This window comes from Adiantum capillus-veneris, chromosome 13 (genome assembly GCF_014529385.1).
Source record: "Adiantum capillus-veneris isolate H3 chromosome 13, ASM1452938v2, whole genome shotgun sequence".
Classification (NCBI taxonomy): Eukaryota; Viridiplantae; Streptophyta; class Polypodiopsida; order Polypodiales; family Pteridaceae; genus Adiantum; species Adiantum capillus-veneris.
In genome coordinates this window covers 41,523,706-41,595,794 of record NC_140943.1, presented here as the reverse complement: position 1 = coordinate 41,595,794, position 72,089 = coordinate 41,523,706, and the positions used below count along the sequence as shown (strand labels likewise).

At 43.7% G+C, this 72,089-nt stretch overlaps 1 protein-coding gene, 1 long non-coding RNA gene and 1 pseudogene across 3 annotated transcripts; 2 read left to right on the top strand and 1 right to left on the bottom strand.

Moving 5' to 3' along the window:
* Positions 1-20,184: 20,184 nt before the first annotated feature.
* Positions 20,185-28,762, bottom strand: LOC147443868 (uncharacterized; annotated as a pseudogene).
* Positions 28,171-67,600, top strand: LOC147443867 (uncharacterized). 2 transcript variants are annotated; one of them, XM_086526679.1, is made up of 6 exons: positions 28,171-28,442; positions 28,547-30,274; positions 30,358-30,746; positions 30,919-30,962; positions 66,369-67,081; positions 67,361-67,600. In XM_086526679.1, exons 2-5 carry the CDS (start codon positions 28,815-28,817, stop codon positions 67,011-67,013), a joined length of 2,538 nt encoding a protein of 845 aa, XP_086382805.1. In that variant the 5' UTR covers positions 28,171-28,442; positions 28,547-28,814; the 3' UTR covers positions 67,014-67,081; positions 67,361-67,600. The 2 variants fall into 2 exon arrangements, with proteins under 2 accessions (XP_086382805.1, XP_086382806.1); XM_086526680.1 differs by having other exon boundaries at positions 28,172-30,274; positions 30,358-30,431; positions 30,639-30,746.
* A 12-nt stretch (positions 67,601-67,612) lies between these two features.
* LOC147443866 (uncharacterized) lies at positions 67,613-68,295 on the top strand. The gene is made up of 2 exons (XR_015189991.1): positions 67,613-67,790; positions 67,886-68,295. It is a non-coding gene; the product is annotated as an uncharacterized LOC147443866 (long non-coding RNA).
* Positions 68,296-72,089: the final 3,794 nt, after the last annotated feature.

Below are 72,089 nucleotides of genomic sequence, written 5' to 3'. Positions count from 1 at the left end.
CGTGAATGGATCCAAAACCAAGGTTATGCTTGTAAAGACCCTCAATGACAAAAATCCATGCATTGTATACAACAATGAGCAACTTGAAGTGGTAGATCACTTTAAGTACCCTGGCCTTGAGGTTCCATCCAATCATGAATGGAAGGATTGTGTAATGCATCGCTTGGAAGCCGGAAAGAGGGCTTATTATGCATTTGAGAACATGTGCAATGCTGGAGAGATGTGAGGTCCCCAACCCCGAGAATATTGGGGCGACTTGATAGATGGCCTTCGTTTATTCTCCTTTTCCGTTGATGATACCCTATTCCGTTTCCACAAAGTAGAGATACGAACAACAGAAGAGAGGAAGTCCTCTATCCATCGTTTACGTGGTTATAAGGGTCATACGCCACAAACCAGGTCAATAAATCTAGGATCCTAATGAAGTTGTTTCCTAACATAAAGATGAAATCCCATTAATATATTTAGAATCCATAAACAACGCCTTTTTCCCCACGTTTAAGAGGCACGACCGCCATCCATAAACCATAAATATGATATGAGACTTAGTCTAAACTAAACAGTAAATTTATGTCACATAGATTTGGGTCATCTCGACTCTTGGCACAATGAGTCTCTAATTTCACTTCTCTTAATAAGAGGGAGTGGAGAGTAATCGAGACCACCCATCCTTGATTGGCAACCTGAGCCAGCCCCAATTTTCCACCCCACACTCACACTTTTTACCACACTATTTAACATATACAAACAATGCTCTTTAATTAATTCCAAACACAGGTTCTTTTATACAGCCCTTCAAACAATACCAAAACAATTCAAACAAGGCCTAATGAAGACAGCCCTATTATTCAATAAAAATAACTTTTCCAATTTCTCATGAGTTGCCGCTACCCGTGGACTTTCTCTGTATAACCAACAGAGCCTTTGCAAAGGATTTATTCGCTAACCGCGAATTGGGCAACCTTCCCATCTCGCTAACCACGAGGCATCCTGCTAGCCGCCGCGAGACATCTTGCTACTTGCGAGGCATCCTGCTAACCGCGAGGCATCCCGCTAACCGCGAGGCATCTCGCTACCCACGAGGCATCTCGCTAATCGCGAGGAACAAAAGAGAGCTAATAACCTCAGCTTAATCTCCGCTAGCCGCGGAATCATCTCACTACCCACGAGGAACAAAATATATTCTTTCAACAATTCTTCTCTTTAAATGATTCTTCAAACATGATCAACCAATTCTTCATATCAATCAGAATCCACTTATCCAACAATAACAATTTGTTAAGCAATAACAATTCAACAAACAGTGACAATTTATCAAACAGTTCTTTCACTAGTCTATGAAAACATATGCTTGTTTCTTGTGAAAGAATCACGTTTCTCGGACAGTTTAAGGGGTTCCCTATGCTTAGCTTCCCAAGTCATCATGAATAGTAATGCAGAATTATAAATTTGTCCTACTGGATTAGCGATAGCTTCGATTACCTCCTGTGTTCGAGGCTGGACAACTTTGACTTCTTCCACAATCAATACCTTCGCTTGAGCAACGTTTGGAGTAGTTGATGCCTTCCTCTGCATCTTCCTTGGAGGTGAAGCGACATAAGCGTCCTTCAAGCTTTGAGTCACTCGCTTCGGGGCCATTGTATCGATGTAGAGAAAAGAGAAGGAGAGAAAGAGAACTCCAGAATTCCAAGGGCAACACGACGATGGTAGAGAAAGACTTGGAGATGGAGATGGTTTGAAGGTAAGAGCTCGAGGGAGAGAGGTTGAGGAAAAGAAGGTAACTCCGACGTCAAGGCAAGAGAGCTTCCACTTCTGAGAGTGTGTGTCTGTGTTTTGAAAGTGAGGGGAGAGGGGTCTTTATATAGGCTCTCAAGGCCAGCTAAGAATAGAGGGATAAGTTCGCGTACGTTCGCGGCTCTCAAAATAATAATATATATATATATATATATATATATATTGTTTGCTGACATGGATTCCGATGCACGATTTTGGTTCTCCAATTTTAGAAGAAGCTTGGGCTCCAAGACATGAACTCTAAACTTAACTCCCTCCTCTTTCTTTCCTAAAAATACCCCTCCTTTCCTAAAATTGCTATTTCTTTCTCAAGAGTCAACTCTTATCTCTAGATACAATCTTGAGGCTTAAGTTTTCCATCAACCTTATTCTTTTCAAGTGAATAAGGGTCATAATTAATAGTTCTAAAGTCCGATTTTTTATCCGATCGTTCCATCAGAATACTCTTTGACTTAATAAAATGCAAACCTCAAATATTTGCAAAGTAAATGAAATACTTTTATTGAAAAATGTTGGGTACATTACAAGAGATCAAGTGTTGGGCTCTCAAAAAGTATCTCTTTGACACATTGGTGACACCGGTGCTTCTTTATGGAGTGGAGGTGTGGGGTGGAAGCATCAAGAAGTCTACTTGGAAAGTGTTTGAGAATGTTCAAAAGCGTTTTCTCACCAACTTTCTCTAAGTCAAGACACAAACACCCTACATGCTCTTACTTCTTGAGTCCGGATTGCTTCCCATTGAGGTCTTGGGCATGCAAAGGGTTGTGGAATACATGCTTAAGACACAACGTAGCCCTTTGCATCGACTTCCTAGAATCACATATGAAGCAAGTCAAAAGGTCCAAAAGACATGCAAGAGCAAAATACTAAGTTCGGGGTGGATACTTGACATCAAGAAATGGTTTGAAAGATGGGATGCATGTCACTTGGTCAAGGATGGTCGATCGACTCCCAAGTTAATGAGGTCTTCTTACAACGCCAATGTATCACGGCTTGGGAGAAATCCGGAGGTTCTCGCTTCAGCCATTACACCACACACGTTGCCCCAAACTACAAATCTCTCTTCTTCTTCGAACGAGGTAACCGAACCCATCCGTACATCCTTGAGCCCATCCTGTTGAGTGCGATCTGCACCATTGTCTCCATTCGTCTTAGCTCCTATTCTCTACGCGCGAGACAGGACGTTGGGGCACTGGCGAGGAGTCTCATCGACTTTGCACCTTATGCCTTCGTCAAGTGCGAGAGAGTGAGTACCACACACTACTTGAGTGCTCAACTTTTGACCATATTAGGTCCTCTTTTCCCCATATATTCAGCCATGAGCTCTCCCTACATACCTTCCTCTCCCAACCACGATGTGGACTCTCTATTGCGACGCTCATTTCAGCCATTTTTTAGCATTGAGAGTCACTTATGACCTCCACTCACACCACGTGACATGTTCATTTGGTCCCATAGGTCATATTTGACCTCCAAAGACGATAATAGAACTATCTCTCTCTCTCTCTCTCTCTCTCTCTCTCTCTCTCTCTCTCTCTCTATCTATCTATCTATCTTTGCCTTTCTCAATCTCATGCTCTCTTTTTAGGACTAGTTCTTCCCCTATTTGGGATATTCAGAAGCTTCCAAAACATATGCTTTCAAATATGATGTATAAACACCACTAAGCAACTCGCTCTATCTATCTATCTCTTTCTACTTATTAAATTTAGATGCATTTAAATTCTTGTCAATTAACACTCTCTCTCTCTCTACATGGGGTCCATTAATGGTGACAATCACCTCAATTCTCTCTCTCTCTCTCTCTCTCTCTCTCTCTCTCTCTCTCTCTCTCTCTCTCTCTCTCTCTCTCTCTCTCTCTCGGATAGATAGATAGATAAAATGAAATTATTCTCCCTTTCTCTCTCTCTCTAGAAATTTCATTCAAACGAACAAAAGAATTGATCTCTAGTGCCTTTGTAGCTTACATGCCAAGCCATAATAAGTACTTAAGTATTTTTGTACGTGCCTTCCTCTCTCTCTCTCTCTCTCTCTCTCTCTCTCTCTCTCTCTCTTCGTGGGCTCCATCCGTGGGCATTAGAAAACAACTACTCTTTCATCTCTCTCTCTCTCTCTCTCTCTCTCTCTCTCTCTCTATCAATGGGCTCACTGATCTTGGCATTTGAGAGAGAGAGAGAGAGAGAGAGAGAGATGAACAATAAAAAATTCCATCTTTGAACTCGCGTCTCTCTCTCTCTCTCTCTCTCCCCATCAATGGGCTCACTGATCTCCCGTCAATGCCAAGATCAGTGAGCCCATGATGGAGAGAGAGAGAGAGAGAGAGAGAGAGATCTCCATCAATGGGCTCACTGATCTCCCATCAATGCCAAGATCAGTGAGCCCATTGATGGAGAGAGAGAGAGAGAGAGAGAGAGAGAGAGGAGTTAAGTGCACCCTCGAAGTTAAGTGTTTTTATTTCTCTTTAAAAATAATTTTTAAATAGTTTTTATATTGATAATTGGCATAAAAAAAAGAACTATGCTCACTTATATTTGCCTTTGAGGTGAGAGAGAGAAGGATAGATATAGAGAGAGAACATTTAATGTTCTTGCACAAATAAGAAAAACTCCCCTTCTCCCCATCATCTTGAATTCATAATGAGCTCTGAGCTCTTTGCTATGGCACTTCTAAAGTGTGCGCGTGTGAGAGCGCATGCATGTGTGTGTGTGTGTGTGTGTGTGCAACAATGGAGAAGAGAGAAGAAGAGAGGAGACACAGGTTTTGGGTGGACTCCAAGCACAATAGTGTTGGGTTATGAGTCCTTATTGTTTTATGTAGAATGAATGGTCAGTGTTAGTTCCCGATTAGTCTCCGACCGCCCAACACTTAGGCGCAGCACATTGGGCTTTACCACCCCAACAACCTCCCACTTAAAGGAAAATGTGCCTTTAAGCTGGGGTAACAATGTACATATACATGCAATATAGGTAGACAATGACCATAATCATCTACCCAATGCCCATGAGTGCCAGACAATGTGCAAACCACTCTAAAGGTAAGTCCTTTTTTAAGAGATCACCAGGATTCTTAGTGGTGTGAATCTTGGCAAGCTGCAATCGCTTGTCCTCAAGCACCTCACGAATGAAGTGATACTTCACATCCACATGCTTTGTCTTAGCATGAAACACTAATTCTATGCTAATTGTATAGCACTTTGGCTATCACAATGTAACATAGGCATCTCAACATTGATTCCCAGGTCTCCCACCAGCCGACCAAGCCATATAGCTTCCTAGCAAGTTTCTGAAGCTGCAACATATTCAGCCTCTATAGTAGACAAGGTAACACAATCTTGCAAACGAGATCGACATGAAACTGCACCTCCAGTGAATTAAAAAACATAGCCTAAATTGGACCTTCTCTTGTCCAAGTCTCTTGCATAATTTGCATCCGTGTAACCCATTACACATGCTTCCTTTCTTCCAAGGCAAATGCACATGTCTTTTGTACCATTCAAATATCGCATAACCCTTTTCACTGCCTTCCAATGTTTCTTTCCTAGATTTGACATATATATGCTAACAACTCCCATTGCAAAAGCAATATCAAGACGTGTAACAATCATAGCATGCATCAAACTCCAAAGTGCAGATGAATAAGACACTTGTGCCATTTCAGCCTTTTCCTCTTCAGACTTCCCATTTTAGAAAGTTTCACATATGGAGGCAATGGAGTATGCAATGCCTCCCCCTCTCCATATTGAAACACTTGAGCACTTTAGCAATGTACTTAGATTGAGACAAATAGACCAATTTCTTGCATCTGTCTCGCCTAATGCGCATGCCAAGGATGTGGCTTGCTTCACCCATGTCTTTCATTTCAAAGTTTGCATGTAACTCTGACTTCAAGGCTAAAATCTCATCCTTGCATTTCTCGGCAACTAACATATCATCCACATAAAGAACCAAAATCAACGAACTACCGTCTTTAGCTCACTTAGTGTAGAGGCAATGGTCCATATCGCTACGTTTGTAGCCTTGAGAGAGCATGAACGAGTAGAATCTATGATACCAGTCCCTTGATGACTGTTTTAGGCCATAAAGAGTCTTTTCTAACTGACACACCAAGTCTTCATTGCCCTTCTCAACAAAACCTTCTAGCTGCTGCATACAAACTTCTTCTTGAAGATCACCATGCAAGAACGCCGTTTTAAAATCCATCTGGTCAAGTTCCATGTCCTCTTTAACAACCAGTACAAGTACACACCAAAGAGTAGTCATCTTGACAACTGAAGAAAAGATCTCATCAAAGTCAATACCCTGTTGTTGCTTAAATCCTTTTAGCAACAAGGCGTTCCTTGTACTTGGGTTGATTATCATGAAGTGTAATTTTTCCTTATATTTTCATTGACATGGTAATGCCTTTTTACCTTTAGGCAACGAAACCAACTTCCAAGTTTGATTCTTATGCAACGAGTCCATTTCTGATTGCATAGCTTTCTCCCACTTTGCCTTGTCATCCATTGACATGGCTTCCTTATAGTAGCAGGAAGGCTCTCTGCAATCTGTCAACATAATGTAGTCCAATGAGGGGGTAAATCTATCAGGAGACCTTGAAACTCTTGTAGACCTTCTAATAACTGCTTGAGCCGGTTGTTCCTCAGCAACATCTTGTATTATAAGAGGATTCTATTCTTGTTGTCTGAGAATAGGCACTTCATCCCTATTGTGGACAACTCCATCTTCTTGGAAGATAACTCTCCTGACCTCCACTATATGCATAGGGTTCTTATGCATCTTTTCTTCAACGAAGTATATGTCATTACTGCAAATTATCTTTTTAGCTTCAAGATCCCATAAACAAAATCCCATCTCGCTAGGATTGCCATAGCCAAAAAATATGCATTTCTTTGACTTAGGAGTCAACTTGCTTCGAAACTCCTTTTGAACATGGAAATACACTTCACAGCCAAAGACTCTAAGATGCTTGTAAGAAGGTGGCTTCCCATACCAAATCTCTTCAGGTACCTTCTCATCTAAAGCCTCATTAGGAGATCTGTTAATAAGATGAATAGTAGTTGCTAAAGCTTCTACCCAAAATCCATTAGGCAACTCTGCATTAGAAAACATGCTACGTAACTTCTCTTGTATGGTACGGTTCATCCTCTCAGCAACACCATTTTGTGGAGGGTTATATGGAGCAATCAACTCTCTTTTGATGCCTTTGGAATCACAAAACTTTTGAAAGGATTTAGTGACATACTCACCACCATTGTCTCACCTTAAGCACTTGACTTTCTTGCCAGACTCATTCTCCACTAATGCCACAAAATTTTGAACTTTTGAAAGAACTTCATCCTTCTTCCTGAGATGATATACCCACACTTTCCTTGAGAAGTCATCAATGAATGTAACAAAGTACAATGAACCTCCCATGGATACGTTAGGCATAGGTCCACACACATCACTATGCACTAACTCTAATGGCTCACTTTTCCAAGTGCTTCCCCTTTTGTCAGTGACTGTGTTTGTTTACATAAAGATAATGCTCACAAACTAAAAAGTCTGAGAAATTAAAGCCAGGAACATAACTAAAATGAGACAAAATTTTCATTCCCTTTTGAGACATATGTCTTAATCGGTGATGCCACAAAGAAACACTTGGCTGCTCGGTTACACAAATTACATGGTATTTAACATTGGATACATGTAGCATGTACAAAGTCCTAGAATTTGAACCATGTGCTACCACTAAAGAACCTTTAATGATCTTCCATGAACTATCACCAAATGTGCAGTAATATCCCATGTCGTCCAATTTTCCTGTGCTAATCAATCTTTTGGTAAGCTTTGGTACATGTCTCACATTCTTGAGCATGAATGAAGAACCATTCTGAAATTTGAGATGCACATCGCCAACACCAACTATGTCACAAGCAAAATCATTGGCAAACGAACACGACCTTTACAGGCTGCATCATATATATTGAACCACTCTCTGTGAGGAGTCACATGAAATGATGCACCTAAGTCAAGAACCCAATCCTATAAAGCATAGTCATCAGTGGCAACCAAAAATGTTGAATCCATGGTAGGTGTGAGATAAATGCCTCCATCAAAATCTTCAACAAAAACATTGCTGACCTCTTCAATCTTTATACTACTTTCCTTAGTCTTGCCTTCTTCCTGCTTCTTGTCTTTATCTTTTGTTTCCACTTCCAACAGTATTTCTTCACGTGACCTCTTTTTGTGACAATGATAGCACTCAATGTCTTTTCAGTCACGTGATTTGCTACGATATTTTCCTCTCTGATTCCGCTTGCCCTTTTTTTTGTGATCGACCACAAACAACGAGAGCATTGCTAGTACCACGAGAAGCATCAAGATTCTTCCTGCTAACTTCTTCAGTAAGCAAACTCTTACAAATCCATCAACATTTCCAAAACATGTCTCAAAGGGGATTCCACCAGGATTTGCTCCAAGACGAGAAGAAGGAACGAGGGATGTCTTTGTGAGAGACCCCAACATGCTAAGATACATGGTTGAACCAGAACCAATGAGACCATATCAATTGGCCAAATGTGTCAAGAAGAAGTATGATGGATTAAGGGATCCATACGTACATGCATCCTTGTTCAAACAAGTGTTAAGAGCCGAACAAGTATTTTATTTTCATACACAGTATGAGGGATTTGGCTTAACCTTGGAAGGGATAGCATTGAATTGGTTCCAACCGTTGGACAAAAATGCCTTCTCAAACGTTTAACAACTGTTGCAAGAATTTGTTGTGGAGTTCTCTAAAAGGGGAATCAAGCATAACACAGTGTCCCAAATCTATGCATTCAAGCAAAAAGAAGATGAGAGAGTGAAGGAAGCATCGCTACGCTTCAAACAATATATAGAGAGATGTCCGGAACACGAGTTACCACAGGATGAAAGATGATTAATTCTCTTCATAAAAGGTTTGAAAAATGAAACTCTCAAGAAAGATTTGCACTTAAAAGGATGTACTTCCTTTGAACAAGTCACGAGAGAAGCGTTATGCCTAGTTGACAATTGTAAAGCCTATGGCAAGGAAATTGGTGATACAAAGATCACTATGGATAATGCTCCTTTAGCATCTAGTGAAACCAACACAAGGCAAGTGGTTATGTCTCAATTAATAACCAACCTAGATGAGCTAGCAGTGCAAGTAGCACAACGAATAAAATGGTGTGCCATTGAGCAAAAATGGACCAATCATGAGATGAGTGAGTGCTACTATAATTAAACCTACACGAGGGGGATACTATTTGGACATCAAATAGAAAAACAAATGCCATTACCAAATCATCCATTATTTCAAAATAGGGTTGTATCAAGGGCTTTACAAAGAGCTGAGGTATCACAACCTAGGCTGGGGCAAGAACCTATGAGAAAACTCTATTCATTGAATGAGGACACTCTGATGTTCATAGCCAATCAAGAGCGTAGACCACAGACCATTCTGGCTAAGCAAGAACAACCATCAATTGTGCCACCAGTGACTCAACAAGATGGACCATGCTACAAGTGTGGAGGTAATCATTGGGCCAAGAATTGTTCTCGTGTAGAGATAATTGGATATTGTTTGGAGTGTGCCATTACACACGTAGTTTCTAATTGTCCAAAACACCCAAACAAACAGGGGAAAACAACAATGAATGTTGTGGGAGTGTTACCTTCTCCAAGTGGATCAGAGGCAAAACCCAAAATTCTTGTGAAGGTAGTGACTAGAGCCCAAGCAAAAGAAAATGCTAAGGACTAAGCTAATGAGGAGAAAGATCAACAACCCAAACAAGGGGAAACAACTAGTGTGTTAGTGAGGACTGGGAGAAAATCCTGGAAAGCCAAAAGAGACAGAATTAAAGCAAAAACAATTACAAATCAAACTGCACTACAAACAGAATTACAAGAGACAAAGGAGCAGTTAAAACAAGAACGGGAAAACAAAACGGTGGTGAGCGATAAGAAACCAAGGAAGGCGTCTTCCGGAGGATCTGTGTTGGTAGACAAAGTCCTAGAGCCATTAGATGCTGCACTGGAAGCATATGAGGCTAGATTGAAACCCAACCAAACCCTAGAGCAACGAGGGATGAAATATCATCATGCTGAGGTAGAGACTGAGAGGTTGAAAATGTGTAAGGAATTGGTAAAAACTGCACACGCAATGAGGGAGCTTGAAGCACCAATTTCACCTCCAGAAACAAAACCAAAAAGTGTTGGATTTGAAATGCCTAACGCAAAGGTTGTTGAAACATTAACTCAAAGAAACATTGAGCTAGAATCACAAAAGGATGTGCAAGCAAAGACTGCAACACAAGAAACCAACAACCTAGAAATTCAACTAGATGATCAAGTAGTGGCCAACACCACTAATGATGCAAGGTCAAGATCACTATTTATGGCACCTATCCCAGAGATAGATGAGCCATGGCCAAATGAATTGTGGGAAGCAATTAGAAGTGCAAAAGATGGAAGTGCGACTTTCCAATCTGCACCCATAACTGAGGTCAATACAGGGCATGAAGTCTATCAGGGAGACATTCAATCTCTAAATGGAGATGCAGGGATGGAAGTTTCAATTGAAAGCAAACCAGAGTCCTTGAAGACCTTACCCTCATACATAGGAGAACATGAGGCAGACTCAGAGACTAGAGTGGTGCCATCTCAAAGGAAAGCCATATCCAAGATGATGGATACAAAGAGTATGCAAGAGTTGATGTCAACTCCAATACAGTGCACAATTACTCTATCTAAACTGCTTAAGATTAGACCACATGTATGGGGTGAAGTAGGCAACAATTTGGGGAAGATGGGATTAAAGATACCTCTTCAAGATCTACCCTCAAATGAACAATCAAACAAAACTCAACAAGAAAGTGCAAACGCTAAACCTGTGCCAATAAACAAGGTGGGGGAATATTGCGAAGGAGAAGAAGGAAACACCACCTTACCTGTGGAACACAAAGGAGTTAAAACATTGGCTATACTTGATAGTGGGGTTGGAGTAGCCATAGCCACAAAAGACATTTGGGAAAAATGGGGTAGACCAGCGCTTAGGAAAACTAGAATGAAGCTGCAACTTGCAGATGGATACACGGAAAAAACTCTGGGTATCTTAGAGCAAATTATTGTGACTTCTTATGGAATTGAATATGAACATACATTTGCAATACTAGATTTTGGAAAAGGGAACAATTTTGATATCATTTTAGGAAGACCTTTCATGCGTCAACTTAAGATGGTTCAAGATTGGGGCTATGACTATATCTACTTGAGACATAAAAAGATCACCACAAAAATAAGCATAAAAGACCATAGCTATAGAGATGTGAATAGAACTCCTTTAGAAGAAATTGACTCTACTATAGTCAATGAGAAAGAGATACCTGCGTGGCTACAAACCAAACAAGAACTTTGGATGTGTGATGCTTCGAAGTGTGGAAGCTCAATGAAGGAGGATTGCATCCTAAAAAGATCAATGGACGATGAAGCTTACGTACCGGAACCCTTTCCAGAGCAATTATTTGAGCCATTTGGATGGACTCAAATATTGGCAACATTGGATGTGTGTGTAAATGAGCTAACTCCAACCAAGTTTTGTAATGAAGAAGGCTACGACCTAGTTTCATGTTTCATGTTGAAAGTGTTGAAGGAAGCTAATGAAGTTTGTGAGTGTGAAAGCAGAAAAAGTGAGACAGATAGCTACATCCTAGAGCATGAGGCAAAATTGAAAACGAAGGAAGCAGAGCAACCACAAGAATATGTCATTATTGACATATCTGAAGAAACAACAAAAGTTGTTTCAAAGAAGCCGACTCCAGAAAAAGTGCAAATGAAATTAGATGAAGGAGAAAAGCTTCCAAGTTCAACGACAAATCTTCAACAAACGCAAGATCAAAAGAAGAACAGGGACAAGGAAGAAGCTGGACTATCTCCTATGATGATCAAATTCAATTTATGCGGACAAACAGGGCTCAAGGTTACATGTTCGGCCGCAATAGATCCAAAAGCAACAAAGAATCTAATGACTTATGGAACGTGGATCATGATGGGAAAGCCACCAATCAATGAGCTAGAAGAAACAATTTACACAAGTTCAAAAATGCCGATTCCTAGCTTTGGAGTGGTAGAAGTTGTACTCAAATTGAGTACCGGGGAGTATAAAGATACTTTCCACATAATCAACTCCCATCATATCAAAGAGAGTCTGGTCCTGACAGAAAGCTGGAGGAACATCTTCTTTCAACAACAATCAAAAGCTTCAACAACAACAACGGTAAGACTCCATGAAGCTTCTCAAATCCATGCAGAGAAGAAATCGCCAACCATCGCGGAAAAAGGTAAAGCAAAGGTAAACATTGAAGTATATCAACCTCGCTAGACAACTTTACCTTCAACGAGCTTCCATCAAATTTCCCACGAAGCCTCTACATCAAGAGTCACACCATCAACAATGCAATGGAAACCAAAGCAAAAAGTCTATCAACCAAAGTTTCCATCACAAAAAAGCATCTGGAAGAAGCCGAAGAATGTCAACCAAGTGTTAATATCCAAAGAGCACATCCAAGTCAAAGACCCAGTTTGGATACATGAAACACGGGTTCAACCACAACAACAAAAGGTGATAGGCAGGGTAGCATCAAATGAGTCAATCATTGCTCAAGTCTACTTCAAAGGAAACATTAATGTCTGGGCTAAAAATCCTAAAGTAACAGCCTGGATGTACTCACCTCAAGAAAGAAGTTCTACAATGAGCGAGCCAAGCTATCAACGAAATAAAAACAACTCAAGCAGGAGAAAGAACAACAAAAAAGGACAGAAGAAAAGACCTTCCAAGAAAGCAACACAACAAGTATGGGTACCAAAGTCAAACTTCAACGAAGCTACCCAACACAAACAGATACAGCAGCGGATGGTTCCCATCAAGCTACTTGAAGCACAAGGATTCTATGAAGGTAACACCCAAATATGGTTACCCAAAGTAGTTGCTCAACCTAGAGCCACTAAGAGCAACCAAGTAGCAAAGGACCCCACACAAAGACAATCAACAACAACAAAGAGCCAATGGAGACTAAGCACAACCGAGGGAGAAACAACCTCAAAATGGATCCCTCGTCTTCTACTACAAAAGCAAGGCTTTTACAATGGTAATAGGCAAGTATGGATACAAAAGCCTAGTGTCCATCAAGTCAAGGAAGCAACTCATGGAGCAAGAACAAAGTGGGTCCCAAAACCACTGTTGAAAACTCAGGCTCCTCGAAAAGAAGAAAAAGTAAAGGTACAACAGTGCGGCCTCCTTACGGAACACCCCATGCAACAAAAGAAGCTAGAGGAGTCAAAGTATGCCAACTTACTTGAAAAGATGGTGGCATCCAAAGACCAAAGCAATGATAGAGGCCTTAATCTCAAGAACTTATGGCATTGGGTTTCAGGCCATGAACAGGTAAGTCCAAGTCGCCATTAAAAATATATGGCATAAAAGTCAAGAGTCGGGCAACTGAGCCACTAAATGAGCAAGGCATTAGTCCCAAAGCTTCAAGTAATATTCTCTGTGGTCTAAGAGTCTTAGCTATTCTAGGTACTGCTAAAGGTGGAGGAGTTGAGCATATTTATGTTGTGTCGCTCATGCTGGTATAGGTGAGCATAAGAGTCCAAGTCTATGTATTTTAAATTGGTAAAGTGGAGAAGAGGTCCAAAAGACACTCATGAACTATGCATAGTGAGTTATGAGTGGAGAAGCTTCAACATCAAAAACCCTTCTTGGAAATGTGGAAGCTATTGAGATGTCCTTGGATATCACATGTGCTACATTTGTTCCTTGAAGCACCCAACAACTCATTTTTCACACCGCATAATTTTCTTGAAAGAACTCTTGTGTGCATCTAGAGTGTCCCATAATTCGTACTTGCATTACGCACTCTTACTTTATTTCTCCCAAGCACTCACCTTGCATGAACAGGTACTCAACTTCCAAGTGTTGAACCCCAATAAGAGCGTATATCAAAGGCATTTTTTCCCATTGGGTTTTTTCCTTTAGTCATTCAGGTTCTAGACCCTAATTTAGAAACACCCATCACTATTCTATTGTATATATTCCTTCCGTCAGATGAAACCAATAAAGAATTTGCTACACGATCTTCAAACAAATAAAGTGGGGCCACATTGTTCTCAACTAGGCTTCGACAAGAGCATCTCGTATCTTCAGAGATACCAACAAAGCTCTATTGACAAAGTGGCAAAGAAAATCAAATTGGAGATGCCAGTGCACACATGTCAAAGTCTCAAACATTTTGAGATACGAGCTCCAATAAAAAGTCAACTGCACCAGGAGGCAAAGTATCCAAAGAAGCAGGTATCATCGACCAACTGCACAAATGGAAAGGTAAAGCAGGATGTGCAACAACATGCACAAATGCCTCGTCCACAACATCCAAATCACAAAGAACACATGTTCATCAATCAAAGGCAAATGGGCACCCCATTTGAAAAAGAAAAACATGCCCGGTATAACTCAATCAAGGAAGGGGGGAGTCTCACCAACAAGAAGACCGGACTACAAATGGTCGTGTCAAGGGACGACACGAGCTAGGAAGGGGGGAGTGTTTGGAGGTGATAACAACATACAAGTGCCCACCTAGCCAAGGCGCCCGTTGGGTTAGCCGGCCAAAGTTTTGATGTGGTCACATTATTTTTTCGATGTTTAATACATCAAACCCTGTAAAAGTCTAATAACAATCGCCTATGTCAAGTATGAGTCAAAGATGTAATTTTCCAATGATGTATGTAAAGGTCCATGAGAAGTTGGCCGCCGGCCACTTTAGAAAGCCCTAGGTATATAATACACTAAGGTTAGTGGGAAAGGAGAGATTATTTTTTGAAGATAAGTGACTATTGCGTCACGCACAGAGAGCTACCTCTTTGCTCCAACTTGTAATCATCGCTTCTGTGGCTACGGTAATCCAAATTCAGTTTTGTTTCTTGCATTGTGTTCCTCTTACTTTGCTCTTTCATTCAAGTGTAAGCATTCAAGATTCGGTGAAGGTTTCAAACGCATCCGTTTAGGCCTTAAATCGCTGTTTTGAATGTTTATATGTGTATTTTATGTTGTTTTGACCCTAGGAGAGGCTTTAGGGATCCAAAAACGACCCTTTAGGATCATCCGTTTACTGTTTTTGCGTATTGTGGGATGAACGATCGCGATCTTCGTACCTCTCCAGAATGCTGTGACAGTGATAGGACATGTTCCTGATAGTCCCCTGTAGCTTCCCTTCAAGTTTCGTGCGATTCCGATATGATTTGCATGGTAAACGGGTGTGATGTGACTGTAGAGTTGTGTAGAAGGACATAGGCAGATTACTTGGCTTTAGTGCGATTGATTTTCTTGTAGAGTTAGTAGTTGCATCTCTTCGAGTTCACTTCATTAGGATTGACACCCTAATGAGTTTCCGTGCCTCATCCGAGTCGCTTCCCCTGTATCGATAAATTTATGTTGATGCTTGAGAGCTATGCTATGGATGTCCGTCGCGGCGACCCGCAAACAGTGAGTGTGAAGGGGATGGTGGAGGACTTGAGGAACTTGTCCCACATGCCCTCCCTTAACTTGAGATCCTAGTCTTTATATATAAGGTAGTGTGTATAGTATATCATAAGTCTGAGGACTAAGGCTTGGGCTTGGGCTTGGGGAAAGATCTCGATCCCTTTCTTTTAGAATAATTTTTTTTTTTGAATTTCTTTTTAGTCCCAAATATCCCGAGCGTTTTTTTAAAAATTTAAATAGAAATAACTTTTGTGAGGATAATGTGGCTGTGTGGGTGTCGAGCTCCCACACGGACACAGCACCTCCTCCGAACTCTGTCTAGCCTCTTTTCAACTAACACGGCTAAATATGGCTAGTTAACGCTAACTACCTGTGCTAACCCTCTGTCAAACACAATACTTTGCACACTCACAGACAGTCAACACAACACAACAAAACATAGAAAACAGACGGAAGAAAGGCTTCTCGAGGTAGCACTGAGTGCTCCTTGAGCTTAATGCAAAGCTTTTCCTGGCAGCGGTGCGCTCAATGCTTTTGTCGTGAAGGATCCTGTGTTGCAAAGAAGAAGGAGCCGTCGCCGATGCCACACTCAACCGCCTCGCCGCGGCCGCAATGCTCGATCACACACACCCTCTCTCTCTCTCTCTCTCTCTCTCTCTCTCTCTCTCTCTCTCTCTCTCTCTCCCTCTCTCTCTCTCAAGCATACACACACACAAAGACCTGTGAGGATGAGCACACGAAGGAGAAGGAGACAGAGATGGAGCAAGAGCACTTCTTAGCTTACACCTTACAGAATGAGGATTTTATGTCAAAATAGAACTTTTATAAGAGTTTAACCCATTCACACATGGGTGCCCATAGTGGCTGGTCAAAGTAAAAATAATATCAAATGAGATATGTGGTACACCTCTCATCGGCGATCACCCAAGCACCTATAGAACTGACAAGCCTGGTCCCTGACTCAAAACAATGTGATATCCGTGGATGTTTACTGACCCGACGCCCATTTGCCAAGGTCAGCACCAAGCGATAGGGGGCATTGGGCAGTCACCAAGTCTCCTATTCGCTTGTCGGTGCTGATCCCATTGTCGCATGTAATGTCTTTAACACCATGGTCAACACTAAGCAATAGGGAGCGTTGGGTAGTCACCAAGCTTCCTATTCACCCAGTAGTGACTCCACTATATGAATTGTAATCACATCACCAAAAGGGTCTTCATCGTCGGTTACACCAAGGTCAACACCAAGCGATAGGGAGCGTTGGGCAATCACCACGCTTCCTATTTGCCCAGTAGTGACTCCACTATCCCAAGGTCTTTACTGTGGCTTGTAATGGCTTTAACACCAAGGTCAACACCAAGCGATAGGGAGTGTTGGGCAGTCCCCAAGCTTCCTATTTGCCCAGTATTGACTCCACTGCGTGACTTGTCGGTTAACAGACCTAAAAGTCCCTTGCTACTCAAAGTACATGGGAAGATCTTTGTTGTTGATGAGTATAGCCGTGACCTACAAGAATCCTTTCAAAAGATTAAGGAGGCTATATCCATCTCTCAACAAAGGCAAAAAGTTGTTGGTGACAAGCACAGAAGGGCCTTAACGGTTAAAGAAAATGATTGGGTCTTACTTAAGTTTCCTAAGGCTCGATTGAGGCAAACGATAGGCAAAATCCTACGGGCCATCAAAAGTATTATGCTAAGCTATCAAAAAGATACTATGGTCCTTTCCAAATCTTGAAGCCCATCAATGCGATGGCTTATCAACTCAAGTTGCCCAACCATTGGCTCATACACAATGCTTTTCATGTGAGATTACTTAAGCCCTACAAAGGAGAGCCACCAGGTGAACCAACTATTGAAGACCCTCCTGAAATCGAAGACCAAGAAGAGGTGCTACAACCCGAAGCTATCCTTCGGCATGAAGACAAGGTACTATGACATGGTAAGATTATCCGACGGTATCTTATTAAGTTAAAAAACTATCCTTTTGAAGATGCTAGATGGTTGCAAGGTATACATCTTAAGGATAGTATGAACCTTGTCAAGGCTTACAATGCCACATTAGACTAAGCAAATGTACAATTTTTTTTTAAACGACCAATGTTTTTGTCTTATAAGACTAATTCTCTTTTGATTGTGCACAAATTTAAATAGTATGCATGCTTAGAATCACAGATGACGACGTCTCTCAAACACCAAGTAGAGTTTGTCACTCTACTTTGGAGAATGAAATGGACTAAAGAGCAGACATGCTTGAGGCAGCTATGCCTCCCAAGCACCAAATGGATAAGTCATCCATCTTGGAAAGATGTCGTAGGGTAAAAAGGGATCCTCTACCTGCTAAGCAACATTGACTAATGACTAAGGCTTTATCTCTTCTACCTCATAGTCGAGGACGACTATGATTTCAAGAGAGAGGTAATGTCATAAAATCTAATATCTAACCAACCCAAATGATTTTCTCATATTAAACTGATCACTTAATGTTGGAGAATAAACGAGAACAAGGGTTAGAATATAAACATGTGCTTTCAGATCTATCTCAACATGGGGCCAATGGTAAAGGGGTCCAAATGAGAAATGGTCTGTCAAAGAGCAAGGCTAGCTAATGGAGCTTAAAGACCTTAGGGTTAGCTTCATTAAAGACCTCCAAAGCTTAGTGTTAGAAAGTCCTTTGACCTTAGGTAAGCTAGGGCTGAGCTTGAGGTGGGAACCTGGCCCAAGTTTGAGGTGCTTGTCGTGTTTGCTGACTAAGGTGCTTGAGGTGCTTGTCGTGCTTGATGACTTAGATGCTTGAGGTCCTTGTCGTGCTTGCCGACTAGGGATCCTGAGGTGCTTGTGGGAACACTACCCAAGCTTGAGGTGCTCTGTCATGTTTGCGACTAAGGTGCTTGGGGGTAAGGTTTGCAAAAGTCAACAACTATCCCTACAAGGAGGGGGCGAGCCCTACAAGAGGGGGGTAGAGAGAGAACCCATACACCCTCACACAAGGCAAGCTTGGTACAAAGAAAGCAAAAGGGACACTTGTTAAGTTCCTCTTCATGTTGCCCTTATAGTGTGCATAAATCCTATTGGTTGGCCTCCCAAGGTGTCTAATGATAAATAAGTTAAATCAATTAATTGTTTTAGCATTTATTAAGTCCTCTCTCTCAAAGGGGAAAGGGGGACACTTGTCCCAAGACTACCCTTGTTGCTTGTAATGCATCCTACATGTGATTGGTCAGGCTTGCAGGGGTCCAATGATCTTCAAGCTTGTGCTAGAAGATCGACCAAAGCAAGTAGGGGGCATGCTTTAGGGGTATATTCTCCCACACATACTCACACACACTCTCATAGTGGCAAGTGCAAAGTGCAAGAGCTCCATCTCCTTCTCCAAGCTAGTAGAGAAGTAGAGAGCCTACACCAACTCTTGGCTATGGAATGCAAATCCAACCAAGAGCCATGCTTCAATGCTTAAGCTTGCCATCTTCTCCATCATCATTACTATGCTATTATGTATGCTAGCAAGAAGAGTGATGATAAGTGAGGAACTAATTCTTTCTTCTATGAAATGTTTCTTCTTCCTCAACTGTTGTCATGTTCTCTAAACTCTCTCTCTCTCTCTCTCTCTCTCTCTCTCTCTCTCTCTCTCTCGCAAAAGTATTGTTCATGCCAAGTTAACTAAATGCTATGTTTATGTTGCTACCATCAATTATGTTCACCCGCTATGCTCACAAAGTAATTTCACAAAAGTACTTTCTCTAATTTCCGCTACTCTCAAAGTTAATAGGCCATTTCCATTACACTTTAAGTAGATCTCTAAGTGTTATCAGTTTAATATCGCTACCACTAACGTCAACATAAGCTCAAATAACTCCCTTATGTAGGTAATGTGTAGGAGAGGCTCTCCACAAGAACAAGGAGCATAATGCAACTCAATGGAGGGTAATATAGATGGAAATTTCATGAATCATAGCAATGTCACCTATCCTTAATAACAATAGGGCTGGTGTTGCCAACTGCCACAACTGTTTATGCAATCGTGAAGGAGAGTGGGACACCATAGTCTGCCAACAACTTCTACAAAAGGAGACATTAAATCAGATTGTAGCCTTACCTCTACGAGGACATCATACTTGTAAGAAACAAATTCATTGAGATTACCAAAGTTGTGAACCCTTTGTCTAGCTTTGCAACCAACAAGAGCAAGGATTGCATATGGTAAATCTTTGGGCAGCACAAGATTTCAACCATAGGTCAAGCAAATTAATATAGAAATGAGGGATCACAATTGGTGATTCATAGAGTTCTGATCCCTCCGTCGAGCTCTACAACTAACAATGACCAAGGCTTGCATATTATAAATTTTTGGGCAACAAAAGAGTTCGAATCGAATTAACATAGGAACGAGGGACGACAATTGGTGCTTCATAGGGTTGTGATCCCTCTGCCTAGCTCTACAGCCAACAACGACCAAGGCTTGCATATGATAAATCTTTGGGAAACGTAAGAATACGGCCATAGGTCAAGAAAATTAATAAAGGAATGAGGGGTGAAAATTGGTGCACTGCTACTACATGCAATCTTGCACTGCATAGGTGAGGGAAGAGGAAGGTGGAGGAGAAGAAGGGAGCTTTACGTTGGGGTGAAGAATTCAAGGGGGGGAGAAGCAACATTAGAAGATAGAACTTGATCACCATTTAGAGACAAGCAGAGAGTATATGCATGTGAACTCAAGAGCTAAAAAGAGACTATTCACTTACTGCCACTAGCCATGTAAAGAGCCTATTCCTCTTGACGGGTCACCTTTATCGAGATAGGCAATGTGCATGCATGTAAAATTGAAAGATAAAGAAGTGGCTATGAAGGAATCATCCTAACCATGTGAAGACGCTGTTGCTTCTCGTCTATTTCTATCTAGCATGTTATTTGATGACATTGTCTCCATGCATGCCAAGACTTCATTGGTTTTTAGTAACACTACCCTTAGCTGTTTGTCCTTGCCCAATCCTCTTTTTGGAGACATCTTGAAAGAATTTTTTTGGTAGTTGTTGAGAGTCTAATATGGTAAATCCCCTTGCAAAAGGGGAGAATATTTGTTGTTGTGTGTTGTAGGAAATATGTGACATTTTGTTTTCTTAACATTCTTGTAGCCCAGTGGAAAACCTTACATGAACAAAGAGAGGATAAGCTAGAGATCTTTAACACCTTGTGTGTGTTTACTCTTTCACCTTGTCCTCAAGACACTTTTGAACTAACCACCACATGGTGTGTGTTGGGGATGTGCTGAGAATGAGAAGGCATTAAGAGAGGCACCTTGCAAGGACCTATCTCTACACATTGTATTTCTAGGCTCTTGTCTATCTTAGAGCATGGCCTTAGTTTTCCACAAGGACTTTGCAATTGGGAAGCAAAAATGGATCATTTGGTCTTAGCCGATCACAAGGGATCTTATCCGCACTTCGATCTTCAAACTCACTCAAAAGAGGATCCCTAACTGACTCAATACATGAAAAAGGGAGCCTTACATGATTCAATTCGTGGGAGAGCACCCCAAGTAGCCTATTGTAGCCTCTCTTGCACCTATTAGTCAAACATGAATGCCTTAAGATTTTCACAATACAACAATTTAACGAATGTTTGTTAAACATTGGATTTGTACACCATATGACATTCTATCTTGAAGTGCATGCTTATGAAAAACCTACCGGAACCATCCAAGGATGCTCAACAAGAATTTGGCATAGGGTAATCCAAAAGTGTCTCCTTTAAATGACTACTTTGTTAAGTATGGAGCCTTGATTTACCCTTGTAATTTTTTGTGGTAAAAGCGCACATTTGTAAGGCCCCCATTATGAGGAGAAGCCATCGTGCGTGAAGGAAAATCACTCACCGGAAACCAAAATTTTCACGGACAAGAATTAGGGGCAACTTTAGAAGCCTCAGGGGCGGAGGCCCCCGAGACTTTTTTTCGCCGGAATATTATGGCCGGACGGCGGTCGGAAAGTTGTCGGAAAACAACTGGTCGGTTGGCCGGTGGCCGGTAGTCAATGGCCGATGGCCGGTGGTCGAAAGTCAATGGCCGGTGGTCGGTGGTCAGAAGTCAATGGCCGGTGGTCGGTGGCCGAATTCAAAAGCGGACTTGTCTTCTCAAGGGCAGCCACACATGGGCGGATTGGAGGGTCCAATTTGGACTTATTCGCACAAGGGCGGCTACACATGGCTGTCTCTCATAAGAGAGGGCATCCCTTTTGGCCTATAAAAGGAGGCCATTTCTACACACATTGCATAGTGTGAAGTTGATGCAACAAGGTGAGTGTGAGGTGGTGAGAGTGAAGCAAGGTGGGAGCTCCATTAAGGGTATAATCCCTTTGTAAACTACTTCTTGTTTTGAAGTACTAAAGCCATTGTGTGGCTACTTTCCCGTGGACGTAGCCCACATTGGGTGAACCACGTATATCGTGTGTACTCTCTCTCTCTCTCTCTACTCTATAATCTCGTGTATATAAATATGTCTCTCTTCATTAAGTAATCTACTCAATTATCTATTTAGCTACGTCTTATTTCCTAACAACTGGTATCAGAGCAAGGTTTGCTCGTAGCTAAATTATCTCAAGGAAAGGATTCCTTGAATTGAGTGGGAGTTATGGCGGACGAAGGGAAGCTCAAGATTGAGAAGTTCAACGGCAAAAACTACCAACATTGGAAGATGCAGATTGAAGACTATCTCTACCAAAAGGACCTCTATTTGCCACTAGGCGGTCTTGCGAAGAAGCCCGCAACAATGGCAGATGAAGCATGGATTGTCCTTGATCGAAAGGCACTGAGAACAATCCGGTTAAGCTTGGCGTCAACGGTGGCCTTCAATGTTTCAGAGATGAAGACCACGGAGGACTTGATAAGTCACTTGACGACTTCTACGAGAATCCATCGGCATCCAATAAGGTATTTCTTATGAAGCGCTTGTTCAATCTAAAGATGGCAGAGAATGGTTCAGTTGCAGAACACCTAAATGACTTTAACACAAACATAAGTCAACTTCGATCAGTGAAAATCAATTTCGATGACGAAGTGCGAGCTCTCCTTATACTATCATCTCTACCGGATAGTTGGGACAGCCTTGTGATGGCTGTAAGTAATTCTATCTCTGGCACAAATACTCTTAAGTTTGATGATGTTGTGGGTGTTCTCCTAAGCGAGGAAATGCGAAGGAGAAGCACAGGAGAATCATCAAGTGCTGCACTATCAGTGGAAACAAGAGGAAGGCTTAAGGAGAGGTTCAAAAACCAAAAGGGTCGTGATCGCTCAAGGCGGAGCAAGTCACGCACAAAGTTAGTTCTTGAATGTTGGAACTGCGGCAAGAAGGGCCACGTCAAGAAGGATTGCTGGTCCAAGAAGAAGAAGGAGACAGAGTCTCAAGACAACAAGCCAACATCGGAGGCCAATGTGGCAGGTAAAGTAGAGCAAGATGCTCTAATTCTCTCATTAGACAATGTGTCTAATTCCTGGATAGTAGATTCCGGGGCTTCATTCCATGCGACACCACACAAGCAATATTTCCAAGACTACACCAAAGGTAATTTTGGGTATGTATACTTGGGAGATGATGAAGCTTGTGAGATTGTCGGCAAAGGTACACTTTTTGTCAAAACTGCTAACGGAAATGAATGGAAGCTTAAAGATGTTAGGCATGTTCCTTCTCGTCGCAAAAATTTGATCTCTACAGGACAATTGGATGATGAAGGTCACAACATTGCATTCGGAAACAAACGGTGGAAGATCTCAAAGGGATCTTTGGTGGTTGCCAAGAGTGAAAAAGTCGGTACACTTTACTTGTGTACTGTTAGCATGCAACCTTCAGCTTGTGCAGCAACTACATAAGTTGACAGTGCGGTGTGGCACTACCGACTTGGGCATATGAGTGCCAAAGGAATGCAAATCCTTCAAACAAAGAAGCTTCTACCAAGTTTGAAAGAAGTGGACTTAGAGTTCTGTGAAGATTGTGTTTATGGTAAAAAGAGGGTAAAATTTCAAAAATCAGGAAATGAAAGAAAAAATAAAAAACTTGAGTTGGTTCATTCTGATGTTTGGGGTCCTTCAAGTACACCATCACTTGGTGGCTCATTGTACTATGTAACATTCATAGCCGAAGCGACTAGAAAAACATGGGTTTATGTCATGAAGAATAAATCCGATGTATTTTCCATATTTCAAAGGTGGAAAGCCTTTGTGGAGAATGAAACAGGTACCAAGGTTAAATGCCTCAGATCTGACAATGGAGGCGAATATTGCAGCCAAGCTTTTGAAAGCTTTTGTGCTAGCAATGGCATTTGGAGGCAAAGGACAACCCCAAAGACACCTCAACAAAATGGGATTTCGGAAAGGATGAACAGGACAATCATGGAACGAGCACGAAGCATGCGGCTACATGCAGGCCTACCGCTTGAGCTTTGGGCAGAAGCTGTAAGTACGTCTGTGTACTTAATCAATCGGTCACCCTCAACGGCATTGGATGGGGGAGTTCCAGAGGAGGCATGGACAGGTAAACCGGTGAATTATGCATTTCTCAAAGTGTTTGGGTGTGAGGCTTTCATGCACATAGATAGAATCCTAAGATCAAAGTTAGATGCAAAGTCCAAAAAGTGTTTCTTCATTGGCTATGGAGAAGGAGACTTTGGGTATCGCCTATGGAATCCTGAAGATGGTAAAATCTTAAGAGTAGGGATGTAATTTTTAACGAACAAAATATGTACAAAGATTACTTGGAAAGAAAACAAACAAAAGAAACAGGTGATGAGTACATGGAGCTTGAGGACGGTGAAGACTCAAGGACTGCAAACAGTGACAATGTGCAACAACGTCAACCAAATGAGGAGCCTCAACCTATTCCCCGAAGATCTACAAGAGCAAGTAGACCTCCAGAAAGGTTTGTTCCTTCCTTCAACCATCTCTTGATCTCAGATTCTGCAGAGCCGGAATCATATGAAGAAGCTATGCAACATGAATCCAAAGAAGAATGGACGAAGAGCATGCAAGTGGAGATGGACTCACTACATCGCAACCAAACATGGGAGTTGGTTGAGTTGCCTAAAGGTAAGTGGGCACTTCAAAACAAATGGGTGTACAAGCTAAAGGAAGAAGAAGGTGGGAAGAAAAGGTACAAGTCTAGGCTTGTGGTAAAAGGTTTTTCTCAAAAGAAAGGTATTGACTTCAGTGAAATATTTTCTCCTGTTGTAAAAATGAACTCAATTAGGCTTGTGTTAAGCCTTGTGGCTGCTCATGATCTAAATCTCGAGCAAATGGATGTAAATACGGCATTCCCTCACGGTGACTTAGAGGAGGAAATCTACATGCTTCAACCAAAGGGGTATGAAGTAAAAGGTAAGGAGAAAATGGTTTGCAGATTAAAGAAGAGCTTGTATGGTTTAAAGCAAGCATCAAGACAATGGTACTTGAAGTTTGATTGATGGATGTTGGATCATGGATTCACAAGATGCAACTCGGATCACTGCGTCTACACGAAGAATTTGGGAGATGGGAAATTCATCATCCTAATGTTGTATGTTGATGACATGTTGATTTCAAGTGCTAACATGCAGGACATCAAAGACCTAAAAGAGGAGCTGTTCAAATCTTTTTCAATGAAAGATTTAGGTGCTGCAAAGAGGATACTTGGTATGAAAATATCAAGGGACAGGACGAAGAAGACAATAAAGCTATCTCAAGAAGATTACATCAAGAAGGTACTAGAAAGGTTTGCAATGCAAAATGCAAAACCAGTTTCTACACCTTTGGCTGGTCATTTTAAACTAACGAAGGATATGTGTCCAAAGACACAAGAGGAGATAGCCTATATGTCTAAAGTTCCATATGCTGCAGCGGTAGGTTCTCTAATCTATGCTATGGTCTGGACAAGGCTAGACATTGCACATGCAGTGGGAGTTGTGAGTAGGTTCATGGACAACCCAGGTAAAGAGCATTGGCAAGCTGTGAAGTGGATACTTAGGTATCTAAAAGGGACAACAACAAATGCTTTGTATTTTGGAGGAACTGAAATTTTTCTAGAAGGGTATGCTGATGCAGATATGGCAGGTGACAAAGATACTCGAAGGAGCACTACTGGCTATGTGTTCACGGTTGGAGGCACAGCAGTAAGCTAGGCTTCAAAGCTGCAGAAAGTGGTTTCACTTTCTACCACGGAAGCAGAGTATGTAGCAATGACGGAGGCAAGCAAAGAAATTCTGTGGCTTCACAGATTCTTAGAAGAGCTTGGATTCAAACAAGACAATTGTGTCTTGTACAGTGATAGCCAAAGCGCTATGCATCTTGCGAAGAACTCAGCCTTTCATTCAAGGACAAAGCACATTGAGGTGAGATATCACTTCATACGCACTCTTTTGGAAGAGGGACAACTAAAGCTAGGAAAGGTGCATACAAGTGAAAATCCTGCAGACATGTTTACAAAGGTGGTCAACAAGGAGAAGTTGAGCTTTTGCTCATCTTCAATCGGCAATCAAGGATAAGAAGCCAGAATGGAAAGCAGTCACAGATTTGGTTTGGAGATCAGTCTCCAAGTGGGAGATTGTTAAGTATGGAGCCTTGATTTACCCTTGTAATTTTCTGTGGTAAAAGCGAACATTTGTAAGGCCCCCATTATGAGGAGAAGCCATCGTGCGTGAAGGAAAATCACTCACCGGAAACCAAAATTTTCATGGACAAGAATCAGGGGCAACTTTAGAAGCCTCGGGGGTGGAGGCCCCCGAGACTTTTTTTCCGCCGGAATATTCCTTTTCGTCGGAATATTATGGCCGGACGGGGCCGGAAAGTGGTCGGAAAACAACCGGTCGGTTGGCCGGTGGACGGTAGTCAATGGCCGATGGCCGGTGGTCGGAAGTCAATGGCCGGTGGTCGGTGGCCGAATTCAAAAGCGGACTTGTCTTCTCAAGGACGGCCACACATGGGCGGATTGGAGGGTCCGATTTGGACTTATTCGCACAAGGGCGGCTACATATGGCTGTCTCTCATAAGAGAGGGTAGCCCTTTTGGCCTATAAAAGGAGACCATTTCTACACACATTGCATAGTGTGAAGTTGATGCAACAAGGTGAGTGTGAGGTGGTGAGAGTGAAGCAAGGCGGGAGCTCCATTACGGGTATAATCCCTTTGTAAACTACTTCTTGTTTTGAAGTACTAAAGCCATTGTGTGGCTGCTTTCCCGTGGACGTAGCCCACATTGGGTGAACCACGTATATCGTGTGTACTCTCTCTCTCTCTCTCTCTACTCTATAATCTCGTGTATATAAATCTGTCTCTCTCCATTAAGTAATCTACTCAATTATCTATTTAGCTACGTCTTATTTCCTAACAGACTTTGTCATCCTTCCAGAAATGTTGATGCAATGCCACATATGTAGTCTACACTAATGCTACCATTGCTTACAACTAATCTCTCTCACGCTTCCCAACGAGACAAGCTTTGTTGCTTAACGAGATCGTAGTGGCGAGTCTAGCATGTAATTTTATATTTCATCGAGGAAGGTGGAAATTCCAAGAGCACTGGCTTTTTGGCCTGCCCAAAGGGCTAGTGAAAAATATGAGCTCCTTCTAGGGCTTGGCTAAATTTAGATTCTTTGAAGAAGAAAAATTGATTGGTGGAATGATATTATTACAAGGACAAATGTGTGAGAGTTGGAATGGCTGCACACTAGAGCTCACACAATTGTGTGATTTAATGACATTGAATGCAGGTGCATGATCTAGTTCTATGCTTTGCATTGCTGTGGGGCAGACATCAAAATATCCCCAACGTTGGCATCAATTTTTTTGGTAGCTTGCAAACGAGCTCTTTCTATGGGATACCATCAATTGAAGCCAGTGGCTAGCATCTATATATGCGATGGAGGAAGCAAGCAAGGTGGAGGGGCGCACAATGTTCACGTGCCTTCGAGGTTTATAGTAACTAGTATGGGTGGTGCATGCATGCTTAGCTACTTTTGGTGCAAAGGGGGACCATCAATCTTGTGCAATTTAGTAACAATGAGGTGCTGCTTATTTATCCACGAGCTCATATGACACACCTCCTTTGCAGTTGTAATTTGTTGGTGTCAAAACTACACATCGTGCCCGAGTGGGCGAGGCATTTTTTGTTTTCTTTTTTGAGGCCTTCCATGCCAACAAGAGGAAGCATCGTCTTGGAGCATGAATTTATTTAAAGGGAAAATTACCAAAATACCCCTCTAATTTGTGGAAATTACCAAAAGACCCCTCAAATTTCAAAAATTCCCAAAATACCCTTGTATCTACTTTAGCTGGATTGTTCCTAATTTTTATTCTTTTTTGACAATGTATATACGTTTTTAGTGCTTAGCATGTAATTTCACAAATTACCTCCCAAAAAAAGACAATTATGTCTAAAAATAATGAAGCAATTCATCTCCAAAGCCTACATAGCCAGCTCAGATTCTAAAACGTTAGTATCTTGTATTCATAGACAATCAGTCTTCTTATGAAGAGCTACAATCTTTTCAATTTTCGGATAAATTTACTCTCACAACTAGGGGTATTTTGGGAATTTTGGAAAATTTGAAGGGCATAATGGGAATTTTTGACAAAATATGAGAAGTATATTGGGAATTTTTGAAATTTGAAGGGTATTTTGGGAATTTTCACAAATTAGAGGGGTATTTTGGTAATTTTCCCTTTTTTTAAACCGCCTCCCGATATTAGTCCTTTATGCAGCCAAAAGGGCGGAACCATTGTACTTTCCTACCCCGGTCCCTTATTGGCCCCTTTACCGTAAAGCAGGTTGTGTGCAAATGATTGTGTTGTAAAAACCTCACGTTTCCGATTAAAGTACAGTGTGTGGGTATTTATTAGTGCCAACATTCCTTTTGTGAGATTGTTTGGCTATGGCGGGCTGCATATTTGCAGGAAGATGCAACAGCTTACCAGACCGAGCTCTTTTGCTTGCTTAGTAAGCATTTTGCGGCCTCTGTTTCTTCATCACCGTGACCCGCATTCTGAAGCAGCCACAATCTTCATCGGATGAGCCGCTGCTTCTTCTCTCCACTTTAAGTTGTTGCTGCTTGCGATTCAGAGGATTGTAGCTGTCCAGAAGCTAACGAAGTCCGTTTAGGTAAGCTTCACCCTGTTAGAGCTTTGCACCATTTCAAGCTCGTCCTCTAGGTGTTACTTTGGGAACAAAATGGAGGATTGCAGTGATGGTCGTTCTATTTTCAGTCGCAGTTCGTAGGTATGGGATGAGTTATGGCGAAGTGGAGGCTAGAATGGGCTTATTCTGGCTATGAGTATTACCTGATGAGCAGGAAAAAGCAGGAAATGAACTAAGCAGAAAGTTGTCCTGCGTGTGGCCCATGAGTCTATGAAGTTTTCTGGATGCCTCAGTATCACGTATTTCACGTCTTTCACATGCTTTGTTTGCGGACTCTTCCCCATGTAATTTGTCTTTGGCCTTCCTTGGCATTTTCTGAAATCCCTATCTCAGGGGATGGCAGCGCCCCAATCATCAGTTAGTTCACAAAATCAAGCAGTTCAAGGTCCCAGGCTGGCCAGCAGTGCCGGTAGAAGGACTGGTCGTGTAGCTGTGCATGAGAGTTATGATTTGGCTTCAGACGCAAGCATTAAGCCACCAGCTTCACCACTCAGGTCAGTTACCGTATCCATCGGCATTACATCTGATGTTGTCAGAAGTAACTCCCCTCTTCCTAAAATTGCCTCCTCAACACCAATTGTACATTCATCTTGGATTCAAAGGCTCAAGCCGTCCAGTCATCGCTGTGCTGCTAAGGACGAGCCACCTATTTTTTCAAAGGACAGGGTTGTTTGCACCCATTTCACAAAGGACTACAGCAGTTGCGGTAGGGGCCTCAAAAAATCTACCCATCATTCGCGATCTGCATCTTGGCCTCCCCACAGCAGTCAGTCAAACGCTACACGGCAACTGGCCTTGGACGTAGAAGAACCTGCTTGTGACTCTCCAGAAGAACGTTATAATGCAGCCCCAATTTCCTCTCACCTTAATCATCAATATGCTTGTGTACTGTCAAAGAATGCTTCTCAGAGTAGTGAGGCTGGTTCTAGGACTGGTAGTCAACAGGATTGTCGAAAGCACTTCTGTCCATCGGGGGGTTTTGTACCTTGTTCTCAGCTCTTTAGCAAGGGTAAAGACCACAGGAAGCCTGAAAGTTGTTCTGGACAACAGTCTCAGGATCACATCAATGAGGAAAGTAAATCTAAATTTTTGGCACGATTTGAGCAGGAAAAACTGCACAGTCGATCACAACAAGTGAAAAATAATAACTGGGGTAATTTTGATGGTTCCTTCCCCATATTCAGTGATTTTGTGAGTGCTCCTCCTCTACCTGTTTCAGTATGTGGGGCGGGGTATAGTAGTGGTGCCAGTGCAGATGCAGATGCAGATGCAGATGCCAGTTATTGTTATGCTAAGCCCTTGGCTTTTGATGTTTTAAATGGGAAAGAAATTGACCAATCAGGCTTTGGAAAATTTGATTGCAGAGGTGAAAATGCGGCAGCAGATGTATTGAGAGAAAAAGAGAAGTTAGACAAGTTCGGTTTAATTTTACCCTATAAGGAAGAAGCTGTACAAAATGGTTTATCTATGGGGTTTAAAGGTGCAGTAAAACTTAATATGCCACAGGCTAGAGAAAATTTTGATCTGTTCAAGGGAGCTGCTGGAAAAGCTTACCTGCGGAGTGGTTTCTCCACGAAACGACCTGATGATCCACATCTTAGCAACGTAAATTATCAGAGGCCTGGTGCACGTACGACAGAGGACACAACAGCGCAAAACTTTACACCGAGTGGAATAGGTGCATCACGTCTAAAAAAGTACAATCTGGTCACTTCACAGACCCCACATTCTGGGGAGGTGGGTCAAGCCAGTAGATCAGATGTCCCTATCACATCATTGCATGAAGATGCTGCAAGGTTTGCTAATGTTTTTACTGGTTGCTTATTAATGGCGTATTTTGCATTAGCAGGTTTGTTGCTTAAGTGCATCTCGTGTGCAGGGTCCGTATTCGTGAAAATAGTCTTGGAGACTATTGGAATAGCTGGGTCAGACTGCTCGAGGAGCAGGATCATGGTAGGTCCATTAACTACTCGGGCTATTTTAAAGCACATTTACAGCCTGACTTTGCCACAGGACATTTCTATGAAGAGTTTTGTCAGCAGTCTTTAACTGCAGAGCAAAATGTCAACAGCTCTAAATCACACAAACCAGTGAATTTTGAGAAAGACATTGGTTCCCGTGACTCTGATGAACAAAGTTTATTTTTGAGCAAGTTCTCAGGTGCTAGGATAAAGTGCAGGCAGTTGATTGCACCGTCCGACTATCTTACAAACTTTGTAGCAGACTGTCTAGAGGTGCCCCAAGAGCAGTATCTGTATTCCAACGAAGGTATCATTACTGATGCTTAATTTCTATTCTTAAGTTTGGGCATCCTATTTTAAAGCTTTTTTGCTATAATGTGCTTATCCCGTCTATGTATGATCACCAGCATTTATTTTTGTTATGTTTTGATGTTTTGAATGGAACATAAGACGTTATATTCTCTTGTATTTGGTTTCAGGAGCATCAGGTAGAGTGGATTCACAACCTCATAATAAAAATTCTGTAAGAGTTCTCAAGTGCTGGAAAATTTTTCTGTGTCATTGACAATCAAATGCTATACTTTGTGAAGTTATTCTACTTGCTGGGTGTGAGTTGTGAGAACGAAGAGATGCTTTCGTTACAAATTGTGAAATCTTCATGCTGATAATGCACTTGCACAGTGAGTACAGACCAGTTTCAATGGTAGCTCACTTGTTACTAGTGGTTTGCCTGTTTATGAAGGGATGAGGACCAACAGGCATCAGATCAATCTTATGCAAGCCCTTGGGGCAGTTACTTGTGTGCCATGAACTAAGTACCTTAAACACATTGTCAGATTTGGGATCGAAGGGAGAAGTTTTCTTGTTTTATAGTGACCTGAGCCTTAGACATTTTAACTCTATAATGTGGATAATGGAAAATTGCACGTAGGTGGTAAAGAGGGACACCGCTAGGATGGGTGGCTGGTATCCAGGCGGAGGTAAATTTGAAACCTCATAGTTGTAATCGGTCACACATAAAAGAGTGTAATTGGTCCTCTAAAAACGAGGCACCAGGCCTCATTGTTGGGAAAACCCTACTACTTGAAGTATTAGTCAGTCGAGAGCCTTTGAGGCTAGTACGGTATAAGACGTGCATGGCCTTTGTGGTAGCCTACGTCTTTGGATGTCTATTTGAGCTAAGGGGTGCTGCTTGCTAGTAGTTATGGCGGAGTGGTTCTTCCGAGTGGTTTCTTTGGTATCTAGGAGTATGCTTGCTGCTGTTGTTCTCAGGTAGTCTGTACTAGAAAATCCTTGCTACTTGTTTGAAGTATTTTTATGGTTAAGAGGGCTGAAGCATCCTTTATGCTATGTCTCTAGAACTATCAAATTGGATTTAGAAAAAGGGAGAAAAACTTCCGAAAGAATTGTCACATTTATCACTCTTCGAATATCAAAAATGGAAAATATCAAGGTCCTAACAAACCGCATGCCCGCCTCTGGTTACTATATCGAGCTATTGGGGACTTCTTTGTGCGTCACCACTAGAGTGTGAACGGTGATAGGAACTCAAATCTTTTGGTTTAGGCAGGATCTGTATGATATACTGATTTGATCTGTATGTTTTTCAGTATGTATTGAACAGTCCATACGAGTTCTTTTCTAATTGCATTTCTTTTCCCATTGGGCTGCAATTTCACCTTTCCATCTGTAGCCCTCAGTGTTGGTGATAAAATAGTATGTTGATCTAATGATTTGTTGATTATTAGAGTAGGTTGTTGGTGTGAAATTCTGTCACAACTTTGATAACGTGTCTTGCTGGCCGGATACTGGATGTCCCTCAAATGGTACTAACAAGCTAAAACCGGCCCGTAGGGCGGTAGACTTTAGCTTTCACTCGAATCTTTACTTGAACTTTACGACACAGAGAAGCTTCACGAATAAACCTGTGATTGGAATTTAGCACTTCAAACAAACACACGGCTTGGCAGCTAGAGCGCTTCCAAGCAGATAGCGACACCCTGTAGGCCCAACGATTGGCGCCCCTTTCGGTATTTCTTTATTCTTATTGCAAATAAAGGATTCAAACGCTGTCACCTAACTCTCACCAAGCTGTCCAAACCTGTCCATGGCTGTAATTGCAGGTTTTTGACCCAATTTCGCTAGCATAACTGCGCCAAAACTCGTGTAGGTCAAAAATACACGTCAAGGACACTTTCCCTTGCAATTTGGAAGCTTTCCAATGGGCTGCAGGTCAATTTCAGCATGCTGTAATTCCCTGTTTTGTCACTGTCAGGTGCTTAGGCCTTAAAGCCGTGTTTAAGTATCCTAAGACTTTTTCGAGGCTCCCCTAGCGATGTCCTGCAGTTTAGGAGCGAGACCCTAAACTTGCAGAAAAACACAGCAGGCTGTAATTTTCTGTTTTGGATTGTTTTGGGCGGAGGGAACACGTCTACACGTGTCTCAAGTGCTCTTGCAGGCAATGGGACAGTTTCCTTGTGAAACGGACAGGTTTTCACGCAAGAAAACTCTCCGTTTTTGCAATCCTTCGTGATGGAACTGTGCGTACCTATGGGGGATTAGCTAATCCGGTTCCTATACAGAAGGCTCTTGCCTTGTCAAACGCGCATAAAACCCCCAGAACTGTACATGGTCAATTGGGAAGTCTTACTAGTGGGGCATTACCATATGTGCAAAGGGGAGAGATGTGCGAGAGCAAATCCTCGTGCTACATGAGACAAGGGAGAAGGCAAGCTTTTCATTAAAGCTGTGATCACTTGCACCCACTACTCACACACACACTGTAGTCACTTATGAACTCGAGAATTCAGCCCCCACTCAAAAATGGGCGTCCCCTCATGGATGAGGCTTCTGGAGAGAGTGTGTGACCTGCAGGTTGCTCTCCTACTTCCATGTGCCTACCCACCAACTTATAAGTGTCGCGTGGGCCTAAATGACTATGAACTGAGCCTAGCCAACCTTTTTACTGCTTGGATTTTAGTGCCGACTGGCCCGACCATCTCGTGGCAACCTCCCCTTTTTGACTGCGGGTGAAACTCTCGGCCGTCGACCTTTTTACACTGGCTACACAATGTCCGGCCATTTGTGACTTCAGCAAGAGGGTCCCAAAATTCAAATAAAAATCAAGGGAAAGAAACCAACAACTAAGGTTAGTGGTTGCCACAACCTCATGACACAAGGTCACAAAAGAGCAAAAGAATGACCAAATCTGCAGGGCCACACTATCATCGGAGAAGAGAAAACATGGAGATTGAAGCCTCGACCTCCTGTTCTCATGGCAAAAACCCTATTCCAAGAAACCACCATCCCTTACTCAGAATTCTCAAGAACCAAGGTTCTTGCCTTTGGATCTCACCTTCCAGATTCGGGGCATGGCATCCCTGCAACTCTCTTCTCAACTCTACTCTCAGAGTCCTCCCATAGATGATCTTAGCATCAACTTTGCTTGGACACGAGGTCCTTAGGAATCTCAACTTCTGGATCCTAACTCAAGAGTCTACCACTCTCAAATCCATGGATCTACTCTCAAACTCAAGGTACAAAACACTAGGGTTGATCTCGCTCTATCTCCTCAGTGCGCTTTTCTCGTGCAAAGGCTTTATGCCTTCCTCTTCTCCTACTCCCTCGACAACAAGAAATGTACTTGCAAACAAACACTTAGAGATCAAACATGAAAAACGTTACCCTCTTGAAGTCTAGAAACTCGGAAATTACCTATTGATTCAACTATCATGGAACAAGTGGTGGACACGTCACACCTTTGATGCGGATACAAGAACAATCATGGTTAATGGTCGCAACCCCCAAATTATTGTTGTTGCTATATCGCGTATATTGAGACTGCCATTTGATCGGAAGACGGAACCACGCAATGCTGACACCATCAACAATTTTGTAAACGAAACGTGTTGGGGTAAAGGCGCTACGCCTTTGCCCGGGGCCGGATGTCCGGTGTTCGGCAGCCCACCCATCGTGTGTACTTAACCTTATTCTTTCTGTATGAAGAATAAGGAGCTCCTCACTCACTACTTCCAGAGGTTGCTCCACCCACACCATCTTGTGCTCCTCCCTTCCCCGCACGCACCGCACCACACCGTGCAACCACGCATCCGCGCACATGCGTACTCACAAGTGGTATCAGAGCTACGGCAGCGAACCGCGCGCGATCGTTTTTCGACGAACGACTCGAAAGCGGCGAAGCTCGCTGGCTATGGCGGAGCTCGGAGCTCGAGCTTGGCGGTGGCAGCAGATCCGACATGGATCGGAGGAGATTGGGCGGATCTCGACCCCCGGCACGTGCAACCCCGCTTGGCTTCAAGAGCGATCTCGAGGATTCTCAGGGAATAGGAGCAAGAAAGAAGTAGGGATCTGCAGGTCGACACATAGTTTTTTGGCAGAGCTCGAGAGAGTATTGAGCTCGAGGCTTTGCTCTTCCGATGTGATGTATCCTCCTACAATTCCTTGTGCTACCTTTTCATCTGGAGTAAGCTTAGGTTTAGCAATTGTGTTGCCTTACCCTTAGATTCATTGGAAGAATTCTTTTTTGAGAGACTGTTGGAAGATTGGTTAGAAGAGTTACCATTCTTACCGTTCTTACCGTTCTGAGAAGTCTGCGAGGTACTTGTGGAAGTCTTGTTCTCCTTAGGATTTCCCTTGTTGTGCTTCATCTCCTGTGCGAGAGCAATTGCTACCGCCTTGTTGAGATCGATTGGATCAAGTACCTCGACATCGTACTTGATATACTCGTCCAATCCAAAGAGAAAAGCCTCTTTGCGCTCATCATCCGATTTGTGTAATTGAGTACCTGTCACCAGCCAGTGGCAATTCCATTTCTGTTTATTTTCTCGTTCTTTGGGGAATTTCGTTTGTTTTACCTTTTGGAAACACCCCTCTGGAAATCTAACTGCCTTGCATTGCATAGCCAGTGTGGAACTGTTCAGAGAGAGTCCGGGCCTGAGGGCTAAAGAGCACTAAGGTTGGACAAGGACTATGGTTAGCCGAAGTGGGGTCATTGGCCAGCCAAAGCGGAATCCTTTGCTACATAGGCTACATTTCAGTTCTGGGTGTGGCTGCAGTGTACAAAGAGGGTCAGATGACCTAGAAGAATGTAATGGCAGAAACTCCTAAATTTTAGGGACTGCTATTTTTGGACGGCAAAATGTCTTCGCGTCATTACGTGCAGTTTGACATGGGGATCATTTTGTTACTCTGTGGCCAAGTCCACAGAGGCTGCAAGTGAGATATTTTTAGACCCGAGGGTCTAAAGCGGGAAAATGCACAAATGAGTGACACTTGGCACTTTGAGGCCAGTTTACTACTTAATGAGAAGGCAAAAACGTGATTTTCAGCTGTGAGCTCGTTTTTGAGTGTTGTCACAGGTGGGAGAGCTTCAATGGAGTGCTGGCTTACCCTCTATGTACAGTGAGGTGCAGGATGTCATGACCTGCATACCTCTCACTGCTCTCTCTCTCCCCTATTCTTTATGGTTATGCCCCTCTAGTGGGCTCATCAGATTGACCATGTACAGTTGTGTGGGTTCATGCGCAATTGCCGAGGCAAGAGCCTCTTGCACAGGTACTGGATTAGCTAGCGGCTAATCCCCCGCAGGTACAGGTGATTCGGAGAGGTTTCACATGCGAAATCTCGTCCGATTCAAAGGGCAAGTAGCCTTATAGGTGCGGGAGCTTGAGGACTTGCTACGGATGCGACCGGCACGCGAAACGGAGCCCGAAACAGTGAATTACAGCCTGCTGTGTATTTTTGCAGGGTTAGGGATTTGGCCCTAAACAGACCCTAATACCCCCAGGAGGTTCGGGGACGCAAGGGGACCGCTGTACAGGTGATCTGGCGCATTTTCGAGGCAGAAAAAAGAGAATTCAGCGTGCTGCAGATTCTCGCCAGGTTTTGCAAAGTGTCCGTATGCGTCGGGAAAGTCATCCAATGCGTGGGAATACTGACTGTGAAGGGTCCTAGTATAGTTATGTTGCCGAAATCAGGCCAGAACAGTTGAAATTCAGCCAAGATTGTGAGAGGCAGCTTGTAGGGAAACGCAGCTTTTATTCCCTTTGTTAAAGAATAAAGAAATACCGAAAGGGGGCGCCTAATTTAGGGGCCAGTCTCGTGTCTGACTCGCATACAGATGCATTCTAGCATCTGTATCCCATTCCCCTCTCTTGTGACATTATAGCACAGGTAGAATAGATGACTAATAATGGGTGAAAGCTAAATCAAGGTTTGAAGTAAAGTCTACCGCCCTTTTTGGATTTAACAGGCCGGTTTCAGTACCTAGTTACAAAACACGATTAGAAAAAGACATAACCGGCATACCATTTTGCTTGAGAGAGCGCCAATCGTCCTTCAATCGTGCGAGGTACTGAGGTGGCATAAACCGCGCCTTGAGCTTGTCTTGGAAATCAGCCCAATTGAAGGAAAGGGGCGTGAATTCGTCGGCTTCCTCTAGGTGCGCGGCTAGCTGTGCCTCTTGCCATGCGTGGTACCAATTGATGGCATCACCGGCAAGGTACATAGCTGCCGTCAAAACTTTGCTATTCCCTGTCTTCTTAGTTGTCACAAAATAAGCATTAAATTGATGCAATCAAGAATGAATAACCGTAGCATCCATCTTACCGTCATACTTACTGAAAGTCAACTTCTCTGTGACTCGATGGTTGGAATCCACGTCGTGGCTTGCACCACTTGAGAAACTCCCACGATCTTTGGGTGGTTCGGTCTTCGAGGCTAGCACTTGTCGTAGCAATTCTTAAGTGCGTAGCTCTCTTTGAGCTTCACGCTCGGTCTCCAAAGCCAATCTTTGAGCTGTACGCTCGGCCTCCAAGGCCGCGCTTCTTGCCGCCTCTTCCGCCTTTCTTTGTTGTTTTCTTTCTTTGCGTTCGTTGCACTCGCGTTCTAAAGCAAGGTGATTGTCTTCTTGTTGTGCGGCAAGTCTTGCATCTCTTTCGTCGTGCTCACTGTCCTTAGCAAGGCGATTTGCTTCTTGCTCGCGGTCCCTAGCAAGGCGATTTGCTTCTTGTTTGTCCATCATGGCCATCATCTGCTTGACCATCATCTCCATAGGAGTTAGTACAACTCGTGGCGTAGATGGTGAAGGGGGAGGGTCGAAAAAGTCTCCTGGTGGGGAAGATTCTTCGTCGCCTCTCTCATGCTCATCACTTGTATGCGAAGTATCCATTCCGCTTCGGGTGACGACCATGCACTATGATCTTTGGTTCTTAAGTCCACGAGGAACTTGGGGTCTTGAGGGCCTTGGGTTCTTGAGGATCTTGAAGTTCTTGAGGTTTTCTTTTGCTTGCAAATCGCGTTTGAGAAGGATCTTCTCTTCACCCGAGTTCTACTCTTTCCCGTGGGCGCACCCCTTGGCGACCTTGCGCTCACACCAAGGTTGCTTTTTCCCACCTCACGTCGATTGGCCGGTCGTTAAGTGCACGGTCAGCTCTCAATGAGCGAAAAGAGACACAAGGGGAGGCTGGACAAGCCCTTCTTTCTTGGGATTCCTGTCACTCTTCAACAAAACACGATTAGGAATCGACACGCCCAAGCGAACTTGGGTTCGTGCGACCTCAACAAGCAAAAAAAATAATTATGTGGTTCTTGTGGTTCTTTCCTTGAGTGATACAGAACACTGCCAAAGCTCTAATACCAATGTTAGGTGCAGCGGAATGATTGTTTGCGCTTTGCTCAAGATGAGTGCTCCGAATTGTGCTCAAGGTTCCTTTTAGTTCTTATGGAAGGTAGAGCCTTCCGTTCTTAATGGAAAGTGCTATGATCACAAACAAAGTGAATGGACATTGTGCGTGCAAGTGAATGAGACTGAGAGATAGAGAGAGAAGAGAGATACGACACCAGAGACGTTGTAAAACCCTCCTCCGAAGGCCCCACTCTCATCGGCGAGAGTGGTCTACTTATGATTGCACAAAGTGGTACAATGATGATGCAATGGACTGATGCAATGCCGATGACGACGACGGTGACGACGACGACGACTTTAGGGCTGAAATCTGCGGTCTTCTATCTGCTGAATTTCGGGACTGTTTTGGTGGCTGAAAATGACTGTTTTGGCTGCGTTTTCGATGGTTGAAAATGGGGGTCTTCTGCAATTCTTCAAGGGCTGAATCTGCTACTGTGGGGAATGCTGAAAACGCTGCTGCATCTGCTTCAAGTCAGGCTGAAAGTGAAAACGCTGAACTGATCTGCTAGCGTTAGTAAAAACGCTAGGCTGCCTGGAAATCTGCTGGCGATTCCCTTGATAAGGCGAACGCTAGGTATGCTGGTGATGGGGGGATATGCTGGTGCAAAAACGTCAATGATCTGGTACTGTTGGCGATGCTACAGACCGGAAAACGTTGGGGTTGATGTGTGGCGAGGATGGAGACCAAAAACGCCAAGGGTGCTTGGAAATCTGTTGGCGATTCCCTTGATAAGGCAAACGCTAGGTATACTGGTGATGGGGGGGATAGGCTGGTGTAAAAACGTCAATGATCTGGTACTGCTGGCGATGCTACAGACCGGAAAACGCTGGGGTTGATGTGTGGCGAGGATGGAGACCAAAAACGCCAAGGGTGTTGGGGGTTCTGCGGGTTCTTGCTGAGAAGGTGCCTGTTGAGCATGTGCTCGTGTTGCCTCTTCTGCCAGAAAGTGCTAACTTGGGTTTGCTTATATATTAACTTAGCAAAATTGCCCTACCTACTTTTGTTGGAAAGTCACTTAAAAATAATAAGTGAAAATACCAAAATAGGGAAAATAGGCTAAATGCACTGGAAAATTCCCCTGACTGAATCTGATGGATTCTGAAGGGAATACTGATGATCATGCTGTGTGCAACCAGAGGATGTGCATCTACACTAAGTGACTGGGCATGCATGGTCTACGAATAGACTCACAAAAGTGCCAGATCACTTCTAAATCTAGACTGACTGGACTGATTGAACCCTGATCATGCTGTAGCTTGTCCACGGACACATAGGGTTGGATGTGTCACGTGACATGAATGATGAGAATAGGACAAATATGTCTGAACTTGATAAAGAACGCCAAGATTTTCTCCAGACACATGCCGATTGCTTTTCAGAGGGCCTGCCATGCGAGTTACCACCAGCTCGTCCTCAGGATCATACTTTTGATATGATACCTGGAAGCACACCATCGAACCGGCCACCTTACCGTGTGAGCCGAGCCCAGAACAAAGAAATTATAAACCAAGTGAAAGACCTCTTGGAAAAGGGTCTTGTCTAGCCTAGTACTTCTCTCCAGTGTTGTTGGTTTTGAAGAAAGACGGATCTTGGAGAATGTGCATCGATTATAGAGCTCTCAACAAAATCACCATCAAGAACAAATTTCCGATTCCTAGGATCGATGATATACTTGACCGACTATAGGGATCCTCGTGCTTTAGCAGGATCGACTTGAAGAGCGGATATCATCAAATCCGAATCACACTGGGAGATGTCTATAAGACAACTTTTCGGATGACTTTTGGGTCATTTGAGTTTTTGGTGATGCCTTTTGGCCTAACCAATGCTCCTGCGACATTTAACCGGATGATGGACAGGATTTTTCGAGAGTACAGACTATTTGGTGGCACTTTCTTTGACGACATCATTGTTTTCTCCAAGGATGAGGCAGAACATATAGAACATCTGCTACAGGTCTTTCAGGCATTACAAGGTCACAAGTTGGTGATTAATGCAAAGAAAAGTGAATTTTTCCTACAAGAGATACACTTTTTGGGACACATTGTCTCAGCAGTAGCAGGAGTGCAGATGGACCCGGCCAAGATAGAGACTATCCGTGATTGGCTCGTGTTAGGTGCAACGGAATGATTGTTTGCGCTTTGCTCAAGATGAGTGCTCCGAACTGTGCTCAAGGGTTCCTTTTAGTTCTTATGGAAGGTAGAGCCTTCCGTTCTTAATGGAAAGTGCTATGATCACAAACAAAGTGAATGGACACTGTGCGTGCAAGTGTATGAGACTGAGAGATAGAGAGAGAAGAGCGATACGATACCAGAGACGTTGTAAAACCCTCCTCCGAAGGCCCCACTCTCGTCGGCGAGAGTGGTCTACTTATTGATTGCACAAAGTGGTACAATGCGGATGCAATGGACTGATGCAACTTGGGACTATGCCGATGACGACGACGACTTTAGGGCTGAAATCTGTGGTCTTCTATCTGCTGAATTTCGGGTCTGTTTCGGTGGCTGAAAATGACTGTTTGGCTGCGTTTTCTAGGGCTGAAAATGGGGATATCTGCAATGCTTCTAGGGCTGAATCTGCTACTGTGGGGGATGCTGAAAACGCTGCTGTATCTGCTGCATTTACGGCTGAAAACCAAAAACGCTGGGGTGCCTGCTATCGTTAGCAAAAACGCTAGGCTGTTTGGAAAACTTGGCAATGATGCAAGGCTGAAAAACGCCAGGGATCTGGGGGGGTGTTGGCGCTATGCAAAACGCTAGGGATCTGGTATTGAAGACGAGGTCGGCAATGCTGAAAACGCCAGAAATGGGGAGGTACTACTGGAGACCAAAAACGCTAGCTGCAGGGAGAGGTAGCGCTAAGGTTGGGGGGTACTGCGGGTTCTTGCTGAGAAGATGCGTGTTGAGCGGAGAGCTCCTGCTGCCTCTTCTGCCAGAAAGTGCTAACTTAGGTTTGCTTATATATTAACTTAGCAAAATTGCCCTACCTACTTTTGTTGGAGGGAATACTGATGATCATGTTGTGTGCAACCAGAGGATATGCATCTATGCTAAGTGACTGGGCATGCACGGTCTACGAATAGACTCACAAAAGTGCTAGATCACTTCTAATCTAAACTGACTGGACTGACTGAACCCTGATCATGCTGGAGCTTGTCCACGGACACATAGGGTTGGATGTGTCACGTGACATCCCCTCCTTTTCAAAGTGAGGTACTGGTACCGAACTGTATGGCGTCGAGGGAGATCGCCAATAGCATCCAGAATCCTGGAAGGGACTCGTTGCCGGCCCACTCCGATGTGTGGGTCGTGCGGTACTTGAACTTCATAAAGGTCTGCAACGCTTGCTTCTTTGGGCCGCGCCGAAAGCGACACAAAGTCTTTTGTGGCTCCTGCGATGCTTCAACTTCGTCGAGTGTCATGATTCTTTCTTCTTCAAGAATCTCCATGGCTGAAAATTCTTGAAGCCATTTCCAACACAAAACCATGATCATTCCCATTCCATGTAAAGTGAAGGAAAAAAATATTGTCTTCCTCAAAGACTGTGCATGCAATGTAGGTGAACAAAGAGACGGAGTGCCAAAGTGTTCACCACACACACGCAAACAATGAGATTGAATCTTTCTCTTCTGATCTAAGTCAATCAACTGTGGCAATTCACAATGGAAATGCCCATGCTTGGTGCTCATACTTTTATGTGCTCTTTCTACAAATGTGTCATGCCAAGGAAGAGACATGGAATGTGACTTCCCGACATACATACTTTTCAACTTTTTATGAAAAATCCGCATACATTCGTGCTCATCCATGAGAGAAACGTGCTCAACATACAATATGTCATGCCTAGGAAAAGGGATCACATAACGATGCTGACTAAAATACAGGAAACGATCACGAATGAAACATTCGAACAATGCGTACGTATTAATCACGCGAACACATAATACTCCTTGTAAGGGTTCTTTGGACCTAGGCTCGAGAGCCAAGATCGATCCTCCGTGATTGATCAAATATGCAACGAGGTTAGCATCCACGAACACATGATCCTGGTGAACAATCACATCTTCTTCATGCAACTCATCATGCTTGTGAGAAATCACATCTTGATCATGCAAATCATCATGCTTGTCTTTATCATCCAAATCATCATGCTGAGCATTGTCAATCAAATCATCATGATGCAAATCATTGTCAATCAAATCATCATCATGCTCATCATTGTCAATCAAAGCATCATCATGCTTCTCACAATCATGCACATTCTGTGTGTCATGCTGTGGAGAAAAAGAGACTGAGAGAGTCTGCTTCTTCTGAATCCTTTCAATCTTGTCCTGAATATTAGCAATGAGAGATGGAGAAAGAACAATGTCCTCTCCATGAATGACAATAGGAGAATCACTTTCGGCATTGAGAGTTATCGTGTTAGCCGCAAAATCCATGAGAGCGTTATTATCACGAAACCATCGAATGCCCAAAATCATATCACATCCTGAGAGAGGAGAAACAACAAATCTTCTAGTGAAGGCAGCTTGTTGAATTCCAAACAACACATCAAGGCACTCCTCCGTGATGAGAGCGTCCATACCGGGACGAAAGCTTTCCGTCTTGTAGAGTGTTGTGGTCACGAACAAAGTGAGTGGATATTGTGCGTGCAAGTGAATGAGATTGAGAGAAGGAGAGAGAAGAGATACGACACCGAGAGGTTGTAAAACCCTCCTCCGAAGGCCCCACTCTCGTCGGCGAGAGTGGTCTACTCTGATTGCACAAAGGTGTACAATGCAAATGCAATGCACAGATGCAATGGGACTATGCCGATGACGACGACGGTGATGACGACGACGACTTGGTGGCTGAAATCTGAGATCTTCTAATCGATGAATTCGAGGACTGTTTCGGTGGCTGAAAATGACTGTTTTGGCTGCGTTTTTATGACTGAAAATGGGGGATCATCTGCTACCAACTTGGGGGGAATCTGCTACAGTGCATAAGGCTGAAAATCTGCGTGTCTCTGTGGCGGTTAGGGCTGAAACCAAAACGCTGGCTGGATGTGTCTTCTCACAAAAACGCTAGGCTGATTTATATCTGCAAATCAAAAACGCTGAATGGCAGCAATGCAAAAACGCTAAAGGGCTGATCTGGTTTGCTGGCGTTTTTGCTGATGGCTGCTATCCAAAAACGCTAAGCCTTTGGGCTGATTTGGAGAGAACTGTCGCCAGAAAGAGGGGGGACTTCAAGGCGAGGTGTACTGCTGTGAAAAACGCCAAGGGAGGGATGGGGATGGCGAGGGTCTACTGCGGGGGGGGGGTTCTATTGAGAAGTTGCCTGAAAGTGTGAACTTTGGTTTGCTTATATATTAACTTAGCAAAATTGCCCTACCTACTTTTGTTGGAAAGTCACTTAAAAATAATAAGTGAAAATCCCAATAAATAGGAAAATAGGCTAAATGCATTGGAAAATTCCCCTAACTGATGCTAATTGTAACAGACTTGGACACTCCAAGTCAAGAATCAACCGCGACAGCACCAAATAACCACTTCAAAACAATTCACAGATCACAATAGATTTGCACTGGCCCGGCGGAGTTCCGTGCCTAGAGATATTGGCCCCAAAGACTGGCGCCCCTTTCGGTATTTCTTTTTGTATTAATCAATCATCAAAGTACAAGAGAGTGGTTAGGGTTTCACTCTCAGACTCTGCGTCCGGATGCTTTGAGAAGTGAGGCCCTCACCACTAATTTAAAGGTTACAAGGGATGCCCAAAAGCAGAGCCCCAAAAGCTTTTAAAATCAAAAGCATCAGTTCTCTCTCTCTCTTAGAGAGTCTTTTCTCTTTTTTTAATAAAAAAAAAGCAAAAGCAAAATTCGCGTTGCTCATCATTTTCCAAATTTTTTTATTTTTTATTTTTTAATAATCCGCCTCCGCGATTTCCGGAAATTAGGGTTTTTGGCAAAAATTAGGGTTTGCAGGAATTTTAGGGTTTCTGGTAGAAATTTGGGTTTCTGCTGTCCGCCACGTCATCACTTTGTGACATACCCCCCTCTTGAAAGCATTGTAATCGACCGCGATTTCGCCTGCAAAACCGACAAAAGCCATAAACCGTCTTAGCAGACACTGACTGTTAGTACCTACGTACTAGGAACACACATCTAGCACATGTACAAAATCGACAGTCACATCACACGACATCACAGGACATCACCAGACATCACAGGACATCACATGACATTCAACATTCATTCGGATCTTAGACCATGATTTATCGGCAATGTAGCTAGCAATCACATCTAGGTCCAATCGGGACCTCATCGATGTCCGATTGATTAACCCCTATTGCAACCATGTCTATTCGAGATCAATCAGACCAAAATGCTGCAGTCATTTCGGCTATCAGTTCCTGCACTCACAAGAAGTCAAGAACAAATCAGTATCATAATCAGGAATTCCATTTCATAAAGTCATCCAGCAGAATACTGTCAGCTCTCAGTATCCCTGAAGCTCAAAGAGACATCAGTGACTTTAGTATCAAAATCGAGGCATCTGTTGACAAGGGAGCGAAGTAACTCCCCTCTTGTGCATCCCACTGCACCAGATCTTCGGCCAAGCTGAGTTTCTGGGTTCCGTTTGGAGTAGACTATGCTAAACCAAAACATCGAGGTAAAGTTTCACAATCCAAGGAGTATCTGCTAGGTCCTCCTCCTCCATCCACTTCGCATCAAATGCAGGAAAGTTCTTGAACTTAACCAAGAACCGCCTTCGGACTTTACCTTTCTTCTTATCATTATGTGCCAAAATCTGTTCAGGAACAAGGATCTCCTCGTTTTCTTCCACTTTGGGTTGCTCATCTGGCTCCCCATCATTAGGCACATCACCCTTAACAGGTTTCAAGAGACTCACATGCAATGCATTATGAATCCTCCAAGTATCTGGCAGTTCCAATCGGAAGGAGACATCATTTATCTTGTCAGTAATCTGGAAAGGTCCGTAGTATCACATACTAAGCTTTGGAAAAAGCCTCTCCTTTCCCTTTTTCTTTCTTAGGCGTGCCTTCTCAAAAGTAAGAGCACCCAATCATCCTCCTTCAGTTTCCAGTCGCGACGATGGCGATCCGCTGCCTTTTTCTGTCGTTCTTGAGACTTCTGTAAAGTCTCGCGAACCTTGGCAAAAGCCGTATCCAAATCTCGCGAATATTCATCCGCTTCAAATTTCTAATCTTTCGTGCTCAGGAAGGATGGAACCTTCGCAACAGTTTCAACAATCTCTCATGGCGTCTTCCCCGTCGAAGAGTGTATCGTGTTATTGTAGGCAAATTCCACCAAAGGTAAGTTCTTTTCCCATTGAGTCTTCTGATGCGAGATACAAGACTTCAATAAATCTAAAATCACTGAATTGGCAATCTCAAATTGCCCGTCAGTCTGCAAGTGGAACGATGACGAGAACTGCAACTACGTGCCAATGTTCTCCCAAATTGCCTTCCAAAACCAACTCATAAATCTGGGGTCTATGTCGGAGAGAATCGTCTTAGACGTGCCATGTAATTGGAAAATCATCGTGATCATTCTGTATTCTCGGGAGATAAAAAAAAAATGAAATCCATTTCAATATTTTCCCAGGGGCGGGTGGGTATGGGTAAAGGCTGTAACAATCCCTGTGCCTTATGCCTGTCAAACTTGACCTTCTAGCATACCAAGCAACTGCGCACAAACTCTTCCACATCCTTCTTCAGTCTCCGCCAAAAGAAATCTCTCTCTACCCCTTTCATGGTGGTAGCAATGCCGCGGTGACCCGTAAAAGGTGGACAGTGGCAATCAGTCATAACCTTTTCCCTCAACGGCTGTGTAACGCACAACATAGTCTTTTTCATCAAGTAGCCTACCCGAAGGGAGTATCCAGCTACTGTCTCCCCATCCTGTATCCGTGTGAAAATATCTGCAAAATCTGTATCTGTGGCACACTGATCGACCATATCCTCGAAGCTCCTATGATGTATCGCGGAAATAGCCAGAACCAACGGTTTCCGAGACAAAGCATCTGCCACCACATTCTTCTGACCCTGCACATGGACAATCTGGAAGTGGAACTGTGACAAGATGTTCACCCACCGCATCTGCTTTTCCGAAAGCTGCTTCTGTGACAAGAAGTAGCGCAAACTCTGATGGTTTGTAAAGACAGTAAAATCCGCTCCGAGTAGGTAATGCCGCCACCGAGTAAGAGCGTGGATAACCGCCAAAAGCTCTTTCCCATAGATCTGTGCTGTCATCTCCGGCCTAGAGAACAAACGGCTCTCGTAAGCTATGACATGGCCTTCTTGCATCAAGACCGCACCCAGACTACGACCACAAGCATCACAAAATACTTCAAATGACTTCTACAAGTCCGGCAAAGTCAAATCTGGTCCTGTAGTGAATTTCTCTTTCAATGTCTGAAAGGCAGTCACCTCTGTGGGTCCCCACGAAAAAGGTACTCCTTTCTGTGTCAAGGTATGCAAAGGGGAAGCAACCTCTGCAAACTTTCGTATGAACCGCCTGTAGTACGAACACAATCCCAAGAAGCTTCTAACTTCATGGACATTCCTCAAATCGGGCCAATCACGGATAGTCTCTATCTTGGCCGGGTCCATTTGCACTCCTGCTGTTGACACAATGTGTCCCAAAAAGTGTATCCATGGTAGGAAAAATTCACTTTTCTTTGCATTAATCACTAGCGTGTGATCTCGTAATGCTTTAAAGACTTGAAGCAAATGATCTCTGTGTTCTGCCTCATTCTTGGAGAAAACAATGATGTCGTCAAAGAAAGTGCAAAAAAAAAAAAAGTCTGTACTCTCGAAAAATCCTGTCCATCATCCGGTTAAATGTCGCAGGAGCATTGGTTAAGCCAAAAGGCATCACCAAAAACTCAAATAACCCAAAAGTCGTCCGAAAAGCTCTTGTAGACATCTCCTGGGGCTATCCTGATCTGATGATATCCACTCTTCAAGTCAATCCTGCTAAAGCACGAGGATCCCTGTAACCTGTCGAGTATATCATCGATCCTAGGAATCGGAAATCTGTTCTTGATGGTGATTTCGTTGAGAGTGCTATAATCGATGCACATTCTCCAAGATCCGTCTTTCTTCAAAACCAACAACACTGGAGAGCAATACGGTGAAGTACTAGGCTGGACAAGACCCTTTACCAAGAGGTCTTTCACTGAGTTCATAATCTTTTCATTCTGTACTCGGCTCACACGATAAGGTGGCCGATTCGGTGGCGTGCTTCTAGATATCAGATCAATGGTATGATCTTCAAGCCCTCTCAAAAGCAATCGGCATGAGCGTGGAGAAAAAAAAATCTTGGCGTTCTTTTCTTCAGGTCAAAACATATTCAACCTTTATCCATCGTTCAGTTCTCCCAAAAGAATGAGTAAGAAAACTGAAGTTCATCAAGTACAATCTCTAAGCCCTTCATTTATCAAAGTCGCTTTCTCGGCCCCGTAGTCAACCACGGCGTAGTTCTTGTGTTACCAAGGGATCCCGAGTAGAACGTCACTCACGTGCCCTGAACACCCCTGTCATTGCAAACGAAGTTTGCCAATGCTCGGTGTAATGGCAACATCCCATCCGGGTGCCAGTCGAACTACCTCCGCCTGTGGCATCAGTCTGTCGGGCATAGTTCCAAATCAAGCCGCCAATTCCAAGTGAAAAGAAGTTGGCCTTGGCTCCTTCAAAAGAGCTTCCTGATCCTTCACTTTGCCCCGAAAGCGGCAAAGTTTGTACTTTCATTCATTTGATTCGGTGCAGGTCCCACGCCATGTGGTACCAGTTCTGCTTTTCTATCTGCCTTTTCTGCCACATTCCTCAGCTGCTCTCGAACTCTCAGACCTGTCGTCGTCTTTATCATTCTGTTCTTTCTGTGCCTTATCAGGGCACTTTGCGGAATTATGTCCATGTTCCCCGCATCCAAAGCACTTCCCCTCTCTGATGAAGCGAGCTCTCTCCTTAGGAGTAAGCTTGGGTCGTGCATCCTTTTTTTTCTCTGGGTTGCTCTTTTCATTCTACTTTCATTCCCAAAAGTTTGTTCGGCTCGTTGTGTCATGGCCTCATCTGTGGGGTAGGTCAGACTGCCAGAGTGAATGGCAAAGCCCCGCTTCGCATGACTCATCAACTCCTGAATAGAAGCTGACTTCTGTTCCAAGCAGTGATCTCGGATCTCTGTAGGTAGACCCAAGGTAAACCGCTCAATCTGTTCTCTGAACGAGATCTTCTTGAATGAAGAGGTGGGTAGAAAAGAGCTCCAGAATCTTTCACAATAAGAATTCACTGTATCGCTCTTGGTCATTCGGAGATGGTTCCAAGCAACTCGTATATCTCGCTCAAACTCTTGAGTCAACCAAGAAGAAATAAAAAGCCTCTTGAATTTCAGCCATGTAACTGGCACAGTCTTGCTTAATAGAAGCGTGGACCACCAAGTACGAGCATTCCCCTTAAAGTAAGAGGCAGCTCTCCGAATCTTGGAGTGCTCTGAATAGCGTCCTCCCGCGAAAGCGATGTCAAACTGCTGCATAAAAGACAAAGCCTTCGAAGCATCTGAGTATCCTGAAAAGTATCAAACTTGATCGAGTGGCCACCTTCCTTAAACTCTCGGACTTTCTTGCTTTTATCTTCGAGAAAGTCATACTGGTTGGCTTTGTAAAAATTCTTCTTGTTCGCATAAAACTTTCCGTCATCAGAACCTGAGCTGTCTGTAGACGAGTCCTCAGTAGAACTGTGAGTCTCTGGGCGAGATTTAGCCTTCTTTGCCTTTCTCTTGCCCTTTCCAAAGCGTTGCTTCTTGCTTCGCTTTTTACCTTTTCTAACTTCTTCGCTCGAATCCGAGGAGCTAGAAGAACTGTCAGAAGAAGAAGAAGAAGAACTGGGTAGGTCTTCAAACTTGACGCGCTTCTTCAATTTCTTTGCCTTGTCAAATGTCGACCGACGACCTAAATATCCCGGGAAGTCAGTGCCTTTCTTCTGCTTTTTGCCGTGCTTTTTGGCTTTCTTTTGCGTGTCAAAAAGCCGAGCAATCCGTGCATCAACCACGTTCTCCAGTTCCTTCTCCGTATATTTCTTGGAGGCAGAAGGTTTCTTGAGTGCGGGTTTCCGGAGTGGTGTTGTGGTTCTCTGCCACTCCATCTGTACCTCTTCCAAAGAGGTCTGGTTCATATATTTTGCCATCTTCGGGTCCTTGGCAAAATTGAGCATCATCTTTGTTGCATCGCCAATCAATTGACGACGCTCCATCTCTCTTTGCTCCGCCTGAGTAGGCCGAGGCGAGCCATACTCTCTGTCTGAATCTTCGTTGTGATCCCAGCCCGCATCTTTAGATGCAGAGGGAGTCGACTGATCATTGCCTGAAGCCATAGGTGCCGCGGAAAAAGAATTCGGAGATCGGATTTCCCGTAGAAGAGAAATCGGCCGTGCTCTGATACCACTGTAACAGACTTGGACACTCCAAGTCAAGAATCAACCGCGACAACACCAAATAACCACTTCAAAACAATTCACAGATCACAATAGATTTGCACTGGCCCGGTGGAGTTCCGTGCCTAGAGATATTGGCCCCAAAGACTAGCGCCCCTTTCGGTATTTCTTTTTGTATTAATCAATCATCAAAGTACAAGAGAGCGGTTAGGGTTTCACTCTCAGACTTTGCGTCCAGATGCTCTGAGAAGTGAGGCCCTCACCACTAATTTAAAGGTTACAAGGGATGCCCAAAAGCAGAGCCCCAAAAGCTTTTAAAATCAAAAGCATCAGTTCTCTCTCTCTCTTAGAGAGTCTTTTCTCTTTTTTTTATAAAAAAAAAGCAAAAGCAAAATTCGCGTCGCTCATCATTTTCCAATTTTTTTTTTTATATATAATAATCCGCCTCCGCAATTTTCGGAAATTAGGGTTTTTGGCAAAAATTAGGGTTTGCAGGAATTTTAGGGTTTCTGGTAGAAATTTGGGTTTCTGCTGTCCGCCACGTCATCACTTTGTGACACTAATGGATTCTGATGGGAATTCCGATGATCATGCTGTGTGCAAGCGGAGGATATACATCTATGCTAAGTGACTGGGCATGCGCGGTCTACGAATAGACTCACAAAAGTGCCAGATCACTGCTAATCTAAACTTGATCGGAGTAACTGAACCCTGTTGTGGTGTAGCTTGTCCACGGACACATAGGGTTGGGATGTGTCACGTGACATCCCCTTATTTTCAAAGTGAGGTACTGGTACCGAACTGTATGGCGTTGAGGGAGACCGCCACTAGCATCGGGAATCCTGGAAGGGACTCTTCGCCGGCCCACTCTGGTGTGTGGGTCGTGTGGTACTTGAACTTCATAAAGGTCTACAACGCTTTCTTCTTTGGGCCGCGCCGAAAGTGACACAAAGTCTTCTGTGGCTCCTTCCTTGCTTCAACTTTGTCTAGAGATCTGCTTCTTTCGTCTTCAAGAATTTCCATGGCTGAAAATTCCTGAAACCATCTCCAACACAAAACCATGAACATACCCATTCCATGTAAAGTGAAGGAAATTTTTTTTTGTCTTCTCTAAAGATTGTGTATGCAATGTAGATGAACATAGAGACGGAGTGACAACCCGTTCATCAAACACATGCAAACAATGAGATCGAATCTTTTCTGTTTGATCAAAATCATTCAACTGTGGCAAATCATAATGGAAATGCCCATGCTTGGTACTCATACAATCATGTGCTCTTTCGGAAACTGTCATGCCAAGGAAGAGACATGGAGTGCGACTTCCTTACATACAAACTTTTCAGCTTTTCCTGAAAAATCCGCATACCTTCGTGCTCATCCATGAGAGAAATGTGCTCAACATACAATATGTCATGCCTAGGAAAAGGGATTACATAACGATGTTGACTAAAATATAGGAAACCGTCACGAATGAAACACTCGAACAATGTGTGCGTATCAATTATGCGAACACATAATACTTCCTGTGATGGCTCTTTGGACCAAGGCTCGAGAGCCAAGATCGCTTCTTCGGGATCTATTGAATCTTCTTGTGGGGGATCTGTGGACCTTGACTCGAAAGCCAAGATCAATTCTTGGTGATTGATCGAATCTACAACGAGGTTAGCTTCGCTAGAAAAAACATCAACTAACACATCATTCTTGTGAACAATCACATCTTCTTGATGCAATTCATCATACTTGTCTTTTTCGTCCAAATCATCATGCAAATCATTATCCATCAAATCATCATGCTTCTCATAATCATGCAAATCCTGTGTGTTATGTTGTGGAGAAAAAGAGATTGAGAGAATCTCCTTATCCCGAATCCTTTCAACCTTGTCCTGCATATTAGCAATGAGAGATGGAGAAGGAGAAGTATCCACTCCATGAAAGACAGTAGGAGAATCACTTTTGGCATTGAGAGTTAAAGTGCTAGTCTCCCAATCAACGAGAGGGTTTATTTCACGAAACCATTTTATGCCTAAAATCATATCACATCCTGAGAGAGAAGAAACAACAAATCTTCTAGTGAATGCAATCTGTTGAATTGCAAACAACACATCAAGGCACTCCTTCGTGATGAGAGCGTCCATACTAGGATGAAAGCCAGAGACCTCGATAGGAGATCTCGGACTAACTTCAAGGCGGGCTCTCTCAACAAGAGAGGAACTGATCACATCATGCATACTACCTGGGTCAAACAATATAACAAAACGGTGCCCCGACGTACGACCATAACATTTAATGAGAGAATCACCAATGGGAGGGTCCTGAGAAACTTTGGGCACAATCGTGTTATCATTCATTGCATTGACAGATGTAGTGGGTGCTGTGGGTTCTTTGGATTCATTCGATTCAAGCTTAGGACATGTTCTCTTCATGTGACCCTTAATGTGACAATGAAAACAACGACCTTCCTTAGAATAAGTGCTTTGTTCTTCCGAAGTGATGTATCCTCCTACAATTTCTTGTGCTACCTTTTCATATGGAGTAAGCTTAGGTTTAGCAATTGTGTTAGCCTTACCCTTGGATTCATTGGAAGAATTCTTTGATGAGATACTGTTGGTAGATTGGTTAGAAGAGTTATCATTCTTACCATTCTTACCGTTCTTACCGTTCTGCGGGTTCTGAGAAGTCTGCGAGGTACTTGTGGAAGTCTTGTTCTCCTGAGGCTTTTCCTTGTTGTGCTTCATCTCCTCTGCGAGAGCAATCGCTACCGCCTTGTTGAGATCGATGGAATCGAATACCTCGACATCGTACTTGATATACTCGTCCAATCCAAAGAGAAAAGCCTCTTTGCACTCATCATTCGACATGCGTAGTTGGGTACCTACTACCTAGCTGCAAAACACGATTAGAAAAAGACATAACCGGCATACCATTTTGCTTGAGAGCGCACCAATCGTCTCTCAACCGTGCGAGGTACTGTGGTGGCATAAACCGCGCCTTGAGCTTGTCTTGGAAATCAGCCCAACTAAAAGAGGGGCGTGAAATCGTTGGCTGCCTCTAGGTGCGCGGCTAGCTGTGCCTCTTGCCATGCGTGGTACCAATTAATGGAATCACCGGCAAGGTACATAGCTGCCGTCAAAACTTTGCTATTGCTTGTCTTCTTAGTTGTCGCAAAATAAGCATTAAATTGATGCAACCAAGAATGAATAACTGTAGCATCCATCTTACCGTCGTACTTATTGAAAGTCAACTTTTCTGTGACTGGATGGTTGGAATCCGCGTCGTGGCTTGCGCCACTTGACGAACTTCACGCTCGGCGTCCTTTTCTGCTTTTCGTGCATCTCGTTCATCGTGCTCGCGTTCGAGAGTAAGTCGAATTTATCTTGTTTTGCGGCAAGAGCAATGCGCTCACGTTCCTGAGCAAGTCGATTTTCTCCTTGTTGTGCGGCCAATCTTGCGTTTCTTTCGTCGCGCTCGCGATCCTTGGCTTCTTGTGTATGGTCCTTTACTGCTTGTTCTTCTGCTTTGCTTACGAGTTGTGCCAATGCAACTCGATTCGTTTCTTGTTGTTGTGCCATCATGTCCAACATCGACTTGACCATCATCTCCATAGGAGTGAGTGCAACTCGTGGCGTAGATGGCGAAGGGGGAGGGTCGAAAAAGTCTCCTGGTGGGGAAAAATCTTGACCGCCTCTCTCATGCTCATCACCTGTATGCAAAGTATCCATTCCGCTTCGGGTGACGACCATGCACTATGATCTTGGGTTCTTAAGCTCGCGAGGAACTTGGGTTCTTGAGGGTCTTGGTTCTTGGGTTCTTGGGGTCTTGAGGTTCTTGAGTCTTGAGGGTCGTGGGTTCTTGGGGTTCTTGAGGTGTTCTTTCGCTTGCAAATCGCGTTGGAGAAGGATCTTCTCTTCACCCGAGTTCTCCCCTTTTCTGCGGGCGCACCCCTTGGCGGCCTTGCGCTCACACCAAGGTTGCTTTTTCCCACCTCACGTCGATTGGCCGGCCGCTAAGTGCACGGTCCGCTCTCAATGAGTGAAAAGAGACACAAGGGGAGGCTGGACAAGCCCTTCTTTCTTGGGATTCCTGTCACTCTTCAACAAAACACGATTAGGAATCGACACGCCCAAGCGAACTTGGGTTCGTGCGACCTCAACAAGCAAAAAAAATAATAATGTGGTTCTTGTGGTTCTTTCCTTGAGTGATACAGAACACTGCCAAAGCTCTAATACCAATGTTAGGTGCAGCGGAATGATTGTTTGCGCTTTGCTCAAGATGAGTGCTCCGAACTGTGCTCAAGGTTCCTTTTAGTTCTTAGGGAAAGAGAGAGCTTTCCGTCTTGTAGAGTGTTGTGGTCACGAACAAAGTGAGTGGATATTGTGCGTGCAAGTGAATGAGACTGAGAGAAGGAGAGAGAAGAGATACGACACCGAGAGGTTGTAAAACCCTCCTCCGAAGGCCCCACTCTCGTCGGCGAGAGTGGTCTACTTTGGTTGCACAAAGGTGTACAATGCGAATGCAATGGACAGATGCAATGGGACTATGCCGATGACGACGACGGTGATGACGACGACGACTTGATGGCTGAAATCTGAGATCTTGTAATCGCTGAATTCGAGGACTGTTTCGGTGGTTGAAAATGACTGTTTTGGCTGTGTTTTTATGGTTGAAAATGGGGGATCATCTGCTACCAACTTGGGGGGATCTGCTATGGTGCATAAGGCTGAAAATCTGCGTGTCTCTGTGGCGGTTAGGTGCTGAAGCCAAAACGCTGGCTGGATGTGTCTTCTCACAAAAACGCTAGGCTGATTTATATCTGCAAATCAAAAACGCTGAATGGCAGCAATGCAAAAACGCTAAAGGGCTGAATCTAGCTTGCTGGCGTTTTTGCTGATGGCTGCTATCCAAAAACGCTAAGCCTTTGGGATGATCTGCAGAGAACTGTTGCCAGAAAGAGGGGGGACTTCAAGGCAAGGTGTACTGTTGTGAAAAACGCCAAGGGAGGGATGGGGACGGCGAGGGTCTACTGTGGGGGGGGGGGGTTCTGTTGAGAAGTTGCGTGTTGAGCGGGAAGCTTCTGCTGCCTCTTTTGCCAGAAAGTGTGAACTTTGGTTTGCTTATATATTAACTTAGCAAAATTGCCCTACCTACTTTTGTTGGAAAGTCACTTAAAAATAATAAGTGAAAATCCCAATAAATAGGAAAATAGGCTAAATGCACTGGAAAATTCCCCTAACTAATGCTAATGGATTCTGACGGGAATTCCGATGATCATGCTGTGTGCAACCGGAGGATATGCATCTATGCTAAGTGATTGGGCATGCACGGTCTACGAATAGACTCACAAAAGTGCCAGATCACTGCTAATCTAAACTTGATCGGATTGACTGAACCCTGCTGTGGTGTAGCTTGTCCACGGACACATAGGGTTGGGATGTGTCACGTGACACTTGCTGCAAAACACGATTAGAAAAAGACATAACTGGCATACCATTTTGCTTGAGAGCGTGCCAATCGTCCTTCAATCGTGCGAGGTACTGAGGTGGCATAAACCGCACCTTGAGCTTGTCTTGGAAATCAGCCCAATTGAAGGAAAGGGGCGTGAATTTGTCGGCTTCCTCTAGGTGCGCGGCTAGCTGTGCCTCTTGCCATGCGTGGTACCAATTGATGGCATCATCGGCAAGGTACATAGCTGCCGTCAAAACTTTGCTATTTCTTGTCTTCTTAGTTGTCGCAAAATAAGCATTAAATTGATGCAACCAAGAATGAATTACCGTAGCATCCATCTTACCGTCATACTTACTGAAAGTCAACTTCTCTGTGACTGGATGGTTGGAATCTGCATCGTGGCTTGCGCCACTTGAGGAACTCCCACAATCCTTGGGTGGTTCGGTTTTCGAGGCTAGCACTTGTCGAAGCAATTCTTTGAGCTTCACACTCGGTCTCCAAGGCCAATCTTTGAGCTTCATGCTCGGTCTCCAAAGCCAATCTTTGAGCTGCATGCTCGGCCTCCAAGATCGCCTTTCGTGTTGCCTCTTCCACCTTTCTTTGTTGTTTTCGTTCTTTGCGTGCGTCGTGCTCGTGTTCTAAAGCAAGGCGATTGTCTTCTTGTTGTGTGGCAAGTCTTGCGTCTCTTTCGTCGCGCTCACGGTCCTTAGCAAGGCGATTTGCTTCTTGCTCGCGGTCCCTAGCAAGGCGATTTGCTTCTTGTTTGTCCATCATGGCCATCATTTGCTTGACCATTTCCTCCATAGGGTTTGGTACACTTGGTGGCGTAGATGGCGAACGGAGAGGGTCTAAAAAATCTCTTGGTGGGGAAAATTCTTCCCTCTCCTCTCTCATGCTCATCACCTGTTTGCGAAGTATCCATTCCGCTTCGGGTGACGACCATGCACTATGATCTTTGGTTCTTAAGTTCACGAGGAACTTGGGTTCTTGAGGGTCTTGGGTTCTTGGGTTCTTGAGGATCTTGAGGTTTTCTTTCGCTTGCAAATCGCGTTTGAGAAGGATCTTCTCTTCACCCGAGTGCTACTCCTTTGTGCGGGCGCACCCCTTGGCGGCCTTGCGCTCACACCAAGGTTGCTTTTTCCCACCTCACGTCGATTGGCCGGCCGCTAAGTGCACGGTCCGCTCTCCATGAGTGAAAAGAGACACAAGGGGAGGCTGGACAAGCCCTTCTTTCTTGGGATTCCTGTCACTCTTCAACAAAACACGATTAGGAATCGACACGCCCAAGCGAACTTGGGTTCGTGCGACCTCAACAAGCAAAAAAAATCTCGTGGTTCTTTCCTTGAGTGATACAGAACACTGCCAAAGCTTTGATACCAATGTTAGGTGCAACGGAATGATTGTTTGCGCTTTGCTCAAGATGAGTGCTCCGAATTGTGCTCAAGGGTTCCTTTTAGTTCTTATGGAAGGTAGAGCCTTCCGTTCTTAATGGAAAGTGCTATAATCACAAACAATGTGAATGGACACTGTGCGTGCAAGTGTATGAGACTGAGAGATAGAGAGAGAAGAGAGATACGACACCAGAGACGTTGTAAAACCCTCCTCTGAAGGCCCCACTCTCGTCGGCGAGAGTGGTCTACTTATTGATTGCACAAAGTGGTACAATGCGGATGCAATGGACTGATGCAACTTGGGACTATGCCGATGACGACGACGACTTTAGGGCTGAAATCTGTGGTCTTCTATCTGCTGAATTTCGGGAATGTTTCGGTGGCTGAGAATGACTGTTTGGCTGCGTTTTCTAGGGCTGAAAATGGGGATATCTGCAATGCTTCTAGGGCTGAATCTGCTACTGTGGGGGATGCTGAAAACGCTGCTGTATCTGCTGCATTTACGGCTGAAAACCAAAAACGCTGGGCTGCCTGCTATCGTTAGCAAGAACGCTAGGCTGTCTGGAAAACTTGGCGATGATGCAAGGCTGAAAAGCGCCAGGGATCGGGGGGGGTACTGGCGCTATGTAAAACGCTAGGAATCTCGTATTGAAGACGAGGACAGCAATGCTGAAAACGCCAGAAATGGGGAGGTACTACTGGAGACCAAAAACGCTAGCTGAAGGGAGAGGTAGCGCCAAGGTTGGGGGGTACTGCGGGTTCTTGCTGAGAAGATGCTTGTTGAGCGGAGAGCTCCTGCTGCCTCTTCTGCCAGAAAGTGCTAACTTAGGTTTGCTTATATATTAACTCAGCAAAATTGCCCTACCTACTTTTGTTGGAAAGTCACTTAAAAATAATAAGTGAAAAATACCAAAAATAGGGAAAATAGGCTAAATGCACTGGAAAATTCCCCTGACTAAATCTGATGGATTCTGAAGGGAATACTGATGATCATGCTGTGTGCAACGAGAGGATATGCATCTATGCTAAGTGACTGGGCATGCACGGTCTACGAATAGACTCACAAAAGTGTCAGATCACTTCTAATCTAGACTGACTGGACTGACTGAACCCTGATCATGCTGTAGCTTGTCCACGGACACATAGGGTTGGATGTGTCACGTGACAGCTCGATTTGAAGAATGTCCATGAAGTTAGAAGCTTCTTGGGCTTGTGTTCGTACTACAGGCGGTTCATTAGAAAGTTTGCAGAGGTTGCTTCCCCTTTGCATATCTTGACACAGAAAGGAGTCCCTTTCTCATGGGGACCCACAAAGGTGATTGCCTTTCAGACATTGAAAGAGAAATTGACTACAAGACTAGTCTTGACTTTGCCGGACTTGCAGAAGTCATTGGAAGTATATTGTGATGCTTGTGGTTGTAGTTTGGGTACGGTCTTAATGCAAGAAGGCCATGTCATTGCCTACGAGAGCCGACTGTTCTCAAGGCCGGAATTGACAGCACAGATTTAGGAGAAAGAGCTTTTGGCGGTTATCCATGTTCTTACTCAGTGGCGACATTACCTACTCGGAGCGGATTTTACTGTCTTCACAGACCATTAGAGTTTACGCTACTTCTTGTCTCAGAAGCAGCTATCGGAAAAGCAGATGCGGTGGGCAAACATCTTGTCACAGTTTCACTTCCAGATTGTCCATGTGCAGGGACAAAAGAATTTGGTGGCAGATGCTTTGTCCCAGAAGCCGTTGGTTCTGGCTATTTCCGTGATTCATCATAGGAGCTTTGAGGATATGGTCGATCAGTATGCCACAGATATAGATTTTGCAGATATTGTCACCTCGGATACGGAATGGGGAGATAGTCTACTTGATGAGGAAAACCATGTTGTGCCTTACATAGCCGTTGAGGAAATAGGTTATGACCGAATGCCACTGTCCATCTTTTACGGGTCACTGCGGCATTGCTACCACCTTGAAAGGGGTAGAGAAATGGTTCTTTTGGCCGAGACTCAAGAAGGATGTGGACGAGTTTGTGCGCAATTGCTTGGTATGCCAGAAGGTCAAACAGGTGTTTGCAAAAGTGGTGCTCCACGATTGTCCATTCCAGCACTCGCATCACCTGTTTTACCTATCATATCTGCATTTTGGGCGTATGGCTGCGAAAAACCAGCCATACCAAATTGTGTTCCAGGCACTCTAAATTGACCATAGGCACCTTGAAAACCTGGTTGGACACCCATGTTCACGTACATAGGGTTACCCATGCCTGTTTGCATTGTCCGGAACACATTCCCTGGCATATAACCTGTGGAAGGTCCAGCCATAGCTTGAAACACTGAACCACCTCCAAAGTAACCAAGATAAGTAATAGGTAATGGAAGGGTCTGACGCATAGCTTGTTCATTACTCCCTTGACCATTCACAAACGGTTCCTGTCCAGCTAAAGCAAATTGCTTTGGATCATTGGACACCGCTGGTTGCTCAACCACATGGGCTTTCCCTCGAGTATCATGAGTCCTCTGCGCATTGGAAATCTCCTTTTTCTGCAACGGCTCAGTCATGCCCTGTGTAGGAGGCTGGAAACCCTATGTCGGAGCCTGAAATTCTTGCGTAGGAGCTTTTAAGAAGTCCTGCATCCTTGGTTGCTAGCCAACTGCTGAAACATGTCCATGCAGCAACGCAGTTGAGCTCTAAACAACATGTCCTCTTCTTGAAGAGTTGAAGGAACTTTCTCTGTGCCATGTGAGGAAGATCCCTCTTCAGGTACTTGGTCTCTCTTCTTTGCCATAACGACAAGCTCTGTGTTGCTTTCACCCACAACAATCCACGCGCTACACTTTTTGAAGAAAAAGTGACTATCCAGTCATATAACCGGCCTGTACAACGTAGAGGGCGGTACTATTTCAATTACCTGTTAACTTTACACAGAGCACTGTGAAGAAAAGAGAACACAGTTGCGTCCAGCGACTAGAATGTTACTGCGCACACGAGACCGCCCCAAAACTGGTGCCCCTTTCGGTATTTCTTTATTCAACAGTTGATGACCCATACACTTAGGTCAAACTCTCACAAAGCTGTCCAAACCTGGCGAGGGCTGAAAACGCAGGTTTCTGACCTGATTTCGGCAGCATAACGGCGCCAGAATCCTTGTAGGTCAAAAACACCTGTCTAGGACGGATTCCCTCGCAATTTAGAAGCTTTTTGGTGAACTGCAACAGAATTTCAGCGTGCTGTAATTCTCTGTTTTTCTGCTGTCGGGTGCCCAAAACCCTGTACACGCATCCCAAGGCTCTCACGGAGCTTCCCTAGTGTTCCCTTGCTGTTTAGGTGTGAAACCCTAAACCTGCGGAAAAACACAGCAGGCTATAATTCTTTGTTTTAGATTGTTTTTAGCGGAGCGAACATGCCTACGCGTGTCCCAAGGGCTCCTACACGCAAAGTGACAGTTCCCTTGTGAATTGGACGAGTTTTCACGCAAGAAAACTCTCCAAACTCGCAATCTTTCGCGATGAAACTGTGCGTACCTGTGGGGGATTAGCAGTTAGCTAATGTGGTTCCTGTTCAGAAGGCTCTTGCCTTGGCAAACGCGCATAAACCCCCAGAGCTGTACATATTCATTTGAGTAGCCCAACTAGTGGGGCATTATCATATGTGCCAAAGGGGAGAGAGAGATGCACGAGAGCAAATCATCGCGCTACATGCGAAAGAGGAGAAGGCAAGCTTTCCATTAAAGCTGTCAACCTGCACCCACTACTCACACACACACACACACACACATTGCAGGTCATTGAATGAGCAAAAATCAGCCTCTCTCAAAATGGGCGCCCCCTCTTGTTGAGGTTTCTTGCAGCTGGCTCTTTTTCTGCTAAGTGTCCAGTTTGCCCCTTTGAGTTAATTCCCTAGTTCCCACTCACTTATAAAGTTGTAAGTGACTTTTGGAGTGGCCCAGACTTCATTTGGCGCACACAGGCTTCCATACTCATTAGAATTCAGTGCTAACTGGCCCGACCAGTCCCAGACTGACCGACCTAGACTCTCGATGTGAGAAACCTATTCGGCCGCAGCCGTTTCACACTGGCCATGCAATGTCCACTTGCACCTTTTCAAGGGTTCCGGGAAAAACAAGTAAAAATAAAAATAAATAAAAAGTACATATTTAGAGAAGGCAGCAGGAAAAAACACGGCCTAGTGACAGTCTCTCACCTAGTTTCTTGTACATACTAGTAGTTTAGCTAGTAGGTCTCACTTATCGGCGCATCGTCTTTAAGTGGGAGTTTGTTGGGGTAAAGGCGCTGCGCCTTTGCCCGAGGCCGGACGTCCGGTGTTCGGCCGCCCGCCCTCTGTGTGTACATACCCTTATGCTTTCTATATGAAGAATATGGAGCTCCTCACTCACTACTTCCAGAGGTTGCTCCACCCACATTATCACGTGCTCCTCCCCTTCCCCGCACGCACCACACCGCACCGCACCGCGCACACACCCATCTACACACATGCGCACTCACAAAACGCCTCAAACCATGAAGAAGAGAAAGACGGGAGGGCAAGGCATTCCAATGTCGGCATTGAAACAAAGGGCAGTATACAGAGTCGTTGTTGCGGAGGCCATCAGTCTCAAAAACAATCCTACATATGTTTCAGAAATACTTTTAGCATGCTTCTGGCAAGGGTTGTAAATAGCAGAACCATTATTAATCTCAGTTCGATTCTGTTTAATAGTGTGGTGACTCAGACAACAGAGGTCAAGACATAGAATCTATTTAAAGCGTTGTACGTGTGGTAGTATGTGTATTGGGCAGCCAGCATCCTAGAGCTGAAATTGACTAGAGATTTTGGGACCAGCTCAGTGCTAGGACAAAGAAACCAACAACGGCCCCCGTTGAAAAGTAACCAGAACCAGCAACTGTGGGAGCAGCAGACACTTCAGCTGCCACAGCCATTATATTGCCTGGAATCACGCCAAAGACAGCTGTAGAGCTCCAAAAGAGCCGAGAACAAGGCACAGCTGAACAAGCTACCACAGTCACTGCCACCATAATATAGAGACCGGTTGACAGGCTGCAAGCTTTAGAGAAAAATAGACTGGTTAGGAATCTAGTCATAGATTCATCAAAGACACTGGTAGTTCCTTAAAATGTTCCAATGCTCAGATATCAGCCGGAAAGAACAAATGCTGATACTATAACTGATGGTTGTGTTACCACCATCCAAACCTGCTGGAACACAATCATCAACGCTCTTGGACAGATGATGGAACTTGGAAGCCCAGAGCTCCATCAAACAATTTGATTTGACAGGTGAGAACAGCAAGTGGAGCAAAAGTTTCTCATTTCGGAAACTTACAGGAGGGAGGTACTTCCACTTGAAGACCATCTTATTGAAGGGGAGTGTCAAAGGGAGCGGGACACAAAAGCCATTTAAGAGCTCCAACAACAAATAGAGCAATTGAAGGTTGAAAATTCAAAGTTTAAATGCTGAAAAATGGAGGCTTTGTGCAAAAGGGCTTACAAGTTACTCGATCAAAAGGCAGCAGCTCTAAGCAGTTTAAAAGAGGTCGATGTTGTACTTAAATAATCAATCCTTGATAAGTACATTTATCAGTCATTAGTGAACATAATTGACTTTGATGGAGATTTAACTCTGAATCTAGTAGACCTATCGAATCTGATAGCAACCATACAAGATGATATGGAGGCCAAAAGCTCTACATATTCTAGTACTTTAGCAAATCAGGCGCTCATGGAGCACTTGGCCACAAATGTAGAAGATGATGAGGATGAAGATGGAGAAGATAAAGACAAAGAACATGATGCAGAGGATGGGGGACCATTAGATAAGAAGGATGATGACCCCTCTCATGCTCACATGCTCTAGCAAAGCAATCCTGTGTGTCACGTGAGCACAGATATATTACGGCTTGCCATTAGGTAGCTTCATAGCAATGTTATGTAATCACTGCTTATTGATATGAATTTTGAGTAATGAATTACGATAGATTATGGCACTAGCAATTTACTTGCGATAGTAGGTGTAGTGCAATATATGTGAGCTTTGGAAGACCTTGCTCTAGCCTCTGCCACCATGTGAGAGGAAGCTTTGTCGCCTCCGGTCTCCGAGCCACTAGTCTCGCAAAGGATGGCCCAAGAGAGCTCTTGAAGCTCGTCAGCTCTCGATAAATCTACAGGTGCTCATCCTCGTCAAACATTTGATTGTACTTTTCCTTTAGGTCTAAAAGAGGCCTCTCATTGAATAGAGTTGACGTCTTGTAGAAAAGGATACAGTAATGCGGCCATCCCATGAATGGGACGTCTCATGAACTTCCATCATCTATCTACAATAGCCAAGACATTCTCTCGACTGCATTTTACAAAGTTGAAGATTGATCATACTAGTAACCATAGACAATAAATTGCAACACAATACCATACAGTACGTACTGATTCTAAGTCAATGAAGACGTGACCGCAGCATGGGCCTTCATCTCCAAGAAGAGATGGTAGACCAAGCCAAGGGTAGAGCCCTCCATGTCTGTCACTCGTAGAAGCACGTAAACTGGCTGCAGTGCCAAGGTCAAGTTCTCCACCTCTGCCCAAAAACCCTCGTTCAGAACCTGCGGTTGTATGTACCTTGTGGCCTCCTCTTGTGCATGATGCATATCTCTCCACTTTGGGTCCACGACTGTCTGGGTCAGTGAATTCCTCAGTGCAAGGAGTCGTTGTAAGACCAGATTCACGTATGCAAACCTGATCTTTGATGGCTGCACTATGTCAAGTGAGTTGTGACTCCTAAATATAGCCAATGCCTTGTGTTTCTTGCGAAAGAATGTCGCGATCTTGGTGGCATCTAACATAGTAGACATTATCCATCGCAACTTCGTGTCATCCTCCATCAGCAAGTCAAGACAGTGCGAAGCAAATGTAGTTCAAACAATCGTGGGAAACTCGGCCTCCACCATGTCACCCATAGCCTTACAATTTGAGGCATTGTCGGTTACAACCTACACACTGACCTCTAGAATAGCCTCCCGAATGTGCCTGTAGATGAAGTCACCTGTAATCCTCTCCCATGCCTTTCTTGCATCCATTGCACTTAGAAAATACGTCCCAAGGCAAGACAACATGAGGATGTCAATGATGTCTCCTCTTCGAATGTCACTCCAACCATCTAAAATACTAGTGCATCCAAATTGCTGCCACCTTGCCTTCACTGACACCAACGCTTTATCAATCATTGCCTTCTACTCATCAAGAGCCGTAGTGTGCATCTTGTTATACTCCATTCCAAACCAAGGCTCTGTCTGCCCAACCTGCACTATGGCTCGGACCATCCTCTTCCAGTGCTCAATCCTCAAAACATGGAAAGAGATGTTGCACTCAATCAAAGTGCGAGCGATCTTAATCTCAGCCACCTTTTGGCGCTCCTTCACCCAGGATGAAGAGGCCACTTGAGAAGGCAAGGTTGACTGCCTAAGCACTTGTGTGTCATCTAAATCCTCCTCCTCTACATCACTGACACGGGCCGTCTTCCTACTAGAGGAGGACTGCCCTTGAACGTGTGAGGATGAACCACCCAATCTCCCATGAGCATTGTGAAGCGCATCCGTTGCTATATACCTAGCACCTTATCGGAAGCACCCATGGCCGGAAAGTGATCAGCAATGAACTAGTCCTTGATGTCCTTTGGAACCTTCTTGCACTCCCCACAGTTATTGGTTGTGCCAATGGTTGTCAAGTGCTTTATGACTCAAGAAATTGTGCTGGTCAACTTAAAGTTACAGTACTTGCAATACCATCGCCTCGTGCCAGAACCACTTTGCTCTATAGTATTGACAATGTGGATAACATTGGTGTGCAGTGTCTAGAGAGGGTTCGTAGGCTTAGGCATGGTGCCTCTGTCACAAAATGATGACGTGGCATGACCACTTGCGAACATAGCAAGATGACGTGGCAGAAAACTGTACGGACATTTCAATTAATTTTGTTTGAAATTTGAATGATGATGCATGATGAATGATGAAATAAGATAGATTCTCATATGAATGAGATAACTGGATACTGTGGTGAGCGCATCAAGAGTTTCTGCTGGATGAGATGGCAACGCAAGGATCTAGGTGCATCAAGACTTTTGGATGGATGAGATGATTAGATGATTGAAACATTGTGTTCAATATGAACTAAGTGTGTGATTTGTGAACTGCATGTTCAATGAATAAAGACTTTGAAATGGAAATTTCCCAAGATGAATCTGATCTACGTATGAAACTAATGTTTTATGGAAGATCCTGCTATTTGTGAACAGATAATAGGTGAAAATCGAGAATGAGATGATGACAAATTTGGAGTAATGATAGCTCAAGAATGAACCTGATCACGATCATGAATCTTGAATGATGATGATCACTGAATGATAGAACAAAACTGTGGTGAGCGCGTCAAGAGTTCTCGAGGGATGAGATGGCCACACAACGATCAGATGACTAGAATTGAATGATTGAAACACTCTGTCCAGTATGAACTCAGTGTCTAATTGATTGCTTGGGATTCCCGGAAATGATTACTCACGCAATTGTGTTCGAGTGCAGATGGAATGATCGACGAATTGACTGTAACATTTCGGTCTTGAGAAATCTATGGACATGATCACAGTAAGGATTAGTTAATCCGACATCAGTGAGGTCTGGTGTGGATCTAGATGCGATTGCTAAATAGGTTGCTAGGAATCATGGTCCTAGATCAGAATGGATTCTATGTGATATGATGTGAATGTGATGTCGTGCGTTGGTACTTAAGAGTCAGTGTCTATTGAACTGGTGTATGGCTTATTTCTGATTTTGCAGGCGGAATCAAGGACGATTACAATTCTTTCAAGAGGGGGGTATGTCGGGTATGTCACAAACTGATGACGTGGCATGACCACCCAGGCAGGACCAGATGACGTGGCTAGCTCTACGGAGATCTCGCAAATTGCGTTGATTGTTGACGTGGTTGTCGTACGATTTTTCGCAAAAAGCGTTGATAGTTGCTGACGTGGCAAACTGTACGGATTTCTGTTAATTGCACTAACTGCTTTTGGGCAGTTTTTGGGACCTGATGCTTTTGGGACAGATTGCTTTTGAGTTTATTGCTTTTGGGGCATCCCTTGTAAGAATTAATAGACCTTGAGGCCTCACTCTGCACAGCATCTGGATGTAGAGTCTGAGAGCATAGGTCCCACGGGTGCAACATTAATATAAAAATAAATACCGAAAGGGGCACCAGGTTTTTGGGGCCAATACCTCTGGGCACGGAAGTACGCCGGGCCGTGTTGACTCAAATTTTGAAGTTGTGAAGTATTTTAAGTGATTCTCTCGTGTGTTGTGTCAGATTTCCGACTTGGGGTGCCCAAGTCCGTAACAGTCGGTCTGTCTCTTGTCGGTTAGTCTTGAGCAGAGCTGTGTTGTAACCATAAGTCTTTGGACTCTTGTACTTCTTTGTAATCTAGTACTCAGTGCAAGCTCAATTGTACTTCTGATGCATAATCTGTATATACCCTGGGATGATTGGGCTGTGGGCCACAGAGTTGGGTAGGTGTAGGTCTCATGTTTTATTTTTGAGATGGTTCTAGCAAAGGCCCATCTGGGGAAGAACGACAGGAACAAAGAAAGGAATTTTTATGAATGTGTGCAAAGAAGTGACCTATGAGACCCAAAATGTACTGCAATTGTTGTGGCTCGTTATTGCATAAATCTTCGTGATCTCCCTGGTAAGAAGCTGAAGGGGTCATGGTGTATCGGCTGATATTGTTGTGATTGATGATGCTATGTCTGGTGTATCTGGTTCCACTGCCCAGTGATATGAGCCCCTCGCTCCACAGCTTTTTTGCTCATAATCAAGAGTAATGTGATTAAATTTCACCTGTCTTCAGGTTGTAATCTTTTGGTACTGTCCTGAGAGATTGGTAATTTTGTGTCAAATATGTTGGCAGGGCTTCCACAGAAGGTTTCCAGATGATGGCAGTTCTCCTTCAGGGATGCGTTCAGTTAATCTCTCTCTCGATTTAATAAACAATGAGACAAGTAGAAAGGAGTGGAACACACAATCTGGATGGCTACAACGATGGCTATCTGTCGATAAGTTCTCCTCTCCGTCAGGAAAATCGTTGGCACTCTACAATAGCCAGAGTGTGGGTTCTGATCAATTTCCCAAGAGCTGCTTTGCAAATATTCAGTGCACCGTTGGATCTAGTCACAAGGACATCAGCCCTCGTGAAAGAAATTTGAATATTTCTGATGGAGGAAGTGATAGGTACACTCAAGCTTCTGGTACACATTGGAATTGTGGCTCTGCGCCTCTCACTGGGTCTCGACCTGCAAGCCAAAATTTTGCTGCATTCAGGAGTGGCTATTTAGGGTCTTCTATCGAGGCTATGGCGATTGTTGGCAGTCTGCCTGGCAAACGGCATCCAACATCATTCCAAAACAGAGGCTTTAATTGCCTGCCTTGTGCTAGACCCAAGACTATGGGGGATGTTACTTTTTCTGACGATGGCAAGGATGCAGGCGAAGACGAAGTGCACTTTATGGATATAAATGATTTGAATCGTTGGCAAGATGACATTAGCGATTCTTAATTGTTGCTGGAGTCTTACTGCATCCATCAAGCATGCTAGTTGGTTTGGCATAAGAAGTATTATATCAGGTATGTTCTTCCTTCCAGTTGACAGTAAAGAAAAAGCATTAGGTCTTGAGAAATGCATAAAAGGCCAAGGGGGTCGTAGCCTAGTGATTAAGGTGGATGTGTGGGTGCGTAAAGACCAAGATTTGAGACCCCAGAGGCATCTTTCAAATTTCGACTGTACCGTAGGAAAAGAAAAGGCAAAAAGAGGGCAGATACTTCAGTTGTTTTAGCGATTCATGCAGATCATGCCTTGGTCTTTGGATTGTGCAACTTATTAATTTCAACTTTGGATTTGTGCAGGGTTCTTGTTGTGAAAGATTCCAAATTCTTCAATTCATGCCATTGTTGTGGCTCTGTAGCTCAGTCAGTTGCGATGGGAGGCAAATGCATGCAGTGCTGCTCGTGCCTCGGGAGCATTTGACTCATTCATTCACTTACAATGGATTCGTGAAGAATCTGCGAGTCTGTACATTTCTTGTGATGCTTAAATATTATTATTTTGCTCCTTCCAGCGTAAAGTTCTGGATTGAGCTGGATTAATCACTACACACACTGTTCGTGAACTTGAACTTGATGAAATATGTATCATTTATTGCATCCTACTAGGTAATAGATAATCTAAAATGCAATTTAGGCTTATCAGCGCCTTGCTTGGGTACCATAGTGGCTCCATTGACATTTTCATATATTTCAGATTTTGATGACTATGAGAGCTGAAGCACTTTAAGAGGTGTGCACCTTGGGCCTTAATCAGGCTTCTCTGACTTGTTCTACTTGCTTCTTGAATGTGCCAGTCTAATTACTTACGATGGTGGTTGCTTGCAGAATTTCTCTACTTAAAGTTGAGCAAGGTTCTCCTTCTGTTGTTGCCCATGTGGTGGGTTGCTCCAGAGAGACTATCATGTGAAGATTTGTGCCCTGCCTCAGTTCACCATGTACGAGGGTCAAACCAAGGTTTGTTTCGTGGGAGCTCTGTGGTGGATCATACGGGCATTTGTTGGCACTGCCCTGAAAGGGAGGTGCATATTTTTGGTGGGTGTTTACGAAGTAGTTGGACATAATTTCTCAACTTCTTTCGAGGGATCTCACTTGAGTTAAGGTTTTCCTCTTTCGTCAGGGCGAATATTCCTATATGCATGTGTGCGACTTGTTCAGAAAGGGTTTCCTAAATGGTACATGTTTATAGATTGTCTGTATGATGTTTAAAGCTGGTAGGAGTGTCAGATTGTCTGAAAGATGGATTGAGTAAGTGTGCATCGAATATCCTGATATAGATACCAATGAAGGTTTGATAGAAGCCTAAAACTAAGTGAAATTTGCCACAATCTAAAATAGGGCAATACAGCAGTAAAGAAAGCTGGAGCTCTTGCCAATCATCACAGTTAAAGGATTGGCAGGTATTTTATCCAGGAAGACGGTAGATGTGCAAATTGTGACTCTCAGTTGCCTGGGTATCTTCCATAGCTAATCATCAAAATTGGGGAATGTCGTGTGTGTGTGTGTGTGTGTGTGTGAGAGAGAGAGAGAGAGAGAGAGAGAGAGAGAGAGAGACCTGGATTAATCTTTCTATCACCCAAGTGTGGTAGAGAATGGTTTTTCACTGCACAAATTATTGTGTAGAAATGTAAGAGGATTGTTCGGAAGTTCAATGTAGGATTGTTTTGATAGTGCTTACACAGATTGTTGGATCACTAGGATAGCTCTTGCAATCCCTCCATTAGTGCACTTACAAAACATCTTTTCCCCCATGGCTTTGCAAATGCATTTCAGGAGATGGAAGACCTTTTTCTTCTTTACTATAGCATTGGGCTGTTTTTCACATGTTCTACATTACACCACAGAAAGACGATGTAAAAGACGCTTCACAGCAGTGTTCGAGAAACATGTGTCTCAGCTTAATACCGTGCCGTTTTCAATTTCCAAAATGCCGGTTGAATGCAAGGGAAAAAGGAGAAATTCTGCCCCAAAATAGAGAAAATAGTGTAAAAACCTGAAAAAGTAACCTAATTTTTGGAGAGTTTCCTAATGGAAAATTCAATGAAAGGGACTTTGTATGTTTGGAAAAATGATTTTTCCCAAACACTGCTTCACAAGATTGTTTGTTAGAGAAAAACTTATGTTTATCATTTAATGTGTGTCTCATGGCCTCTCTAGGGACAATTAAACCTATATATTTATACTAGATAATCATAATTGCCTGAATGACAGCACAAGCTACTTCCAAGACTAACCTCGAAATTCTAAATAAAAGACTTGGTTTGTGTACAAATAAAGACATTTAATTTTCAGATTCTTCACCCATCAAGGTGCGTACTCCATATTCATTATAATGTAATGGTTGTCAGTTCGATCGCTGCCAGTTGAGTAGCCGTCATAGAATTGAGACTGACAACATCAATCGCCGCCATCTTGGTTGGAATCGGAGCTGCTTGTCTTGATTGGAACTGTTGTGCTTTACTGTTCCTCAAGACTAAGTGGCACGGGCATGGGAGGGTGGGATCTACGGCTGGGGGATTGTGGGCCGTAGATCTGGAGTGTGGGTATCTAAGATTACTTTTTACAAAAGTAATCTAGGGTACCCACGTTTGCGGGCGTCGGCTTTGAACCCTTAACCTCACCCACGAGATGTGGATATCGTAACCACTACGCCATGCGTGCGTTGTGAAACGTGGGGATCCTAATTTACTTAAAAACATGTATGTACAAAGGCCGCAACCAAAAGTAATCTAGGGTACCCTAGATTACTTTGGGCGTCGCCACTGGGATCTACGGGCCATAATCCCCCAATTGTAGATCCCACCCTCCCATGTCCGTGCCACTTAGTCTTGAGGTTTACCGTTGACACGTTAACCTGTGTTATAAAAAATTGTCATCTCCTCCCAATCGTTGCCAATGATTGCATGGCTCCTCTCCCCCCAACTGTTGACGGAAGGGAAAGGTCATGCATAGACCTTTTATATAATCATTGCTCCCCATGGCTCCCTGCCTTCGCTGGTCGCCAATGATTCGCCCATATTATGCAAAAAGGTCAGTGCATGGCCTTTCCCCACTACGACATAAAAAAGTTTTTGGTTTTAAAGGCTCAATTTTTATTTAAGAGAGTTAGCTGTATTCAAATTCTATTATTTCTCTACATATGATGCATCTTTTCTTCTCATATGTCACAATGTTTTAATGTTGTAGAGGGAGAGATAGGAGTCAGTTGGGAGAGAGAAACGGCATGCCACCCACACGTCAAGAGGGGAGAGAGAGAGAGAGAGAGAGGGAGAGAGAAAGAGTTGTCATAGGAACCCGTTAAAGTTGTCATGAGAACTCGTTAGATAGTATTTGTCACTCAATTATATATTTTGGTGACATTAAATGTAGAAGTAGCACACAAGAGACTTTAAAAATGTAGCCGATGGGTCTTGATTCTTGAACTTAAGTGCTACATGGTCGGAAACTTTCTCAAGAAGGGAGAGGGGGCGGGATTTTGAGTATCGTAGAAACAATCAGAATGAACTTGAAGAGAGAGAGAGAGAGAGAGAGAGAGAGAGAGAGGGGCGGGATTTTGAGTATCGTAGAAACAATCACAATGAACTTGAAGTTAGAGAGAGAGAGAGAGAGAGAGAGAGAGAGAGAGGGAGATCGTTTTTAAAGTTTATATTGATTTCTACTACCATTTATATTAGGTAACATGCTTGAAGACGATCGATATAGTGGTGGCAACTGACAAATGGAATTCATGAAGTTTCCCGCCGGGGAGAGAGAGAGAGAGAGAGAGAGAGAGAGAGAGAGAGAGAGAGAGAGAGAGAGAGAAATGTAGATCATGGTCTGAGCTAAAATGTAAGAAAAGTAAGCTTGATTTGATCAAAGTTGAGCACTCAAGTAGGGTATGATGTTTTTACTCTCAAATTTTCAAGGGACTCCATGTGTATACGAAAAGAGGCTCTTCTACATTGCCTCATTGGCTGATCTCACATTTAATGGAGTATGACTTAAGCCAAAATGGTTGGTATGGTATAGATTGTGCACTAGAGAATAGGCTCACATCATGCATATGCAAAAAGAGGCTCTCCTACATTGCCTCATTGTCAGGTCTCTCATTTAAGGGAGTAGAAGCTAAGCCAAATGCTTGGTATGGTAGAGATTGTGCATAAGAGAATAGGCTCATGCATGTAAATAGTTGAATACGGTAAGCTCCCTTAAAGAGGAACATTTTTTTTGTAATTTGGGGAGAGAGAGAGAGAGAGAGAGAGAGAGAGAGAGAGAGATCAATGACATGCATGGCTGTATCCTTCAGTTAAGCATAATGGACAAAACTCCTACAAAAATAAACAACTGAGCAACCTCATTTTTCTTCATTTCTATCACATTTTAAGGTGCCAAAGGCATCAAAGTGTATACGAATAAATAATGTGCACCTTATTGTAGTAAGCTACATATGCGTTGTTGTGATTAGGTGATGATGTACATCATGCTTGTGCACAAAAAATAGATAGGATGCAAGCGAGGCATCTAGAGAGCATCATAGATGGAAGGGCCAATCAGATTCTTGATTTAAAAGAAAGCCAACTCATCCCTTTGAAACTTGAAGCTCTCCTAGTACATTGGAAACTACCAACCCTAATCTTTTTTTAAAAGAAATCCTACTCATCTCTTGAAGCTCTCCTAGTACATTGGAAACTATGAACCCTTAATCTTTTTTTTTTCACTACTCCACTCTTAAAATAAAAAGTCTTATGATTACATAGTGAAGCAATTACGAGCCTTCATCTTTAGAAACTTGCTGACTTACAGAGTTTGTATTTCTTGACTTGGTAGCACTTTTCCAACCCTCGGTAGACCACGGGAAAGACACCATTTGTACTATATAGGAGGCTATGATGTGCACTACTACCATGTCTTGCTCTCAAGAAAGACACAAGATAGAAGCAGGTAAGGGAGTGGAGGGGAGACATTGAATCCAATTGTGTTCCCATTGTTGAAACTAATTCTAGAACCCACTCTGTTTTTAAGAAAAATGTTATGATTACATTGACTTCTCTTA

What these genes read in the sequence shown, in the direction of transcription:
- LOC147443867 (XM_086526679.1), top strand. Translation starts at nt 28,815, where the DNA reads ATGGCAGCGCCCCAATCATCAGTTAGTTCACAAAATCAAGCAGTTCAA. An exon ending in TTGCATGAAGATGCTGCAAG is followed by an intron (nt 30,275 to 30,357) that starts GTTTGCTAATGT and finishes TCTCGTGTGCAG; the next exon opens with GGTCCGTATTCGTGAAAATA. An exon ending in AACCTCATAATAAAAATTCT is followed by an intron (nt 30,963 to 66,368) that starts GTAAGAGTTCTC and finishes ATATGTTGGCAG; the next exon opens with GGCTTCCACAGAAGGTTTCC.